This window comes from Phragmites australis, chromosome 12 (assembly GCF_958298935.1).
Source record: "Phragmites australis chromosome 12, lpPhrAust1.1, whole genome shotgun sequence".
NCBI lineage: Eukaryota > Viridiplantae > Streptophyta > Magnoliopsida > Poales > Poaceae > Phragmites > Phragmites australis.
The window spans coordinates 4222152-4273309 of record NC_084932.1 but is presented as its reverse complement, the minus strand read 5'-3'; the positions used below and the strand labels follow the sequence as shown (position 1 = coordinate 4273309).

At 44.0% G+C, this 51158-nt stretch overlaps 2 protein-coding genes and 2 pseudogenes across 4 annotated transcripts; all 4 read right to left on the bottom strand.

The window, feature by feature from the left end:
* Positions 1 to 9680: 9680 nt before the first annotated feature.
* Positions 9681 to 14419, bottom strand: LOC133886836 (uncharacterized). Of its 3 annotated transcripts, none has more exons than XR_009903441.1 (6): positions 14233 to 14419; positions 14038 to 14134; positions 13320 to 13579; positions 12686 to 12779; positions 12156 to 12273; positions 9681 to 12075 (listed from the first exon to the last, which is right to left on the bottom strand). XR_009903441.1 is itself a non-coding variant. In XM_062326708.1 (4 exons), exons 1-4 carry the CDS (start codon positions 13556 to 13558, stop codon positions 11977 to 11979), a joined length of 477 nt encoding a protein of 158 aa, XP_062182692.1. In that variant the 5' UTR covers positions 13559 to 13713; the 3' UTR covers positions 9681 to 11976. The 3 variants fall into 3 exon arrangements, 1 of the variants encoding a protein (XP_062182692.1); XR_009903442.1 differs by having other exon boundaries at positions 13320 to 13543; XM_062326708.1 differs by lacking the exons at positions 14038 to 14134; positions 14233 to 14419 and having other exon boundaries at positions 12156 to 12200; positions 13320 to 13713.
* Positions 14420 to 17311: 2892 nt separating this feature from the next.
* On the bottom strand, positions 17312 to 18122 carry LOC133887314 (protein argonaute 4A-like; annotated as a pseudogene).
* On the bottom strand, positions 17942 to 27537 carry LOC133886834 (probable LRR receptor-like serine/threonine-protein kinase At3g47570; annotated as a pseudogene).
* A 15360-nt stretch (positions 27538 to 42897) lies between these two features.
* Positions 42898 to 47198, bottom strand: LOC133887541 (receptor kinase-like protein Xa21). Its single transcript, XM_062327527.1, has 4 exons — positions 47158 to 47198; positions 44085 to 46772; positions 43637 to 44008; positions 42898 to 43233 (listed from the first exon to the last, which is right to left on the bottom strand). The coding sequence occupies exons 2-3, from the start codon at positions 46756 to 46758 to the stop codon at positions 43638 to 43640; spliced, it is 3045 nt and encodes a 1014-aa protein (XP_062183511.1). The 5' UTR covers positions 46759 to 46772; positions 47158 to 47198; the 3' UTR covers positions 42898 to 43233; position 43637.
* Between the last annotated feature and the right edge of the window lie 3960 nt (positions 47199 to 51158).

Sequence of the window (51158 nt, the reverse complement as noted above, 5' to 3'; positions counted from 1 at the left end):
CGAGTTTGGTCTGGGTCGGGGGGGGGGGTGGGGGCGGGGCTCGGGGTGGTTCGGGGCTGGTCTGGGTCGGGGGGGGGGGAGCGGTGCGACCGGTGCGTTGAATAACTATTTTTAGCGCAGGGAGTAGAATAGAGAATTCCCAATATGCCCCTAAAGACTGATACACAGATATTATCCCCGAAGGGCAAAATAGTCTAATTATTTTTGTTGTTCATCGGACGGACCTGACGCCTTCACCACTCTGCTTTGTCTCCAAGCAAGCTTTGTGATGGTGCCACGCATCCTCCGACTCCACCCCTGGTTTTGAGGAAAAACCGACAAAACCATCTTGCATGCTTCTCCAAGCATGACTCCTCGATGTCGATGCGTGTCCGACCTCCGCCATGACCTTTAACGCCTTCGTGCTCCTGCCACTGGTGTAATACCAATTTATTTTGAGAAAAAAGAAGAAGAGAGACTTGACTAAATATTGACTTTGTGATCCGTGGCTCGTATGGACGATCGGAGACCGTGGTTGCGTTCATCTCGTCGAGACGAACCCATTTTGCTATTCATATGTCCGTTCCGGGCACTGTGAGACCCGTAGCGAGCCCAATCAATTTAGACCGTTCGTGGTTTTAAAAAAATAAAAAAAAGAGGGATAAGTACTGGATGGATCGGTCCTCAACCCGATCCATCCAGACTCTTCACGTCGTGTGCCGACTCTCTCTCTCTCGTGCGAACTCTCTCTCTCTCTCGCGCGAACTCTCTCTCTCTCTCCCGCGCCGCCGAGCTCCTGTGCCCGCCGGCCGCCGTGCTCCAGTCGCCGCCGCTGCGCCTCCGCTCGCCGTCGCCGCCGGCCGACCACCTGCTCCGATCGCCGTGCGCCGTGCCTGCTGCGTCGCCGCGCCCCAGCTGCGTCGCCGTGCGTGCGCGTCCGCCGGCCGCCACTGCTGCTGCCGACCACCGATAGTCTGTTCCGTTTCGATAATTGTTATTGATTCGAAGATACGATATCCGAGTCGAAGTATTCTTTTCGTTCATCGGAGCAAAGTCTAATTAGTGAGAGCTTTTGTTCGACTCTGAATTGGAATTAGTGTATCATTTCATGTGATACAGTTTTCTGTATAGTTTTCCGAAATATAGGCGTACCGATGGCGTTGACGTTATTCTTTTTCGGGATTTGGCTTAGGTGCTTTTGGCGTATTAGCGTGTGTCCTCTTCTTTTTCGTCGTCGTGGCATCTTTGTATTAATGGTGTGTTTGTTCAGGTGGTGCGACCTCACGTCACGACTAGTGCCCGGCTTCATCGTCGGTAAAGGCAAGTGAATGTATTGTATGACTATGTTTTAATCTAATATTGGGTTGCCTACATTCTTTAATTGCAGTGCATTCATCTAATCTGAATGACTGATTCTGAGCTGAGTACTATGTTGTTTACGTTTCCAGAAGTTTACTCGATGATTGATTTATGAAGTGCAGTAGGCACGATATGCCATTCTGCAGTTGTGCATTAGTGTTGTATGCAATGTTTTTTTTTGAAGTCTCAAGCATATTCCGGAAGTTATGTTGGTTATGCTTGAAGCACGTCATACATATACATCTCATGCATTGGAAGTTTGTCGTCGTCTTCTGGCCGCGACCGTATCGGTACAGTACCGTATGTTACCCGAGGAGGGGTACGGTGCACACCCTTACGTTACCCGAGGAGGGGTACGGTGCACACCCTTACGTTACCCGAGGAGGGGTAAGGGTGAGGAGAGCATGTCATGTGCATGGTTATGTCTTCTTATGAAATTCAATGGGTTATTCGCATCAAATCTTATTTCCTTTAATTAGCTTGTATATAGATATTATGCGGCTCTGAAGGCTTATACCAACCGAATGTTAAATGATTAATGTTATTGTTGGACTTGCTTAGTCATAATTGTTTCTCCTAGTGTTGGCGGTCTGTTTCATTACTAGTTTCTATTTAGAATTGTTAGCACATTCATCTGTGGCTAATAGCTTTTGCAAAGTACCTTTCACTTGCTGAGATTTTCGAATCTCACCCGTGTTTTCTTTCCAGGTTCCTTTTGAGGTGTCAATCGTTTGCGGGATGGGTAGCTGCACGTCGCCTGCACGTTTACCTTCTCTCTTGGGCTAAACTTGATGCCCTGTTAGATATTGTCTTTTGCCCTGTAATGTTTATAATGAGTTTGATGGTGGTTCAGTTGTTTGGTCGAGGCTTGTACCTCGTTGCTAGGATCTTTGTTTTGCTAGTGTGATATTCTATATCTGTTCTGTCTGCTGTTGTTGCCTGTTATACCTCCACTTTTAGGGGAGGTGCTACTGAAATTTTTCCTCAGCTTTCGGCAGATTTTGTAGGTTGGCCTAAGTGACCATCCGGGCTTGTTTTGGTCCCCGGGGTGTTACAGTTGGTATCAGAGCCTAGGCTTTAGGTCCTAGGTAATTAAATTCTAAAACTGACACACATGCACCTGTAGGATGGGGTTGGTTATATTTTCATCGCTTGCGCCTGTTTATATATGTTTGTATGCTGATTTGTTCCTTAAGTGTTGTTGTTGAATGCTGAGCTTTTGGGTGTGGTTTGTAGGTGCCGCCAAAGGTTCATGGTCGTCGATCTGGTCGTGGAGGGCAGGGAGGACGTGGTCGCACTACGGCGCCAGGGGGTGGCGATGCGCGGTCGGTGGCTGAGTCGTCCGTGCCAGAGGGAGGAGGTCAGGTTGACCTGGTTGCTGCCATGAGAGAGATGCAAGAGGTGGTGATGAGGACGCTTGGGCAGGGCCAGGGTCAGGCTGCGGGTGCTGGTCGCACCGCTATGGCGCCCAGGACTACTGCCGCTAGACGTGGCAGTGGCATGATGCTGCGAGACTGGGTCGGGTTGAAGCTCGACAGCTTCGATGGGTCTGGCAATCCAATCCAGGCAGCGGATTGGTTGGCTTATATGGTGAAGCAAATTGAGGCTTTTGAGGTGGGGATGCAGGACAGTGTGCGTTTTGTGACTCAGCTGCTGAAGGGAGAGGCTCAGATTTGGTGGGATAGTGTGTTGGCTTCCAGGTCCGTGGTATTGGGCAGTCCTTCTTGGGAGGAGTTTGCTCGCCAGTACGAGAGACGGTTCTACCCTGCCGCTTTCCTCGACAAGATGCATATCAAGTTGGAACAGTTCACTCAGGACAGGAGGTCAGTGACAGAGTATGAGGTTGGCTTCAACCAGATTGTTCGGTTCGTGCCCCATGTGGCACATGATGAGGCGGAGAAGGCTCGACGCTTCCGGCAGGGGCTTCGCCCTGCCATTCGCCACGCACTTGGTGCCTTCCCTATCACTGATTTTCGTTCGATGGTGGAGCAGGCACTTGGTGTAGAGTTGCAGTTTAGCTACACTGATGATCTCCGTAAGACTTCCAGTGGAGACCAGTACAGAGGCCCTACGGAGAGAGGGGGCCATTCTAGTGGCCCTATGCAGAGGAAGGGGAAAGGCCATCGTTATCAGCCCTACCGTGGCAGCTCTGGGCCGTCGCGTGCTCCAGGAGGGAGTGTGCCTCAGACCCGCCCCTTTGCCAAGCCTGGCATGGGCATGGTCTGCTTCCGTTGTGGTGATTCGCATCGTCGCAGCGAGTGCACTTGGCGTGGGAAGTGCTCCTTGTGTGGTCTGGAGAACCACAAGGACGTGGTGTGTAGGAAGAACCCCAACTCCAAGCTGCGTTGGGAGCCCGTATCGTCCTCAGCTGGAGGGCAGCGCTCTGGGGGCTCGGTCCAGATGCTAGCTGCGCCTCCTACCCCGCAGTATCTACCAGCACCTTCTTCAGCTTCGTCGGCTGCCCCTACACCTCCACACGGGGTTTACTGGGTACCCCAGTTTTTCCCACCGCCGGGCCCGGTGCCACCGCAGTGGGGTTCCGCACCGACACATTCGGGTGCGGGAACTTCTTCGTCACAGGCTGCTCTTGGGGTCTACGCTGCGCCCGTAGTTGGGGGTGTGGACCGCGGTGACGTGGTGACATGTATCATTTCAGTTGATTATGTTGATGCTAGTGCTTTGTTCGACTCTGGCGCTAGTTTCTCGTTTGTCTCTGTGGGCTTTGCTGGTCGTGCTGGTCTTCTTGTGCAGGAAATTGATCAGGCCGTGGTGGTTAACTCACCGCGTGGCCTTATTTCTAGTTGCAAGGTCTGTCCAGGCTGTCTTGTATCCTTAGCTGATGAGGAGTTCGTTGTGAATCTGGTGGTGATTCCCTTGGAGCCATTCGATGTCATTCTTGGCATGGACTGGCTATCTCAGTACCGGGCAGTGATCGATTGTTCATGGAAGACCATCACCTTGCAGACGCCATCTGGACGAGAGGTGATCTTTCAGGGGAGTGCTATCCAGCACACTCTCTTGTTCCTGTGCCAAATGTTTCCAGATCGTAAGATGTTAAAATCTGGGATTCTTTGGTCGTTCGTTGATGGTACAGAAGCAGAGGTGCACTTGGAGAATATTCCAGTTGTTTGTCAGTACCCTGATATTTTTCCCAATGAACTTCCAGGATTGCCACCTGAGCGGGAAGCAATGTGTCGCATTGAGCTAGTCCCTAGTGCGAGACCAATCTATAAGACCCCGTACCGGATGGCTCCAGTTGAGCAAGTGGAATTGAAGAAGCAGCTAGATGAGCTCCTGGCTAAGGGCTTTGTTAGGCCGAGCACATCTCCTTGGGCTGCTCCGGTCTTGTTTGTGGAAAAGAAGGATGGCACCAAGAGGCTCTGTGTGGACTATCGGGCACTTAATCAAGTCACCATTAAGAACAAATATCCTATGCCTCGCATTGAGGTTCTCTTTGATCAGTTGAAAGGTGCTAAGGTATTCTCAAAAATTGATCTGCAGTCGGGTTACCATCAATTGCGGATCAGAGAGGAGGATATTGAGAAGACGGCTTTCAGCACGAGGTATGGACATTTCGAGTTTGTAGTTATGTCCTTTGGACTAACGAATGCTCCTGCTGCTTTTATGGAGGCAATGAACAGGATGTTTCACGAGTACCTTGATGTCTTCGTGGTGGTTTTCATCGATGATATCCTTGTCTATTCGAAGACTAAGGAGGAGCACATTGTGCATCTTGGCTTGGTATTGGATACTCTTCGGAAGAACCAATTTTATGCAAAACTCAAGAAGTGTGCCTTTTGGTTATCCGAAGTGGGTTTCCTTGGGCATGTTATCAATGAGAATGGTATCACCGTTGACCCAAAGAATGTTGCATCAGTGGTCAAATGGCGGAGGCCGATCAATGTGACTGAGGTCAGAAGTTTCCTCGGGCTCGCAGGCTATTATCGGTGTTTCGTGCAAGATTTCTCTATCATTGCTAAGCCAATGACCAGGCTCACTCAGAAGGGGGTCCCTTATACTTGGACTGATGAGTGTGAGGCATGCTTCCAGATGTTAAAGAATAAGTTGGTTAATGCGCCTATTCTTTCTTTGCCCGTGAGTGGCAAGCGCTACACCGTGTACACAGATGCTTCCCGAATTGGTTTGGGTTGTGTGCTGATGCAGGAGGGCCGTGTCATCGCTTATGCTTCCAGGAAGTTGAAGTCCCATCAGCAGAATTATCCCACTCATGATCTTGAATTAGCTGCGGTTGTCTTTGCATTGAAAACTTGGAGGCACTACCTTTATGGGGAGTCGTGCGACATCTTTACCGATCATAAGAGTCTCAAGTACATCTTCACTCAGCGAGAGCTGAATTTGAGGCAACGTAGATGGCTAGAGTTGATAAAGGATTATGATTTGGCGATTCAGTACCATCCAGGCAAGGCTAATGTGGTGGCTGATGCTTTAAGCAGGACAGGTGTCCCTAGGACGGTGATGTCCTTGATCTCAGAGTTTGAGCGGATGCATATATCTTTCTGTTTCGCCGGTGTTGCGCAAGAGGAGACACAAATGATCATTCAGATTGCCATACCCGAGCGTGTTCGTGAGGCTCAGCAGCATGATCGGCTCCTTTCTAATGTAAAGAAGAGGATCTCCGAGGGCCGGTCCCGTGAATTCAGTTTAGACGAGGATGGTGTAGTTCGTTTCAGAGGCCGTCTTTGTGTGCCCCAGAAGTCCGAGGTGAAGGCAGATATCCTTCATGAGGCTCACCGTACGCCATACTCTGTGCATCCGGGTGAGACTAAGATGTACCGTGATCTGAAGTAGCTCTTTTGGTGGAAGCGTATGAGGGTTGACATTGCTAAGTATGTTGCTTCTTGTGGTGTGTGCCAACAGGTGAAGGCCGAGCATAAGCGGCCTGCCGGTTTGTTGCAGCCTTTACCAGTTCCCGAGTGGAAATGGGAGGGTGTCGCAATGGACTTTGTGATTGGCTTGCCTCGCTCTCCTCGTGGTCGAGACGCTATATGGGTTGTCGTGGACAGGCTTACTAAGTCCGCGCACTTTATTCCCATGAAGACGACTAACTCTGCGCAGGATTTGGCTCCCTTGTATATTAGGGAAGTGGTTAGATTGCATGGAGTGCCGAAGTCAATTGTTTCGGATCGGGACTCCAAGTTTGTATCTCACTTTTGGCAGAGCTTGCAGAGTGCTTTGGGCACGAAGCTCACTCTTAGCACAGCTTTCCACCCTCAGACGGACGGTCAGTCAGAGTGGACAATCCAGACATTAGAAGATATGTTGCGTGCCTGCATGTTGTCTTGGAAGGGCAGTTGGGAGGACCATCTAGCTTTAGTTGAGTTTGCTTACAACAACAGCTTTCAAGCAAGTATCAAGATGGCTCCTTTCGAGGCTTTATATGGCCGAAAGTGTGTTTCTCCTCTTTGTTGGAATGCGGTGGGTGAGAGATCTTTGCTTGGTCCAGACTTTGTTCAGCAGACCTCAGAAAAGGTGCAGGAGATTCGCCAGAATCTGTTGGCTGCTCAGAGCCGACAGAAGAGCTATGCTGATATTAGACGTCGTGATCTGGAGTTTGCTGTTGGAGATCTCGTGCTTCTCAGGGTATCGCCGACCAGGGGCATTGTTCGCTTTGGTACCACCGGGAAGCTCAGCCCGCGGTACATTGGTCCGTTTCCGATTGTGACTCGTGTTGGTAGTTTGGCCTATCGTCTGGAGTTGCCGGACTCGATGAGGGGAGTGCATAATGTGTTTCATGTTTCTATGCTACGAAAATATCTCCGCGACCCTAAGCATAAGATCGATTTGGAGTCTATCACGGTGGAACAGGATCTCACCGTGGAGTGTCATCCGATGTGCATCTTGGACTCATCTGAGCGAGTCATGAGGAGGAGGACCATCAAGTATGTGAAGGTCCTTTGGTCTAATCAGACTGAACGTGAGGCAACATGGGAACTTGAGGATCAAGTACGAAAGAAGTATCCCGAGCTCTTCGAAGCTGGTGAGTATTGTTACTTATCATCGTTTATGTTTTGTTGCCCTCTCTTATCGTAGAATCGGAGCGGCAGAATTCGGGGACGAATTCCTTTAAGGGGGGAAGAATGTAATACCAATTTATTTTGAGAAAAAAGAAGAAGAGAGAGTTGACTAAATATTGACTTTGTGATCCGTGGCTCGTATGGACGATCGGAGACCGTGGTTGCGTTCATCTCGTCGAGACGAACCCATTTTGCTATTCATATGTCCGTTCCGGGCACTGTGAGACCCGTAGCGAGCCCAATCAATTTAGACCGTTCGTGGTTTTAAAAAAATAAAAAAAAGAGGGATAAGTACTGGATGGATCGGTCCTCAACCCGATCCATCCAGACTCTTCACGTCGTGTGCCGACTCTCTCTCTCTCTCGCGAACTCTCTCTCTCTCTCCCGCGCCGCCGAGCTCCTGTGCCTGCCGGCCGCCGTGCTCCGGTCGCCGCCGCTGCGCCTCCGCTCGCCGTCGCCGCCGGTCGACCGCCTGCTCCGGCCGCCGTGCGCCGTGCCTGCTGCGTCGCCGCGCCCCAGCTGAGTCGCCGTGCGTGCGCGTCCGCCGGCCGCCGCTGCTGCTGCCGGCCACCGCCGGCCCCGCCGCCGGCGCCTCTCTCTCTCTCTCTCTCGGTGTGTCGCCGAAGCACCCAGCCGACCAAGCCACCCAGCGACGCAGAGCAGAGAAGCAAGGAAGAAAGGAAAAAGGAAGAAAGAGGAAAAAAAAAGAGGAGAAGGAAAAAAAAAAAAGAAGAAAAAAAGAGAGGAAAAGTTGGAAATTTCGGATTTTCGTCGGATTCGTCGTCAATCTTTCGAAGGCGATTTTTCGGTAATTTTTGGACGATTGTGGTTTGATTTAAATAAAATCAATCAATTCCTGTCGTATTATTTCATGTGATCGATAGTCTGTTCCGTTTCGATAATTGTTATTGATTCGAAGATACGATATCCGAGTCGAAGTATTCTTTTCGTTCATCGGAGCAAAGTCTAATTAGTGAGAGCTTTTGTTCGACTCTGAATTGGAATTAGTGTATCATTTCATGTGATACAGTTTTCTGTATAGTTTTCCGAAATATAGGCGTACCGATGGCGTTGACGTTATTCTTTTTCGGGATTTGGCTTAGGTGCTTTTGGCGTATTAGCGTGTGTCCTCTTCTTTTTCGTCGTCGTGGCATCTTTGTATTAATGGTGTGTTTGTTCAGGTGGTGCGACCTCACGTCACGACTAGTGCCCGGCTTCATCGTCGGAAAAGGCAAGTGAATGTATTGTATGACTATGTTTTAATCTAATATTGGGTTGCCTACATTCTTTAATTGCAGTGCATTCATCTAATCTGAATGACTGATTCTGAGCTGAGTACTATGTTGTTTACGTTTCCAGAAGTTTACTCGATGATTGATTTATGAAGTGCAGTAGGCACGATATGCCATTCTGCAGTTGTGCATTAGTGTTGTATGCAATGTTTTTTTTTGAAGTCTCAAGCATATTCCGGAAGTTATGTTGGTTATGCTTGAAGCACGTCATACATATACATCTCATGCATTGGAAGTTTGTCGTCGTCTTCTGGCCGCGACCGTATCGGTACAGTACCGTATGTTACCCGAGGAGGGGTACGGTGCACACCCTTACGTTACCCGAGGAGGGGTACGGTGCACACCCTTACGTTACCCGAGGAGGGGTAAGGGTGAGGAGAGCATGTCATGTGCATGGTTATGTCTTCTTATGAAATTCAATGGGTTATTCGCATCAAATCTTATTTCCTTTAATTAGCTTGTATATAGATATTATGCGGCTCTGAAGGCTTATACCAACCGAATGTTAAATGATTAATGTTATTGTTGGACTTGCTTAGTCATAATTGTTTCTCCTAGTGTTGGCGGTCTGTTTCATTACTAGTTTCTATTTAGAATTGTTAGCACATTCATCTGTGGCTAATAGCTTTTGCAAAGTACCTTTCACTTGCTGAGATTTTCGAATCTCACCCGTGTTTTCTTTCCAGGTTCCTTTTGAGGTGTCAATCGTTTGCGGGATGGGTAGCTGCACGTCGCCTGCACGTTTACCTTCTCTCTTGGGCTAAACTTGATGCCCTGTTAGATATTGTCTTTTGCCCTGTAATGTTTATAATGAGTTTGATGGTGGTTCAGTTGTTTGGTCGAGGCTTGTACCTCGTTGCTAGGATCTTTGTTTTGCTAGTGTGATATTTTATATCTGTTCTGTCTGCTGTTGTTGCCTGTTATACCTCCACTTTTAGGGGAGGTGCTGCTGAAATTTTTCCTCAGCTTTCGGCGGATTTTGTAGGTTGGCCTAAGTGACCCTCCGGGCTTGTTTTTGTCCCCGGGGTGTTACAACTGGGCCGTCTCTCGACTTGCCATCGCCTTTTCATCTTGACTTGGTCGACACCATCTTCATCACCTTCTCTTCCCACCATGTTTTCTTGTGCCCTCCATGTGAGCGATGCGGCTCGCCCATGGCTCCACCCGGTCTGGTACGGTCCGTCGGTACCAAGCCTCCACTTGCCCTTCACCACCTTGCCGTCGACCGTCATGTCGCATCCATACACCTACACATCATGAGCCAAGAAACATATCTCTCCGCTATCCTCTGTTTTCACCCCCGGTTAGCCATAAACATAATCAAACATAATTGAAACATACTATGCAAACTAAAGGCTCTAAATCAACAATTACATCAATCACTCATCATCAACAACACAAATCTCTCTTGTGTTCTCACAAACCAACTCTATCAGCGTTGACTTCTCGTGCACTTCAATAGACTGCTTACTGTGTCTCCATCGATCAGCCAACTTACGGCACCTTCAATTTGTTCAGTTCAGATCTCTGACCTAACTTAGATTATTAGCAAGGATAAAGTACGTATAGTATATTCCAGCACAACTGGCATGAGAAACACAAGAATTACGGTGAATATTCACATATCTTTCGAGATCTCTCGTGCATATGTTTGAGCAAAATACCATGTAGCAAGCTCCGAGATCCATATAAGATTTAGAGTTTATAAGATAAAATAAAATAATTTAAATATCTATTTTTTATCCAAAATAACAAGATATCTCAACAAAGACCCTCGAACTAGGGATGAACTAGAAAAGTGGCGCGGCTTTACCGCGCTTGGAGACCCTCGCCTGCTGACCCTTGTTTGTTGTGTCATATTCTTCATGTGGTACATGAGAAGGCTAAGGAAACGAAAATAATCCCTTCTTGTGCATTTTTGCAAAACTGATTATGTTCAGTAGTCAGTCTGTTAATCCATATCTAAGATATACTTGTTATTGTTACATGTATTTTCAATGTATTTACGTGGTAGTACTAAGCTAATTTTCTATTTCCAGTAATACAATCATTATGTCATATACTTTTTGAATTAAGTTATGGATCCACATCGGATCAGAGTAAGAAAGAGTCATGATGCTAAATCCATGTCAGGTATTAATTTAAAAACTGCAAATAGCATGAATGTTAAAATACCTAACTACGCTGGCAACATTGGCGGCGCAGAGCCATCGGAACCGTTGGAGCCGTCGGGGAGGCAACTCTCCGACAAGGCCCTGGTTGAGGAGCCCCTCGTCATCGTCAGCTCGCGAGCGTTCCAGGAGATATTGAAAGTACACATGTAAATGGTCAAGCTTCAGTTCGACCAGTTCACATATTATATGGTGAGAGTGGTCAGTGAATGCAAATTGATTCAAAATTGCACATTGGAAGGTTATGGCAGCAAGGAACTGTATTAACACTGCAGTTCCAAAACGCATGTCAGAGGAATGTTGTAGGAATAACACCTTGAGCATGATGACATGACATTCAAGGGGCGTTGAAGGTATTCCAACATGATAAATGTTACATTTGACAAAATTGAGCTATTGCAAGCTTGGCTGAGAGAGTTGTGCTTGTAAGAAACTACTTACACTTCAAATGTTCTTGTGGTGGTACCCATGCATTATCAAATATAAGTTTTAGCAGAACCAAATACGTAGCTATCTATGGTACTATAATATTTTCATGTGTACAAATAGAAGATATTAGTAAATAGAATTAGTGCACTTATTTTCAAGAAATGGAATGCAAATAAACATGTATAACCAGCCTCTTAAAACTGTAAAGTAAATATATCCTTAGATATTATGTGTATATGTATATATATTTCTATGATAAACTCTGAAAATATTCTGCTTTATCTCCTGTCACTATATCCGAGTTTTTTTTAAAGAAAAAAGAACACATTGACAATACAAGTTTTTTTTTGTACAGAAAAAGAATAGAGAGAAAGTTCATTCCAATGGCAGTAATAGGTGTAGATATTGTTAAATAAATAAAGCACAATTTGAAACTACAAACTACCTGAAATATAGCATGAGCGCATGAAAAAAAGAAACCATGTGTATTCGGCTGATTGATGAGGCAGGTACAAACCTTTTCTTTTACATTGATCTTGCGTGAAGTCGACTCTTTAACCAAGGAACAAATGCATCCCATTGAATTGTCACAGGAAAATACTTATTACAGAAATTTACTCATGGCATATTCATCAACACCGTCATTGTAAAAAAAAAAAGAATGTTAGATACAACTGTTGCAGATTGAACGCGGAAATCAGAAGAAAATGTTCACCTGTGTGCAAAACTATGGATCTTATAGAATGTTTTTGGATCAAAAAGTAGATGACAATGTGACAACCGCCCATCGCTCCCAGCACAACCAGTTTCCTGGAAAGATCTAATTAGCTGTCTTGAGAAGAGAAAGGAGAATGGAAAAAAGGCATCCCTTGCACTATGAAGTTCGGTACCTGTATGTATTCTTCTAAGCTTTCTTGCACGCTATAGTGAATCACCTTTAGGTGGGGGGGGGGGGGGGGGGAATGCTTGAATCAGTCCAAGTGATCAGGAGTATAACTTTGCTTAAAGCTGTGAGATGTGATATTTGAAAGAAAATGTAAATATTTTATGCTATTCATACCCCTTCAACATCACTCTTATCAAGACACATGCCAAATGGCACTGTTGAAACAACCTTGGGCATAGGGAGGTAGAAAACAAGGTTAGAGATCTAAACGTGCAGAATAGAGAGAATGAGATATTCCTTAGTTCATCGAAATGGCAGGAATAGTTCTAGAAATGTTAAATAAATAAAGCAGAATTTGAAGGTAGGCTAGCAAAAGGAGAAGAAAGAAAAATAATCCACTGTGGCAATTCTACAACCTTGTGACTTCCGTTGTAATCTCTATCGTTTGTGCGCACTCTATTCTGAGTAAACAGGATAAGCTTTATTGATCTCAGATCTTTCCTTATTTGAGCTTACTAATACAAGCGGAGTTACCTTGTTGGTATAATAAATCTTGCATGCCTTGAAGACCTTAGCCAGGATGAACTGCGCATTGGTCCTCAGGTTCCTAGCCCTGACGACCACCTGCCTGCGAAGAAGCAAAAGCTTCACGTCAGCTAGTAGATCAATAGCTGAACGCCAACAACAGTAACCTTAGCCCCCGCTACTCTCCCAGATGCAAATTTGTCGAGAAATTAAGCCCCATGAGGTGATCCAGATTGATCAGGTCGAGTGAACCGGGGAACAAATCGGGGCGGATTGGAGATGGACGTAAGAGGAAAGTACACACCCTTCCTTTTTTATCAAAATATAGCATCGAAGATGAGGAAAATCATAACTACAGGAGCGTTTTTTTTAACATTTACCAAGGCATTCGACGACCAATTCAGCAGTAAACATGAGTATATAACAATCTTGGCAAACTAATTCTTTGTTCTCTATATGAGTAGTCAATCGTATTGGCTATTATTTTTTCTCTGTATAGTAAAACTGGATAGAGATTTTGCACAGTTTAAATCAATTTTATACAATGGTAGGGCCAATCTAATTTGGATTAATTTAACAATGGAAATTGATGCATACTTGTAGTGTAAGTTTGGTCATTGCAAGGTTGGCACCCAATGCGTACCTGTAATGCAAGTTTGCTGACCAGCGTGAACTCATTGACACCGATGCCTGCCGCGGCGATACGTTGGAAGACGTCCTGCGCGTCGCGGTGGCGGCCACTGGAAGCGCAGCCGGAGAGCATGGTCGTCCAAGCCAGAACGTTCCAATCGGGCACTTCATCGAACATATCGTGGGCGTGGCAGTCCCAGTCGGGCATTTCATCGAACACATCATGGGCACGGCAAACTGTGCCACGCCCATGGGGATTTCAATAGTAATGACCTCGACAAGGAAATATGTCAGCCGCTTTGGCTTCCCCACATTAATACAGGGAAAATCACCAGAGTATCTCAACTCTATGCCACAGTTCTTGACAAATTAATCATAAACAGTTAACTCTGTTGTTTCAGGGTCACCATTTTTTTCACGGATAATTTCTGGATTTGCCACCCTTAACAGGTGCCATTTTTCCGCTGAGGTTGACATGCGGGTCATCCTGAGTCTATGAAACTGGGCCCGGATGGCAAATTGCCTGCCACTCGGTGTTAAAAGTGGCAAATCCTGAAATACCCCCCATTTTCACCATTTCTGTTCTTTCGTTTGAAACTACGAGCATGGAATCACCAAGTACTTAATAAAAAAGTGAAAAATGTCGACATAAGTAAAGAAAAAGAAACTGCAAAAAAGGATGACAAAAAACATAAATTAAGAATATTTCAACATATCATCATGCAACTTACATCTGTTCAGAGCAACTCCTGTTGCTCAAACCAACAATGTTATATTCTGTATTTGCAGGGCTTGTCTTATCTTTAAATTCTTCAGTGCACGCTTAACCTGCAGAAGTTCAACAAAGATGCAATTATAGGCATCTAAGAGTAAAATGGCTCTCGATCTTCATTCTTATACTATTGTTTTCAGCATGATGATGTTACCTTGGCGCAGTCAATCTTGTTTGGATGATCAACTGTCAAATCCCTAAAATTTATCCCCTTCTCTCTCCTTTCTCTCTCTTCCTCTCTCCTCCATCCCCTCCCCGTGACCCGTCTGCCACCGCCGCCTGCCGCGCCGCGCCACGCTGTCCCGTTGCCGCGCGCCGCGCCGGCAGTCCTTGCGCCCCGTGCCACCTCGTGCCCCGCGCCATCGCCTCGCGCCTCGCGCCGCCTCGCGCCCCGAGCCACCTCGCCCCGCGGGCCGCCCGGTCGCCGGGCTATATAAGAAGATGAACAGTGCCCTCCTCCACCTCACTCCCTCTCTCTCTCTCTCTCTCTCCCCGAGCCCCTCCGCCGCCTCGCCGCCTCACTCCGCGCGTCGCCGCCGGTGAGCTCCCTAGCCCCCTTCTCGCCTTCCCTCTCCCTCCTTTCCCTCCCCCCGTGAGCGTACCTGGGACTCCGGTCGCCGGCCGCCGCCCTCCCGACGCTGGGCCGTCGCCTCCCCACGGTCGGCCGTCGCTTCCCGTCGCTTCCCGCCGCTTTCCCGTCGCCAGGCCGAAGCCGTTTCCCCGCCCGCCAGCGCCGTAAGTGCGCCGCCGCCGCCCTCCGGCCAGCGCTCCACCGCCGCCGCCGTCGCCCCTCTCTCTCCCTCCCCCTCGCGCTCTCCGCAGCCGAGCCACCGGTCTCCTCTCCTCTCTCTGTTTTTATCCCCCGAGCCGAGCCATTCGAAGCTGAGCCGAGCCGTAGAAGCCGAGCCGAGCCGAGCCGCTGAGCCCACCGACAAAATCGAGCCAAGCCGTAAGCCCGAGCCGAGCCGCGAGCCGAGTCCAATCCCGAGCCGACTCAGCCGAATATTCTTGGAATATTCTCCCCTTTTCTTTTTCTGAATTTCTCTCCCGGCAAAACTTCCGAAGCCCGTTTCTCCTCCGTCCTAACTCCGTTTTCATCGATTCTTCCACCGATATTCATCTAAATTCGAGATCTATCCAATCATGTTAATTTCATAATTTTTGTAAATTGTTTGGTTATTGTTTTAATTGTTTGATTGATTATACCTATGTCGTTGTTGCGATTATTAGAGGAATGAGCATTCGAGGAAGACCCCGAGGACCCGGAGTTTGAAGAAGGAGCAGACGAGGACTTCAACGAAGGCAAGTCCTACAATCGTTGATCATGTTGATCCTATGTTTTTAAATACAACCCGTAGAGCCGTTGTTTCAAACAATAGGAGTATGCATGATTAAATTAATAGTTGTGATTTTTTAAGAAATGCTAGAATAGTTATGACCCAGCTTGTTTATCCCATGCCTTATCATTGTCACCTATATTCCATTGAAACCCTAGAAGGTTCCCAACATCAACTATAATAATTGTTTGGATGAATGCTTGTTTACTAGCATGCTTAGAATTGCTTTGCTCAAAAGAAAGAACTAGATTATTTATATATGATAATCATGCTTTACAATGTGAAGTGATGTGTGCTTGGTGCGTGTGCGTGTGCGTGTAAAACTTGTGTTCTTGGGAAAACTCTAGAGTAGTGTTGACGAGGGTGAGTAAGATGCCCCACAAAAGTGGGAACTACCTTGGAGCAAGGTTCGCCTTTGTGGTATTCTTGCTGGGAGACTCTTGCCTCGGTCATATAAGGACCGGTTTGCTATGACATCTCACCTAGTATCCACTCGTACAACCACATGGTCTGTATGGGCAGGACTTGACCTAACCCCTCTGACTTAGTGCGGTACCCACCCGGAGGCCGGTAGTGGCAATAGGGACCAGGAGAAGACTTGGGTAGTGTGTAGCCCAAGGTCTGACTGATGATATTGATTGAGGCTATGTCAAAGCCTTGGGATTGCTAAGTGGTCCTTCCCGTGAATCTTCTAAGGCCCCTGGTATCTTAGTGCCCCATAGGTGGATATTGTGGTTTCGTTGTGAGGTCGTTGCGTCTCGTTACGACAGCTTCACCAGTTGCTAAGGTGGGAGCTTGTGCATATCTTGTGGGTAAAGTGTACAACCTCTGCAGAGTGTTAAACCTATCCGGATAGTCGTGTCCTCGGTCAAGGACATGCTATAGTTTGGTCACAATGATTAGCTTTTCGGCGTGAGTATCTCCTTGGTGTGTGAGTGGGCTGTGTGCCCGTGTTTTCAAAAAGAAGGATTTTGGCTTTGTGCTCTAAGCCTCCTGGACTGTGTGTCCGCTGGCAAAAGTCTTGTGGGAACTGGCGGGACGGATATATCTCCCCCAGGGCCGTCAACCCTCATAAGCTCAACTTATGTGTTCTCTTCAGAAATATTTTTATTAAAGTTAGTCTTTGCAAAATGAACCTTGCATCAATAAAACTAGCTTTCCGTAAAAACTAAAAGACTCTATAGCCTTATCCTTGATCTACCTTTAAGTATCTAATTTTTCCTTGAGGTAGGACTTGCTGAGTACCTTATGTACTCACACTTGCTAATTGTGGATCCAGATGATCCAGAGGCTGACTTCATCGAAAGAGAAGATGAAGATTAGAGAAGCCGGTTTCGTCTGCACTCAAGCTGCCTGTAGGACTTGGGTCGCTTTTATGTGTTTCCGCTGTGCTTCGAGGGTTTGTTAATTTTATGCCTACGGGCTTCTGTTGTAATAAACTCTGTGTTGTACTCTATTATCGTATTTATTCGATGTATATCTGTGATGTCTACTTCTGTTAGAGTTCGTGCGTACCCGCTACTGATCTAAGGACTAGTATGAGCTACACGAGATGACCCCAAAGAAGGAGTCCGACATCAACCTTTTGATTGGCAAGTAGAAAATCAATAACAGGACCAGGTTTCACTATCATTGTTGTGGACACGGCTGCATAAACCAAATAATACATGTAAATATTACCAACTGCATACAAAGAACTGATCACAGTATAGCATGGATCTGGACTTTTAGATGATAAAACATATCAATATTAAGTGAAAGTCCACTCTGCGTGGCACGGAAGCTAGTATGGAATCCTCTACAGCCCATTACACCGCCACACAAATCAACAAAATTGGAAGGATTATTGTGGAAGAATGATTGCCGGACCAAGAGGCAACCCCTGCAAACAAAAGGAAAATGTTTAAGGGATACAGAATAGCTATGCTGTAAACAATATCAATAAAATCAACGATGCATGAAAAATAAGCCTTCAGAAAGGTATGAAAGATTCATTCTGCTTTACAGATTGCTGTCTCAAAATAATATCAATTACTCGGATTGCTTCCTGAGTATGCTCCGATTCCTGACCTCTCAAAGTCTGTGCAATTGCACTCATAGGAATTTTCGCTGCAAAGGATAGCTCCACTTTGAACGTCTTTGTCTGGTAGGGCCTTCTAACCCTTTTCCTGTCACTTCCAGAAGGACTATCATTGCCAGGGCTGCCATTTGCAGTCATCCTAAATGCAAGGAAATCAAGTCAGCATGAAGGAATAGTTGGCACAGTACTAGATCAGAACAAAGCAACTGAAATAGTGGAGTCATTACTTTCCAGTGGAAACATCTTCCAGCACAACAGTAAACTCGTTGTTAACTTGACGAAGAGCACAAATTGTGAACAGGCTATTCTCACCATCATATGCAAAATCTTTTTTTGTAAGCTCAGTTGCGTATGTTTGCTGGAGTTTGTCAATCACTTTTCTCCCTACCCCTTGCCATCAACCGGCCTATCATCTTCAGACTTTAGATTCACCTGCGATCAATAAAACATAGGAGTAATAATAATTAGATACGAGCAAGAAAACAAAATAACAATTGTAAACAAGGATAAGAGGCGCACATAGTAGTGACAGAAAAATTCATCTGTGGTCTTCAGAGAAACTTTGAAGTGGTTTGTTAAAAGCTTTATATGCTGTCCTTTTTTGCGCAAGACCGTGGACTTCGACATTCAGCTCGAGATGGAGGAGTGCGTGCGTAGGCTGCTGCCACCAAGCAAAACTACGCAGCCGGTGGAGCTAGGGGACGCGCACCGCGAGATCGATACGGAGTTGGGGGACTGGCACCGCGAGCTCGAGGCGGTGCTCAGGAAGATGGCGCCGCCCAACGGCTGCACTGTGCTCATCTTCCGCGCGCTGTGCGGGTGTCCCAAGGGGAGCATAGAGGTGTGGGGCGGAGGTGGTTCGGATCGAAGTTGAGAAGCAACGTGTCCTGGTAGACCGTGCGGGTGTCCTCCGCCTCGGAGAAGCCGTACTCAAGGAGGAGGTCGCGGAAGGCATCGGCCCTGTCCGTGTCCCGGATGCGGACGTTGTAGGTGGAGGCGGGTAGCGGCGGCGGCAAGGGAGAGGCCGCAGGAGACCAGGTAGGTGACAGTGGCAGGGCGGGTCTCGGGGCCGGTCACGACGGCGGTGGAGGAGTAGCCGCAGGGGAGGACGCATCCATGGCTGGGGAGCCAGAGATGGGGAGGAGCGAAGAATGACGCCGAAGGCGACAGGTAGTCGGAAGGGATGACGCACGATGTGGGAGGCGCGCGGCCATGCGTGGGCCTCGGGAGGAGCGGCTGGGGGCGCGCGGTGCGTCGGCTACCACGGATCCGCCGCTACCGCCGCCGTCTTCTCCTTTCCCACACGGCAAGGACGATGGGAACAGGGTAGGTTGGAGGACACGCTGCAACGTGGTGGTCCACCGGTGCCGAGAGCTGGTGGCGGGAACGGGTGGAGGAGAGGTGGGGATGCGGAGGGGGCAGCACCGGGCGTGAGCAATGGTGGTGCTGTCGGGCGGAGGAAGAGGGGAGGTAGGGAGCTGCGACACTGGAGGGTGGGGGAGCGGTAGACTGTGGCGGCCGGAGACGGAGGCGGCGGTGACGGCGGGGGTTGGAGGCGGCGGTGCCACTTGAAATCTCACCCAAGGCGAAGGAGGCGGTGGGTGGCGAGATGGGGAGGGGAAGAAAGGTCGAGAGCGTCGCGCTCTGGGAGGACTCGCGAAGTCGCTGGACACCGGCGCTCACAGGCCAAGACCCGGCGGCTTTCCTGTCCCTCGATGGCTTGATCCGACAAGCGTTGTTTTATTATCGACGTGGTTGGCTCGAGAATCCCACGCGAATTCGGTATTAAAGATTTTTTTAAGCTAAGCTCTACTAAATAGATCCTTAAGAAGAATATAATTACAACACTACCCCTGTGAGGAAGACACTAGAGGTGAAAACGGATAGAATACAGACGGATAATGGTCATTCCATATCTTTATCCTTATTTTTAATCGGAAACGAAAACGAATACGGAAATTCCAAATACGGAAACGAATACGGATAGTATCGGAAACAAATACGGTGCGAATATGAATCGAATACAAATACGGATCCGGATATCTGTCAAATGATAAAGACCCCTTAAATTATGCGTATAAAAACAACAAAAATAATAATATAGTATAAAGAAACAATTACATCAGAGTTGCAACAATGGGGATATGTCTTGGAAAGGGTGAAAGAAGTTCGTAGGAATTTTCTTGGAATTTTCTAGAGGCTCTCGGTATTTTTTGGGATTTTTTTGGATTTTCTAGCAATTTTAGGAATTAAAAAAGGATTTTTAGAAAGTAAATAAAACAAAATTGAATTTAATATATTATTCCAAATTATTTTACTAAAGAAAAAACCTTTTCTAAATTATCATAATTATTTATGAATTTTCCAAAATTAAAAACATTTAAGAAACTTATTTAAACATTAAAACTATTATTCTATATTTATTAAAACATTATTATCCGTATTCTTATCCGGATATTATCCGTTTCCGTATCCGTATCCGGGCAAAAAAACGTTTTCGTATCCTTATCCGGCCCAAAAAATGTTTCCGTATCCGTATGTGGATAAGGAATATCCATATTCGTATCTAATCCAAAAATATCCATATCCGTATCCGGATAAGACAATCCGTATCCGTTTTTTCAGATCCGGTTCGGATATTATCCGAACTATTTTCCTGCCTAGAAGACACTATGTAAAATTGAAACACCCTTCGCAAACCGGAACAGCACTTAAAAGCAGAAACCAAGGCCCTAAGCTCCCACAACAACAGACTTGCCAAGGATGATCAAACAATACTAGGCCACCCTCGCGATAGCACCTCCGACTTCACCGCAACAAGCTCTTTACTTCTCAAATCTTGCAAACAACTCGTTATTAATCATAACCAAAAGCAATAATTGGGTATCGTAAAAAACTCCAAAAATAAAGAAAACAGAAAAAAAAACACAGCCTTGGTGTTGCAGCTTCAAGTTGCCAGCCTCAGTTTGCTGGCCCTACTGACGGGAGTAGTCTGCAGAGGAGCAAGCCTTACCGTCATTTCTCAGCGCTTTTATCCCTGGACGCCTCATTACAGATAATGCTTTGATAGCCTTTGAATGCATTCATACCTTGCAGCATATCAATGACAAGGAGAGGGGCTTCTGTGCTTACAAATTGGATTTGTCCAAGGCCTATGACCGAGTTGATTGGGTGTTTCTCCAAAAGGTTCAAGAGAAGCTGGGCTTTCATCGAAAATGGATACAGTGGATGATGAGTTGTGTGACCACTGTAAGCTATGCTGTCTGCTTCAATGGAGTTCGTTTAGACTCCTTTCACCCAACACGAGGTCTACGCCAAGGTGATCCGTTATCTCCATACCTCTTTTTGTTTGTAGCGGATGCGCTCTCAGTGCTGCTCCAACAAGAGTCTCAAAATATGGCAATTACCCCTATAAAGGTTTCCAGAAGGGCTCCGGGTATTTCACATTTGCTGTTTGCTGATGATAGTTTGCTTTTCTTTCGGGCTAATGAGTTGGAAGCACAGCGGACCAGAGACCTTCTGCACTCTTTCTGCTCGGCAACAGGTCAATTAATTAATCACTCGAAGTGTTCGCTTATGTTCCATGAAAATTGTGATGGTGAAGTCCAGGATAGAATTGCTTCCGTACTGGGCACTACTCAAACTTCTTTTGAGCCGAAGTATCTTGGCCTCCCTACTCCAAATGGTCGGCTAAAGGCAGATCGGTTCCAGCCCCTAAGGGAGAGGTTAGGCAAGCGGATGTTAACTTACCTTGAGAAAGAACTATCCATTGGAGCAAAGGAAGTACTCATCAAGTCGGTGGCTCAGGCAATCCCAACGTATACTATGAATGTCTTTAAACTTCAGGATTGTGTATGTGATGAGTTGGAGAAAATCATTCGGAATTTTTGGTGGGGATCGAAGAATGGCAAAAGGAAAACTCATTGGATATCATGGCAATGTATGATACGGTCTAAAGGTATGGGTGGCATGGGCTTCAGGGATTTGAGACTCTTCAATCAAGCGCTACTGGCCCGGCAAGCTTGGCGTCTAGTTGAGTGTCCTGAGAGCCTTTGTGCTAGAGTACTCAAAGCGAAGTATTATCCAAATGGAAATTTAATTGATACTTCTTTTCCGACTGTTATGTCTCCTACTTGGCGAGCTATCATCCATGGGTTGGAGTTGCTAAAGAAGGGTTTGATTTGGCGCATTGGCAACAGAGAGAAGGTGCATATATGGCGTCACAATTGGATTCCCAGATTGTCAAATCTGGCAGTATCTGGACGACGGGGGATTTGTAGATTGAAAAAGGTTTCCCAACTTATGACCAACTCTGGTTCTCAGTGGAACGTAAGGCTAATAGAAAGAGTTTTCCTTCCCCATGATGTTGAAGCAATTCTAAAGATTAAGATCCCTAGGAGTGAGCACAATGACTGTCTTTGCTGGCATTATGAAAAAACAGGAGTTTTCTCTGTTCGAAGTGCCTATAAAGTGGCTCTGAATCTTCGGGATCAGAACATGGGTGAAGGCAGTATGAGCAGCCACCCTTTGGGGGAGAGACCATTATGGAATTCGGTATGGAAATTGAAAGTGCCTACAAAGGTAAAGAACTTCATTTGGAGAGTTATCAATCAAGGTTTACCCACTCGAATTAATAAATGGAGGAGACAAATTGAAAGGATTAACATGTGCGAGCTATGCGGTTTGGAGCCTGAGACGGAGCATCATGCGTTAGTAAATTGCATTAAGGCAAAAGAGCTTCGGTCAGCTATCAGAATGCACTGGAACCTACCGAAAGAGGATCAATTTCGCTTCAACGGTCCGGACTGGCTTCTTCTATTGATTTCCAGTTTGGATCCTGAAATTGGTGTGCAAGTTGCTCTCCTTATGTGGCGCTCTTGGCATGTGAGAAATGAAATTGTACACAATGAAAGCTGATCGCCGATAGCTGTCTCTCTCCGATTTTTATGCAGTTACCTTGAGACACTGTTTATGATCTGGCAAGAACAGGGGATGGGGAATGACAAAGGAAAGCGGGTAATGCTGTCTGCTGCTGAGCAACGGCGGAAGGCTAGACTGGCCAAGGCTGAGCTGAGGGGACATCTGCGCTGGACTCCTCCTCCAGTGGGATGGGTTAAAATAAACGTGGACGGGGCGTTTTCAGCAGAATCGGGAAGGGCCGGAGTGGGCATTGTCATCCGAAACCACCATGGTTCTGCTCTGCTATGTGCCTGGAGGGCGATCTTCGATGGCTCATCTGCGGAGGAGGTGGAGTTAATGGCGTGCAGAGATGGGATAAACCTAGCGGCTGAATGGATTCGGGAAAAGGTGATTGTGGAATCGGACTGTGCCACAATTATCAATGCTCTGAGATGTAGAGTTACTGATAAGTCGGCACTTAGCTTCTTGATTGAGGACACCAAGCAGGCTAGTTGCTCTTTGCCGGAAGTGAAGTTCCAGGCTGTAAAGAGAGAGAGGAATTTAGTCGCTCACGAACTCGCGCAATTGGCGAAACGTACTACACACTCTGCGGTGTGGCGTATGCAGGTTCCCCTTTGCGTTGAGTCTATGATTGCCCAGGAGTGTAATTACGTTTCTGAGTAATCAATAAAGCTCTCTCTTTGCCCGCAAAAAAAAAAAATTATAAATGAAATAGCTAGTATATTACCTATATTTCCCCTCAGATATGCCTCCTTGATTCCGTGCAGCTTTGCAGCCACTTCCTGCATGTCCAGCCACTTAGCGCAGCGAAGTCCAATGTTTAGCACTGAAAGTAAACACTCCAAGCTTTTCTCCTTCATGGCAGTTGATGTTTCTTGCGATAATGCATGCTCCTCTTCTAGTAGTTCAGGATCTACAATCTGTGATATCCTGTCCGGGAAGTTCATCTCAACGAATGTTGCAATGTTCAGCCCGTCCTTGAACATATCGTCAGTTGGCCTCTTCCGCAAAATACTTCAAGTAGACAAATCCCAAAGCTGTAAACATCCCCAGCACTTGAAACTCCACCACCTGCTGCACATTCTGTGGATAACATATACAAGAAAGTTTTAGTCCAAAGTTTAGTAGAGGAACCACAACGCATTACGAAAATTAGAATACCTGGGGCAACATATCCAATTGTTCCCTTTATAGCAATTGAAGAAGTTGAGATCGAATCACTGGAAGATGATGCTGTAGAATCAACTTTGAACCTTGCAAGACCAAAGTCTCCAACATGTGCCGTCATGTTGTCATCCAGAAGAATGTTTCCTGGCTTCAGATCGCAGTGAACAATAGTTCCTTGGTTGTTATGGTGGAGGTATTCCAATGCATCTGCAACATCCACCACAATGCTTAACCTTTGTGCCAGTGTAATGCGGCTCGGAGTTGAAGTGTTCTCATCATCTTGAGCTGAGTACAGTAGTGCATGCAGGTCACCTCGCGGCATGAACTCATAGACTAAGGCTTTGAAATCATTCCCCTTATAATCAATACTTGAGCACGCAGTTAGGATAGGAACTAGATTGCGATGCCGCACATTTCTCAGAGCATTACATTCTACGATGAAGCTCTTATGTGCTCCCTCTGTCTCCAGGCTGAAAACTTTGATAGCAACCACAATTCTGTCTTGGAACATTTTTCCTTGATAAACGAAAGAATATCTTCCTCTACCAATTAAATTGGATGTGGCAAACCCCTCTGTTGCTCTAGCAAGATCATGGTAAGAAACTTTCGGAAAGTTGCTACCAAATGAGGGCCGAAATATAGGTTTTCTCTTTTGTTTGCCCCTCCAGAGCAACATTACAGATATGACTATAGCAAGTGCCACAATACAGGCTAACGGGATCACCACTTTTTGCACGGTGGAATGCTTGTGCCTTCTAGAATTCAAAGGCGTGACAGAACAAGAGAGTAAGTGTAACTCCAGAGCCCCACCACAAAGCCCCTGGTTTCCATCAATCCTCACGGCAGTTGCATTCCCAAAAATTCCTTTTGTTGGAACCTCACCATTTAGGTGGTTGAATGACACATCTGGTTGCTCAAGAAGTTGTGGGCTGCCAAGAGACACTGGTATTGATCCGGTCAAGTTATTGTGAGACAAATTGAGAACTTGTAGGCTAGTTATATTAATGATGTGGGGATGCTTCCACTGAAAACGTTATGGCCCAGCTTGATAACTTGTAAACTTTCACAGTCACCCAAAGTGCTTGGAATATCTAAAGATAAATTATTACATTGAAGATTCAAATATATGAGTTGTTTGGCATTGCTAATATCGGGATGAAGTGGTCCATATAGGTTGTTGAAAGATAAGTCAATCTGTCCTAATGTTGGAATTCTGAAGAGCTCCTTTGGTATGCTCCCATGAAGATTGTTGTTTCTAATGTCCAGTACTTCAAGCATTTGGAGGTTTCCTAGGATTGAGGGTATGTATCCATCAAATTTGTTTGAGTATAGATAGACACGTTCCAATTGAGTCATATTTGAAAAGGTTGGTGGAATGACCCCTGTAAAGAAATTGCTGCCTAGTGATAGTATTTGCAGATTTTTTAGAGTTCCAAGCCATTCTGGAAGCACTCCAGTAAATTGATTCAGTTCCAATGTCACAAGGATCAGGTTGCGATGGTTTGCTATACCAGAAGGAAAATATCCTGACAGCTGATTTCCTCCCAGATATAGATATTGGAGTTGATTGGAAAGGTTACCTAATGAATTTCGAACATGGCCTTCTAGACAATTCCCATCTACCTCCAAACGCTGCAGCTCAGTGCAGTTGGCTAAGCTGTCCATAAAGTTCCAGTCTTGCTTGTTGCTTGCTCGGAGTTTATTGAACTCGAGATTTAACACAGATAGTTTAGAAAGTTTGCCGATGGAGCTAGGCACCACCCCAGTGAAATTATTCCTGGATATATCGAGCTCGTATAGCCTGGAAGCATTTGTTAATCCAGATGGGATATGCCCATGAAAGAAGTTGCCACCTAATTGGAGCAGTTCGAGATTGGGTAGAGACTAGAGAGTTGCCGATATTGGATGGTACTTCTCCACTTAGACCATTTAATGGAGCGCTAAATCTAACTAGATTAGAAAGATTTAGGACAAGCTGTGGAAAACGACCTGACAACTTATTGCTACCCACATACAAGTATTGCATCCCGGACAACGTTGCAAACTGACTTGGGATGTGGCCCTCGATATTATTTGACGCACAAGAAAACATATTTAGCGTTGTGATATTGGCAAGAGAAGTAGGGATGGTGCTGCTAAGATTATTACGAGAAAGTACCAACGTTTGCAGCCGGTGAGGCAAATATGCAGGAATCGGTCAGCTAGTTGATTATTCCTTAGCCGTAGCTCCTTGAGCTTTGAACAGTTTGCAAGACTGGGTATCCTTCCTTGAAGCGAGTTACTACTCAAGTTGAGGATTTGGAGGCGATGCAGGTGACCAAGGGATTGAGGGATCTCTCCAGTGAATGAATTACCTGGCAAGATTAGAACTTTTAGGAATGTCAGGTTTCCGAGTGAATCAGAGATTCGCCCTACCAAACCTCGACTTGTGAGATTAAGAGAAGTAATACGATTTGGGTGCTTGAGACTACACAGAACACCTTCCCAGCTGCAGAAGTGGCTGCTTTCATTCCACGACATCAAGGCTTGATGTGGATCAAGACTGATTGCATTCTTGAAATCATGTAGTGACAGCCTATCTGTGTAGTTTCCGTTGCAGGAACAGATGACAGCATGTGCACAGAACGCCATGAACACCAAGAGAAACTGTCTGATTGCAGTAAGCTTCATGGCTAAGCTTGCTAGCTTGGCCGAACTTAGATCTTGATGACATGCATTGATAAAAAAAAAGAGAAAGTTCAGAAAATAGTCAACAAATGTCTTAGGGAAAATCCACAGCACCCTCCTCCCAAGTGTCACCCATTTTTTTACTATAGGTCATATTAATGCCCCAAGTTCTAAGGAACTGGCGATGCATTGTGATGTCCAGTGCCATCAGGCCCGCTTCAATTGGTTGTTCCCAAGAAGCAGCAAGAAATAGTCGAGAGCATCTCCAAAAGACGCTCTAAAACTAACTCTCTATATCCCATATAAAAAGCCTTCCCAATAAAACTCACTCTCTAAATCTACTCCATCTCAAACAGACTCCTTACTCTAATCCCTATATTCCAACAGACTCCTCTCTCTTCCCTCTCCTGTGTAACCGACATGCGAACCCTACCCTTCGTCTCCCTCCTTCCTCCCTTTCCATTTTTCTCTCTCCCTTTATCCCGAGCCCCCCATGCCCTGCCGAACGAGCACGAGTGTGCCTATTTCATTTAATAAAGAAGGAGAAAAGCGTGGTAGTATGACTTACACAGAATAAATAACAGCATATTCACTTTAAGTACGTACTGGTCTCAATGAGAAGTGAGAGATTAGCCCGGACGGATATGAGACGAAGGAACCGAAGGAAACAGGGGGAGAATACTTCCTTGTTGGAGGAGACCACAATCACCTGCTCTAACAAGCAACAACCCTTGTACAAGCACCACCACCAAGCATCTCTCGATTCCCCGACCTTACCTACGAACCGATGCCGGAAAACAACCCCACCTCCTCCCGAAATGCAACAGCGAGCCCCCTGGATCCGCAGCTCAAAACCACCCCAGGTCCCGACCAATCCCCCCAAACCCACGACCCACGAAACACCGATACAGCAGGAGAGCGTGCGAACCGGGAGGAAATCTACGAGAGCAGCGGCGTGGTTGGTCACCGTACCTGCGAAGCTCGCCGGCCCCCGACGGGGTCAACCTTCCTGCGCGCGGGCGAGTGCGGTCGGTAGGAGATAGGGAGAGCACCACTCGCTCCAACCGAGCCGAGACTAGGAAGAGGTCTTGGCTTGGGCGTATCAGCGTTTGCCTTGGTTGGATCCCGGAGGCTTAAACCCGGAATCAGTTTATAGTTTAATCGCCGCCTCGGCCGGGTTAGAGCGAGGGGGCGGCGTTACCGGGGAAGATCACCGTCGCGCTGACGTGGCGGCTCACTTCGTCGCACCTGAAGTGGAGGACAGCGTCACGCGGGGCGGACTTTTTTATCTCGCTTCTTCTTTCTTCTACGAGGGACAGCGACTAGGGATGTAAATGGCCCCGATCTCCGTTTTCCGACCGGAAATTCTTCTATTAGAGAATACAAATGGGGCTAATTTTCTCTTTACGGGGTTTAACGGGGAAAAGTCCTTCCCGTCGGGTATGGCGGAGGTATTCCCGTCCCTGTTTCTCGCGGGACCGATTTTTCGAAATATCTAAACTCCCTAGGACCCATATATGCAAGAAATGGTCTAACTAAAGTTCAACTCATCAAAACCCGTAGAGCAACAGGCCCGCCAGGTGCCCTTCACCGTACTGGCGCAGCGGGGACAGGGAACCCGTTGGGTACACATTCCCCGCACGGGAACGGAGATGAGAGAATTTTCTCCCCGTGGGTGGAGACAGAAACGAGAGAAAATTCCCCCAATCGAAGATGAGATAGTTACCCATTCCCTACAAAAATTTTCCCTACTGCCATGCCTAACAATGACACCGTCGTTTTCCCCTTTCTCCATCTCTCTCCAACTACAATAGATGAAGCGTCCTTCCACTCCGCCGGAGGTAGGCGGGGCTGCTTGTCACCACGATGACATGTTTCCCGAGGAAGAATTGTCTAATTCAAACCAACTCAAGTTCTGGTTACTACAAGCATCGGCTTCAATTAGTGAGTCAAATCAATATTTAGTCTCCACTCGGTTGCTATGTTAACTTCAGTTCTGTCAGTCTTTCCTTAGACTAGTCCTAATGGGAGGTTTCATATTCGTGTTTCCAAGAGTGCCACATAAACAAGAATGTATTTAATTGATGGTTGAAATAGTCCTCTACAATGCATTGTTTCATTTTGTTGCAGGGGCGGGCACACGTGAGGTCATGGGTGTACAGATGTACACCCAAATATTTGTCCCATTCTTTTCTGGTTCATTTCTGGTTCAGCCATTTTGTTCAGCTGTTACAAGATTACTCAAAAATTCATATTTTCAATCTCTTTTCCCTATAAGTTTAGACTTTCTAAAAGGCTCCAAAAAATCTACCAATTTTTGTGTAGGTTGTATAATCTATAAGCAACCTATTTTAACCAGTTGCACTTAAAAAGCTAGAACAGAATTCAAATTAAAATTCATTAAAGTTGATTGTTTTTGCACATTTCATAAATTTTTAGAGCTTTAAAAGAATTCCAAAAATAAGGAAAAAAATCGCCAATATTCATCTTAATTAATGGGCTAATTTCTAAAATTATCCTCAGATCTAAGTTATATAGTGAAATTTCAAACTTCTTCATATGACCTCACTTTTCATGAATTTGATCAATTCCAATTAAATGCAAATGCATGCAACAATTGTTCAAAAATGATCAAAGATGATGCTCATGTTGTATATGTATGTCAATTGTTGTTACTGAAAAAAAAAATTTCCAGAGAGAATCTAAAATCAAAATATTTCTGAGAAAATTCAAACGCTAGGCGGGGCACGGTGACGGCGTGGGTACGAGCGAGGCGCGGCCCACACGACTGCGCGCGGGCACGATCATGATGGGTATGTACACCCAAGTTGAAAATGCTAGGCCCGCCACTGTTTTGTTGTTTCATATGCAACACATACAAGAGAGTAATTATATTGGAAAGAGTGTTCAGTGATTTCATGTAGATGAAACCCCCTTCTTCTCTCTTCATTATTTCTTTGCCACATCAAAAAATACTGACATGTCGCTCTATTTAATGATAATGAAACTCCCTTTGGGGTGATCTTAGTGGCCCAAATTTCCAACTATGCAATTAATGGTCTTGTCACATTATCATTAAAGATGACCCCCTGCCCCCAAAGCCATGACCCATGAGGAGACTTGACCCGTCTAATTTTCACATGAAATTTTGCCTATTGATGAATACTTTCAGGTTGCTTAAAATTTTGCCTATTGCTATTAATGCTAAATTTTCTCTCCTTTATGTCCTATATTTTAGTTAATACTCCTTATGTACCAACTATTTGTAGCAATCATGTGATTTTTCACGCGAAATACGTGCTCGTGCGGTTCATCAAAGTCAAACCCGCGACTTGTCACCTCGTGTGAAGCCTTCTTACCTTCTCATCTATCACCTGATTGCTTGAGACTTTTGACGATTATTTGGTCATCAGAACGACTTCGAATGAAAAGTTGTTAACTACAAAGTCGTTAACTGAAAACCATCACTAATGAGTGGCCCGGGCTAAGACCCGACCAAGACCCACCACTAATGAGGGGGTCATTAGTGACAGCGAGTAAATGACCCATCACTAAAGATAATAGTAACGGGTTACCTCAAAGCCTGTCACTAATGATGTAGTCATTAGTGATGGCTAGCGAGGGCACACGTCACTAAATGTAGGCTCGGACGGTTCACTGCCAGGCCACTCCCTAGTGACGGGTGTCCTTATTACCCATCACTAATGAGTGATGTTACATGTCACTAATGGGCCACTAATTAGTGACAGGTGATAAGGACTCCCGTTACTAATGACTACATCATTAGTGACGGGTGTTCTTATCACTGGTCACTAATGAGTGATGTTTACTGTTATTTTCTGCACCGAGCAACACAACCAAATAGTGTCTGTCTGCCAGTTGCTCGGTAAAGGGCAATTTTTTTTTTGCGATTCTGTTGAGGACCAATCAAATCTTGGTGATTTGAAGTTTGGATTGCCCCTTGACCTTTGAAGGTTTGTCTCCCCCATCTCCTCCTCCTCTTGCTCATATATGCATGGTGGATTCTAAGGATTGAGTTGGAATCAACAATTTTGCTCCTTCTCCCAAATCTTGATACATGTGGATTATCCCCCTTGGCTTTTAAAGGTTTGCATCCTCCTTTCCTCCTCCTCTTGCTCCTATTTGCTAAATTATAGGGTTTGAGTTGGTGTTCACAGTTTCTCTTTCTCCCAAATCTTGATATGTATATGGCGTAATTATGTTAATTGTATTCGTAAAAGTGAATTAGCGCACATGCGTAACCTACGTCTCCCGTTCGGGAGTGCTTGATTATAAATATGACTTGGCAACTTGTCATATTTATAAGAAGATGCTTTTGAATTATCTACGAACTTTGGACAGTTCAAGGATATATGGTCCGAGTAGTAGGTTTCTATGCTCTTGTATGGTTCTAGAGAGAATTTCGGAGGTATCTCCCTGTTGTTCTCCGGATACACACTCTCTTAGCTCGTTGTCGAGACGTATATTTGCATAACAGCGGGGAGGTGCTGCCGAAATTTTCTCTAGAACTGTACAAGAGCATAGTAACATGCTTAGGCCTCATAACCTCGAATGAGATTAGGAACTATTTTTGTCTATGCAGAAATTAGTTAGTATCATTCGCCATAGATAACATGTATCATATTGGATGTTAATTGTTGGCTTGAATCTCACTAGAACACACGCACACACTTAATTTAGTTAAATTGAGTTAGAATTTATATACTTATTCTAGCTACTCTGTCGTTTCTATTAACAATGAATATTTTTTCAATTTGTAGATGGTGGAGAGAAGTTGGATGTACCTTGATTGTCGTACTTGTAATGAGTACATGAGCGGGGTGAAGTCTTTCATGAGTGCCGCGGTGGCAAATATGGAAGGTTGGGGTAAAACGGCAATGTGGCATCCATGCTGTGATTGCAAGAACGAGAAGAAATTCCCAAAACCTAACAATGTGTACGATCACATGTTAAGGTGGGGATTGAGAGAGAGATATCACATTTGGAACAAACACGGCGAGGAAGACCTTAACGAAGGGGAAATGTATCAGGTCCTCCCGGACGGCAGTATGGACCAAGGACCCCCGCCAGCTGGTGATATAGATGATTATCTCAGGGATGCAGACATATTAGGATTCAATGATGGCTACGTGGATTTGGTGGAGAATATGGACCAAATGGTGCGCCATGCTGAGGGGCACAACAAGTACAGTGATGGTGAGTTTGCCAAATTCCAGAAACTGGTGCGAGGCTCGAAGACACCATTTTATCCTGGTGTAAGGAGAAATACACGCTGCTGTTTGCGGTGCTTACACTTCTGCAATTAAAGGTAACCCATCATTGGTCTGATAGGAGTTTCAAAGTATTGTTGCATCTGCTAAGGGACATGCTACCAGAGGGGAACAAGGTGCCCAAGACCATCTACTATGCAAAGAAACTAATTTGTCTTTTGGGATTGAAAATAGAAAAAATACATGCATGTAAGGAGGATTGTGTCCTATTTCGTGGAGAGTATGCAGACCTGGATCAATGGCATGTTTGTGAAACCCATCAATACAAGCATAGAAATGACGGTGGCGACGTGGAGGAAGGCAACAAGAGAAAAGGGCCTCCTAGAAAGGTGATGTGGTATTTCCCTGTAATTTCCCATTTGAAGCATTTGTTTGCGAACAAAAAGGAGTCCCAATTGTTGTGGTGGCACAAGGAGGGTCGTAAGAATGACGCAATGATATGACACCCCGCAGATTCAGCTTAGTGGCGAATCATTGATTTCATATTTGGTTGGTTTGCTGAAGAATTAAGAAATATTAGGTTTGCTATGAGCACAGATGGCATGAATCCATTCGGTAACATGAGTACCTCATATAGAACCTGGCATATTGTACTGTCTATCTACAACCTTCCACATTGGCTTTGTAAAAAGTGAAAATACATTATGTTGTCGACCTTAATTCCTGGTCCGAGGTAACCTATCAATGGCATCGATGTGTATCTTAGGCCTTTGGTGGATGATCTTAAAGCACTTTGGTCTGAAGGCGTTGAGGTTTGGGATCAGTACAAGCGAGAATACTTCACCATACATGCCATGTTATTCATCACAATCAATGATCTACCAGCACTTCGTAACTTTTCAAGGCGAGTAAAAGAAAAGGTGAAGCTTGCCCCCAATGCTTAGATGACACTAAAAGTATGTGGTTGTATAAGTCAAAGAAAATAGTGTACATGCGGCATCGACGTTTCCTTCCCAGGAACCACCCGAACCGGGAAATGAAGTCTCAGTTTGACAGCACAAAGGAGAAAGCGTCACCTCCAAGGTATTTCAGTGGGCAAGATGTCTATGATAAGGTTAAGAATATCAATGTTGTCCTTGGCAAGCGAAAATGATCCTCCACGAGTGATGAAAATTGAATGTGGAACAAGAAATCAATTCTCTAGGAGCTTGATTATTGGAAATACTTAGATGTTCACCACTCTATTGACTTCATGCACATAGAGAAGAATATCTGTGACAGTCTCCTCGGTACAATGCTCAACATGAAGGGGAAAACAAAGGATTATGAAAACGCATGAGCTGACCTTGAAGAAATTGGCTTAAGACCGGAGCTTCATGCCAATGATACGGATAAAGGAAAATCGTACCCCCATCTTGCATCACCCTATCCAAGAAGGAGAAAAAAGAATTTTATGAGTTCTTACACAATGTGAAAGTTTTCTCTGGTTACTCATCCAACATTATAAGACATGTTTTGGTGAAAGAGCTGAAAATGGTTGGCAGCATGAAGACTCATGATTGCCATGTGATGTTGACGCAGATGATTGTGGTTGGAATTAGAAACATGTTGTTAATTGGTGTTTAAGAGGCTATCATGAGCCTATGCTTTTTCTTCAATGCAATTGGTCAAAAGGTACTTGATCCGGAAGTGCTAGCCGAGCTAGAAAAAAGACACTTTGAGACTCTATGTCTTTTCGAGATTTATTTCCTACAATCTTTTTTTGATATCATGGTCCATCTCACAGCTCGTCTTGTGAAGGAGATTTATTTCATTAGCCTCGTATTCGTGCATCAGATGTATCTATATGAGATATTCATGGGAATTCTCAAGTCATACGTAAGGAATTAAGCTTTTCCTGAGGGTTGTATCGCGCAGGGTTACTCTACAGAGGAGGTAGTTGAGTGGTGTGTTAATTACACTGACCCAAATAACCCAATTAGTATGCCTCATTCTCGCCACGAGGGTAGGCTCTAGGTCAAGGCATTATGAGGAAACATTAAATTACTCTTGAGCCAAAGGCATACGACCAAGCTCATTTTCTCATGTTGCAACAAATAAGCGAAGTGTCCCCATATATCAATGAGCACAAGCAGTTGCTTTTTCAAGAGAATCCAGGGCGGACCGAAGCTTTGCTTGCAAAGCAACATATGCAAAGGTTCAACACTTGGTTTCGAGTACTCCTACAAGTGATTTGATCAGGAAACTAGCAGCGGGCCCTATATACACAATTACAATATATCAAGGGTAGGATATAAATGGTTACACAATTTACACGGTTGCCCAAGATCAGAAAAGCACATACCAGAACAGCAGTGTCCGTATAGATGCTTATGATAACAACATGCATAGGAGCACATACTACGGTCAGATAGAGGAGATATGAGAACTGGATTACTTGGGATTCAAGGTACTCCTGCTTCGGTGCCATTCGGTACAAGGGACAAATGGCGTTACGAATGACAAGTACGAATTCACTAGCGTTAATCTCAAACTTGTCGGATATAAGGACGAACCTTTCATACTCACTAAACAAGTTGCCCAATTGTTTTATGTGACTAACAAGGCAAATAAGAAACTTCATGTGATTCTCGCTTGGAAAAGACGGATCGTCGGAGTTGAAAACGTGGTTGATGAGGATGAGTACAATCAATTTGATGAAATCCCCCCTTTTGCTACTACAATCATGCCACAGGTTGCACAGAACGAGAAGACTCCACACCTGCGTTCCGACCATAATGAAGGGATCCATGTCAAGAAAGCACGGAAATGGCGAGTACAGACCAAATGATGCATGAATCAATATAACATCAAATTTGTAATATTTGTAATATTCAGTTAAGTCTGAATTTCATGTGGATTGACGCCCTAAATTTGAATCTATGACACCCGTTAGTACCTTGTTATCATATTGTGATGAATATAATTTAGATTACTTGTGACAAATTTTTATGAATTTTTGAGAATTTTTAAGAATTGTTATGAATTTAGATTTTTTTTTTGAATTTTTAAGAATTTAGATGAATTTTTATGAATTTATGCAATTGTAAATAAATTTATAAAGGAAATAATTATATCAAAAGGAAAAAAAAAAGAAATTCTGTTCTTAAAAGAAAATATCCCAAAATCCCTTTAAAAATAATTAATGACGGGTCGTAAACACATTAGTGACGGGTGGCAAATACTTTCAAATGAGTGTTTGAGAGGGTAAGTTCTTCACTCGAATCTAGTCCAAACATGTGTTTTTGTTGTGTGTTTTATTTGAAGTTTAGACTCAGTGAGAGATTGAAGTTCAACAAAATCTTTTCCTTCTCATAGGATAGTCCGTCGTTACCAATCTATTCTTCAGTGGAACATGCGGCGTTCAAAGGTCCTTCAGCCTTTCTCTTGTCTCTTTGCAATCATCCGGTGAGTTTATTTTTCTCATCATCGAATTATCCGGCATGCATATCTCAGTGTTCTTCCCAAAATGGTCCAGCGAGTTCATTTTTCTCATCATTGGATTATCCGGCGTGCATATCTCAGTGTTCTTCCCAAAATGGTCTGGCGTTCATATATTCAAATCGGCTCTTTTTCACATCCTCCTAGACTTTAGTCCGACGTTCTATCCGGTGCTCTTTCTTGTCATTAGCGGATCATCCGGCGTTCGAAAATTTTGTCGAGCCCACCTGTCTTATATGGATCAGTAATGTGCATCACTAATGACTCTGTCATTAGTGAAAGGTGAAAGCTATGACCCGTTGTAGCGAACATGGCCCTCTTAGGGCATCTAATGTGCTTTAGGGCCATGTAATGTGATTTTGGTGATTAATAACAACATAGTCAATGGGACTAACATGTTTGTCAAGTATATGCTTTAGTAGGTCTCATGGATGCAATAAATGATGAAGCCACCGTAGTCAGGACAAAGGTTGATTGAATTAGAGAAGTCCCAAGGAAAATGTACTCACCGGAAGGTCCAGTGATACCCTAGTTGTACACGCTGGAGTATTTATGTCAAAAGAGCTCAGAGAAGAATCATCACACTGGATGGTCCAGCGCTATGGGTATATACACCAGAGCATTTCTGACAGAGGGTGAGGAATGCCTCACCGGATGGTTTGGTGCTCAGCACTAAACAACACCAATAAAGAGAGACAATCCGATGCAATGGCGAAGAGTATCATTTTATCATCTCTATGACCTGACGCATTCAATAGAGTTTATTCTCTCACTAATGCACATGATATTTAGAATAGTATCATTAAAATTCATGAAGCCATAAAGGATGTGCACAATGAAAAATATCATATGCTAGTTACTAAGCTTGGTGGCATCAGACAACTACCCCATGAAAGTTCTAATGATATGTATTCTCTTTTGAAAATTCTTGTTAATGAGATCAATGGGCTAGGTTTGACGCAAATTGAAGATGATCAAGTGGTGAGAACAAAACTTCAAGCTCTTCTTCTAAAGTACAAGTTGATAGTCTCCATCATCTACGACAAGGGTGACATCAAGAAGATGATTCCAAGCCAAGTAATCGGCAAGATCACTGCCTATGAGATGACTATGAACACGGGGGTGGAAGCTTCTTCCTCATCCGACACCAAAAATCTTGCTCTCATAAGCAAGCAAGCTCAATGCCAACACATGAAGGCAAGGATGAGGAGATAAGAGAAAGAGTCAATCTCAAGCGAAGATGATAGTGATCAAGATGAAGAGAAAAATGAAGAGGATGATCAAAGCATATCAAGTGATGAAGAAATTGATCCTAAGATCGCCAAGATTTTCTCAAAATTAGAGAAGAATATGAAGAGTATCAATGCCAAGATTGATCATCCAATCTCCATTGAAGACTTAGTCAACACAATTGATCATATCAAGAAGGAGATGAAGACCAAGAACAAGAGGGAGACAAGGGGAAGAGCCAAAGCATTCGTAAGTATAGGAAGATGGGTGAGCGAAGATGAAGAGTCAAGCTCAAGTGATGAAAGCCTCACCATCCACTCCTCCAAGAAAAGCTCTTTGTCAAAGTCATCATCACACAAGTCATCACGGAAGCTATCTCACAAGTGCCTTATGGCCAAATATATGAAAAGCAATGTAAATGATGATGAATCCGATGCGGATTCCCTCTCTCATGAAGAATTTCTTGAATTGATCTATGAGCAACAAAGGGTCTTAAAAAACAATCTAAAAAACTTAAGAAATTTAATGCCCTTAATGACATTCATACTACCTTTGTTTCTAATTATGAATAATTATTGAGAAAATTTGAATTGCTAAACAAGGAGCATGAAGAGATTAAGGCAAAATTTGAATTTATTGAATCTCAACCTAAGGTCCCTTTGAAGCAATCTACCTCTCTCTTTAATTTCAATCCTAAGGTACATGCTTTCACTTCTTGTGATGATTTAATTGATTTATCTATCTCACACTTTTGCAATGAGGCTTATGTTGAGAATATTATTGTAGAACCATCAAATAACCTCATTGCACAAGAGAATGATGAGCTCAAGCAAGAAGTGGATAATTTTAAGAAGTACTTGGCAAGATTAAAGAGCAAAGAATATGTCCAACCTTTTCAAGATAACCGTGATACCATGGTGAACAAGCATGCAAAGGGGTCAACCGTGACATGCTTCAAAAGCCATCAAGAAGGCCACAAGTCCTTCCAGTGCAAGCAAACCAAGAAGGAGACAAGGAGAAGACAAAAAAGATGAACCTCTCCAACAAGATCTCCAACCTCTACACCAAGCCCAACTACAAGATTAAGACCAAAAGCAACCACTACAAGCTGAAGAAGAAGGACAATGTCAAGGTGGTTGCACACATGGTTGAGAGAAAAGACCGGAGGTGGAACCAACCCATTTAGGTACCAAGAAAGTCATCACCAACATGAAGGTGTCCCAATCGATTTGGGTTCCAAAGAAGGCTTGAAGCCCGATACGGCTATAGAGATTTGGAGACTTAGCTCATAAGATGAAGTGAAAGTTCAAGCAAAGAAGCCAAATGTCCATGATTGGGCGCGTTGATGAAGATCATAATTATCATATACCCAAATCTCCATTCAAAGATAAAAGAGGTAATGGTAGCTAGATTTATATTCATGCATTTGTTTTGCATCTAGTGCCTTTGCCTTGGCCAGGATTGCATGTGCATATTTCAATTTATTGCAATGCCTATTGTAGGTTTTCATATAGTAGGTTGCTTATGTTTCTCTCAAACCCATGAGCAACCTACATAGTTTACTAGTTGTAGGTCCCTTATATGGCTTAATTCTTAAATTGATATATTTTATGTGCCAGGAGTCCAATCTATAGGATAAATCCTCATTGTTATAAAAAACAAGTGCATATATCTCACAAGTATTCAAAACTTGTATGCACACATTTATGGGGAGTATATCCTATGGGTTTTGATTTTGAGACTTACATGTGTTGCTAGTGATATCTTTTGTAGTCTCATGGAGCAATCTACAAGTCCCTGGAGGTATACAATGCTTAAAGATTTTAATTGGTATCATTGTCGAATAATTTGTTCATTTAAGCTACCTCCGTGCATAATATGGTTGAAACTTCCTATCTCTACATTTTTTTTTCTAGTTGTGCATATATGTCTCTTTCATCATATGTATGCACACATAGAGGGGAGTTTAGATCATATTATGTGAGTTTCATGAATTGTGATCCATGTGCCTTCACTTCAAATTGGTATCAACATATCTTTTTAATGTGAATTCTCACAATTTGTATCATTTTATTGGATCATGGTTCATGAAGCTCTCTCCCGTGTGCTCTAATATTTTTCCCTTAAGTTCAGCATGTGTGTATAGTCTTTTTGGGAGATTGTTGACCAAGGGGGAGAAGTTTGACGATCAAAGAAACTGCAAGTGCGAGATGTATGAAGGTTGACAAAGGGGGAGAAGCTCTTGCATAGGTCGATCAAGAGAGATAGTGACAATGGAGAAAGGGGGAGCCACAACAAAAGGGGGATAAAGTGTAGACAAAGTGAAGGTAAGAACAAGATTCTTTACAATTAATATCATTGGTTGTTCTTGTCATACATCCAAGCAATATGGTAAGGCTTTTAAGTGGAGATTGTAGCATACTTTTATTTATTTGCCACTTGCTATGGTTATGTTATCATCAATCTCCAAAAAGGGGGAGATTGTAGCGAACATGGTCCTCTTAGGGCATCTAATGTGCTTTAGGGCCATGTAATATGATTTTGGTGATTAATGACAACTTAGTCAATGTAACTAACATGTTTGTCAAGTATATACTTTAGTAGATCTCACGGATGCAATACATGATGAAGCCACCGCAGTCAGGATAAAGGTTGATCGAATTAGAGAAGTAACAAGGAAAATATACTCACCAGAAGGTCTGGTGATACCTGAGTTGTACACGCCGGAGTATTTATGTCAAAAGAGCTTAGAGAAGAATCATCACACTGGATGGTCCGGTGCTATGGGTATATACACCGGAGAATTTTTGACAGAGGGTGAGGAATGCCTCACCGGATGGTCCGGTGCTCAGCACTAAAAACACCGAAGCATTTTGCTTCTGGACAGAACGAATTGAACTCACCGGATGGTCCGACGCTCAGCGGAATATACACGCCGGAGCATTTCTTGCAGATAAGGTTGCAGCTGTTGAAGAATGAAGATCAACATACCGGATGGTTCGGTGATGTATGTTGTGTACACTGTAGGATCACACCGGAGCATTATCTCCAGAGAGGGTTGCAATGACTCGGTTGGCTCAAGACAACTCACCGGATAGTCTGGTGATGGAGTTGCAGAATACACTGGAGTATACGGTGTTCACAGATGGCTTTGAGTGGGGTTCCAACGGCTAGCTTCTGAGGTTGTACACACCGGATGTTCCGGTGCTTGTACTACTGTCAGTGCTGGATCATCCGGTGTTAACAGTTTTTTTGAGCCGTTGGGAAACGGCTAGTGCGCGGGTCATTTGAAGGTGTGGTAGTGTGCTGAAGTCCAGAGGAAACTCATACACACTAGTGAAGACATTCAAGCCACCAAAGTGCTTAAAGTGATCAGCTAAGGCAATTAAGCACAAGATTAGGGAGTGATTAGTACTAATAGGCCTAGAGAGAAGAGTTGCTAGGTGTTGCTTCCTAGAGAGTGGATTAAGGAGTGATCCTACCTTGTACCTAGTGGTACGTCGGAACCTTGGAGTCTTGGTGACTCACTGACACCTTAAGTCGGAGTTGCTCAAGCTTGTTGACCCTCTGACTTGGTGTGAAGCGGCGGCAAGAAGCTTGTACGGGGACGCGGAGACCCTTACCATTGGTGGCTCAAGCTCCAAAGTGAAGACGGCGACAAGTGACCGGGAGAGAGGCTAGTGGTGAGACCTTGCCTTGGTGGCTCATCCAGGTTGAGGCCTTGTCTTTGTGACTTGGTGGCTCAAGAGCTATGACCGGAAGAGTTTTGGCGACCAGGAGCATATCCTTGGTGGAGCTCCAATGTGGACTAATGGTGGCATTCATGCCACCGATACCGCGGGATAAAAATTCTTATGCCGAGTTTGTCCTCTTTTGATCGGTAGACTAGATACACTAGATAAACTTAGATCATATTTAGATAGAAATTGATATAGGTTTATCTTGTAAAGTGTTTGGAGCCGATTAGATTCTAAGTGTCCTAATTCACCCCCTCTTAGGACGTCACCGATCCCCACACCCGTCACTAATAACTTAGTCATTAGTTACGGGTCACAGATATAACCCGTCACTAATGACCTGCCTATATAAATGGTTACCGGAACCCTAGCACAAATTTTCCTAAGTCCTCGCCCTCGCCCTCCCCCTCCTCCTCGCCGACGCCTCAACCTCGCCCTCCTTCCCACCTCCTCGCTGACGCCACCTCCTCGCGCTCCCCCTCCTCCTCACCGACGCCGCCTACTCGCCCTCCCCATCCTCCTCGTCGATGCCTCCACCTTGCCCTCGCCCTCCTTCTCGCCCACGCCGCCTCCTCGCCCTCCCCCTCCTCCTCACCGACAACGCCTCCACCTCCTCCTCATCGATGCTCGACCCCTCCTCACTAACGACGCCCCTTCCTCACCGATGACGCCCCTCCTCGCCGATGACCCCTCCTCCACGCTAACCTCGACAAGGTATAGAAGTGTGTGCTTCTCCTTCTTCTTCCTAGCACTACTATGTGGCCTGCTCTGGGGAGCCATCCCCCTCATCGGATCCGTCTAGATCTCACTGTCAGTTCCTCAGACATCTGGCCGATGTTTTGACTATGGCTGTTGGCTGCTTGATGTCTCTGTCAGTATTGATAAAAAGTGCATGCTAGTTGAGGTGGGTGTGATGCTCTGTGATTATAGCGGGCTAAGTGTAATTAGTGTGACGGTTTTGCACAAATTCTGGGCTGCAGTCACTAGTATATCTATTTATTGTCTTTATTTGTGAGCTTTTGTTTCCGTTCAGCTCTCTATTCAGCTGTTTTGATCTGTTCAGGTGAGTTTGGTGCTAGGTTGTTTGCATGACACACTAAACAGTGACTTGGGTAGCTCAGTCTAGCAATTTGTAGTGGAAGCTGTCACACTAATTAGTTAGTGAACTTAGTAAGCGTTGGATGGCCATTAAGCCGGTAACCCGCATTGAGAGCAAATCTATCCTTTTAACACTTGTTGTGTTTGATCATGTGTTAATCCACCTCTTTATGTCGATTGTCTTATATGATATCCTTGTGAACATGAGTAGAACATGTATTGTCATATCTATCTATTGAAATGCTCATGTTAGTCTATGTGATATTGGTTGCTGTCAAGATCATGTTATTAGAATGCTTTTGCTTCAATACACATGTTGTTTTCCATTTTTGCTTTGATGATGACATTTAGGAAATTAAAACTAAATTTGTAAATCCCAAAAAATTTAGGTTGCGTAACCTATTACGTCGTCTCCCGTTCGGGAGTGTTTGATTCTAAATATGACTTGGTAACTCGTCATATTTATAAGAAGATGCTCCTAAATTGTCCACGTACTTTGGACAGTTCGAGGATATGTGGCTCGAGTAGTAGGTTTTTGTGCTCTTGTATGGTTCTAGAGAGAATTTTGGTGATGTCTCACTGTTGTTCTCCGAATACACATCTTCTTGGCTCGTTGTTGAGACGTGTATTTGAAGAATAGTGAGGATGTGCTGCCAAAATTTTCTATATAATCTTGGCTTGAATTCTCAGAAGCCAAAACCAGTACATTATACTACTATGTGTTTTAGCTCTCACAAGCGAAAACTAGTACATTATACACTTATGGTCACATTTGGCCTGATAAGGACCTCCAACTAGCGCAGTAACAGAAGGGAATTATATTCCTGAAAACAACTAGAAATTTCCCCCTGAGTTTAAACACAATTCTCAAACACGATAAACTCAAGACTGTGAACTGACAAGGGGGTGAAGAAATTGGTGTGCAGAAGATGAAGATGCAGAAGATATGAGGAGCTGACAAGGGAGAGGAGACCGTTTGGATTGGAGGAATTCGAAGGGGCCATTTGGATCAAAGAAAATTCAAGGGAATTCCAAAGGAATTGAACAGAGGAAAGGCTGTTTGGGTCAAAGGATTCATGACCAGTAAAACAGAGGAAAGGCTCCCAAAACCATCGATTTCACAGGAATTGAAACATCCAGTCTGAGCTCAATTTTTTGCAAAGGGACAGAGAGAAAACGCTGCTTACGTGGGCGTGCACTGCCACCGCGCCATTGACAGATATAGTGGAAGCAATGGAGTCGAAGAGATTAACATCCAGCGCTCCAATGAAACGTAGGGCTACTAATTTAATGGGCCCATCTACCGGTGCTTAGGAGTGAGAATTCGCTCAATCGGTCTAAGCTATGACGTTAATGTTCTAAGAAAAATACATGTGAGCTTGCTTGTTCCTCAGCATCAAACATCATTTGCTACAAAATTTCTGTGTCTTCCAATCCTCTGTTACGGGGCTATGTTCCTGTTCTATTTCTATGTTTCTCTCTATGCCTATGTTTTGGATTACTGCATTCCAAATAGGAAGTTGGGAGAAGAAATATTCGGAAGAAATATTTTTTTTGCAGGAGTCTTTGCTCTGAAGTACGAGGATCAGACCAAAGGGTTGTTCCCTCGGTAAGTGACCAAATGCTATTTTTCTAAAGGATCAAACCTCTCGATGGTATTTAAATGAACTGAGAACTTTTGGTTATAAATTTTTAATAAAAAAATCTTTCGATATTTGAGTATAAAACCAATTCTGTAATCTAAATAAAATAATTGTTCACACTAAAAGAAACCAAGAACTTTTCTTATTATTCTGTTGTAAATGTATGACCTCTATCAAACATATTGCATATTAGACCAAGTCAATATCTAAAATGTTATACATTTACGAATGGAGAAAGTGCATTGAAGCACTACATAATGTCTAGCCCGCACAATTGCGCGGGCCACCTGATAGTAAAAGCATATAAGATGAACAACGACACTTCTTCCCCTTTCCATGGATAGAGAATATTGAACAGAGTTGAGTGAGTTAGAGGACAGAAGTACAAACATATTAAATCTCCATGCAAACAACTTTTAATTTAAACCAAAAGCAAGAATTGAGAATTTCAAAACTCTCTGTGTTGCGGGGTTCAAGTAGTCAAGCTAGCTTCAGTTTGCCAGCTCTACTTCTTTGTTAACAAAGGCCTAGTGTATACCAGGCTCTCCCGCGGAACACCGGGAATCTGCAGTGGAGAAAGACACACCATCACTTCTCAGATTATTTATAGGGTGTTTGGTCTGAGGAACAAGGTGATGCATCACTATCTCATTCCTAGCCCACATGTTTGGTTTGAAGAATAGAATGGGTTGATCTATCACCACCTCATTCCTCACAAGCATATGAATAGTGCAAACATGAGGGATGGTGTCATCCCACCAAAATTCATGAGATAAACTCATGATGGACCATCCCATCTAAGATTAATTTATGCAGTAAACCTTACGTCAGCTACAGGTAGAAGAAATAGCAGCAGACTTTACAGTAGGAACAAAAGTTCAGTCTACAAAACAATGAAAAAAAAGGTATAACTGGGACAAAATATACAGTAGATCATACCAAATCATCAATGTACTAGCTAGTGTTACCTTAGTTTCCTCTAAGATAAGCGTCCTTGATTCCGTGCAGCCTTGCAGCCACTTCCCGCATGTCCATGCGCTCATTCGGGGATGGATTAGCACAGCGAAGTCCAATATTTAGCACTGAAAGTAAACATTCCAAGCTCTTCTCCTTCATGGCTGCTGATGTTTGTTGCGATAAATCATTCTCCTCTTCTAGTAGTTCAGGATCTACAATCTGTGATATCCTGTCTGGGAAGTTCATCTCAACGAATCTTGCAATGTTCAGCCCGTCCTTGAACATATCGTCAGTTGGCCTTTTTCGCAAAAATATTTCAAGTAGAACAATTCCAAAACTGTAAACATCCCCAGCCCTTGAAATTTCATTGCCTGTTGCACACTCTATGGATTGCATAGAAGAATGGTTTAGTCTGAAGTTAATACTACAGGAGAAAAGACACAGTAAAACTAGCATTACCTGGAGCAACATATCCAATTGTTCCCTTTATAGCAATTGAAGAAGTTGAGATGGAGTTGCTGACAGATGATGTTGCGGAGTCAAGTCTGAACCTTGCAAGGCCAAAATCACCAACATGAGCTGTCATAGTTTCATCTAAAAGAATATTGCTGGGCTTCAGATCACAATGAACAATAGTTCCTTGGTTGTTATGGTGGAGGTATTCCAATGCATCTGCGACATCAACAACAATGCTTAACCTTTGAGCCAGTGTAATGCTCTTATGAATTGAAGTGTCTCCATCATCTCGAGTTGAGTACAATAACACATGCAAGTCACCTTGTGGCATGAACTCATATACTAAGGCTTTGAAATCATTTCCCTTAGAATCAATACTTGAGCATGAAGTTAGGATCGGAACTAGGTTTCGATGTCGCATATTTCTCAGAGCATTACATTCTGCGATGAAGCTCTTTTGTGCTCCCGTTGTTTCTAAGCTGAAAACTTTGATTGCAACCACAATTCTGTCTTGGAACATTTTTCCTTGATATACGGAAGAATATCTTCCTCTACCAATTAAATTGGATGTGGCAAACCCCTCTGTTGCTCTAGCAAGATCATGGTAAGAAACTTTCGGAAAGTTGCTACCAAATGAGGGCTGAAATATAGGTTTTCTCTTCTGTTTGCCCCTCCAGAGCAACATTACAGATATGACTATAGCAAGTGCCACAATACTGGCTAACGGGATCACCACTTTTTGCACGGTGGAATGCTTGTGCCTTCTGGAATTCAAAGGCGTGACAGAACAAGAGAGTAAGTGTAACTCCAGAGCCCCACCACAAAGCCCCTGGTTTCCATCAATCCTCACGGCAGTCGCATTCCCAAAAATTCCTTTTGTTGGAACCTCACCATTTAGGTGGTTGAATGACAAATCTAGTTGCTCAAGAAGTTGTAGTCTGCCAAGAGACACTGGTATTGATCCGGTCAAGTTATTGTGAGACAAATTGAGAACTTGTAGGCTAGTTATATTGCCTAATGATGTGGGGATGCTTCCGCTGAAAACGTTATGGCCCAGCTCGATAACTTGTAAACTTTCACAGTCACCCAAAGTGCTTGGAATATCTCCAGATAAATTATTATATTGAAGATATAAATTTGTGAGTTGTTCGGCATTGCTAACATCGGGATGAAGTGGTCCATCTATGTTGTTGAAAGATAAGTCAATCTGTATCACTGTTGGAATTTTGAAGAGCTCCTTTGGTATGCTGCCATGAAGATTGTTGTTGGAAATGCTCAGTTCTTCAAGCATTTGGAGGTTTCCTAGGATTGGGGGTATGTATCCATCAAATTTGTTTGACTGTAGACGGAGACGTTCCAATTGAGTCATATTTGAAAAGGTTGATGGAATGACCCCTGTAAAGAAATTGCTGTGTAGTGATACTATTTGCAGATTTTTTAGAGTTCCAAGCCATTCTGGAACCACGCCAGTAAATTGATTCTTACCCAATGACACAATGATCAGGTTGCGAAGGTTTGCTATACCAGAAGGAAAATCTCCTGACAACTGATTTTCTCCCAGGTATAGATATTTGAGTTGATTGGAAATGTTACCTAATGAATTTGGAACATGGCCTTCTAGACAATTCCCATCTGCCGCCAAACGCTGCAGCTCAGTGCAGTTGGCTAAGCTGTCCATAAAGTTCCAGTCTTGCATATTGCTTGCTCGGAGTTTATTTAACTCGAGATTTAGCCAAGATAGTTTAGAAAGTTTGCCGATGGAGCTAGGCACCACCCCAGTGAATTTATTCCTGGATATATCGATATAGGACAGCCTGGAAGCATTTGTTAATCCAGATGGGATATGCCCATGAAAGAAGTTGGCAGGTAATTGGAGCGCTTGGAGATTGGGTAGAGAGGTTCCGATATTGGATGGTACTTCTCCACTTAGACCATTTGCAGCAACGCTAAATCTAACTAGATTAGAAAGATTTAGGACAGGCTGTGGAAAACGACCAGACAACTTATTGCCACCCACATACAGGTATTGCATCCTGGATAACGTTGCAAACTGACTTGGGATGTGGCCCTCGATATTATTTGACGCACAAGAAAACATATTTAGCGTTGTGATATTGGCAAGAGAAGTAGGGATGGTGCCGCTAAGATTATTATAAGAAAGTTCCAACGTTTGAAGCCCGCGAGGCAAATATGCAGGAATCGGTCCAGCTAGTTGATTATTCCTTAGCCGTAGCTCCTTGAGCTTTGAACAGTTTGCAAGACTGGGTATCCTTCCTTGAAGCGTGTTATTACTCAAGGTGAGGGTTTGGAGGCGATGCAAGTGACCAAGGGATTGAGGGATCGGTCCAGTGAATGAATTACCTGGCAAGATTAGAACTTTCAGGAATGTCAGGTTTCCGAGTGAATCAGAGATTTGCCCTACCAAACCTCGACTTGTGAGATTAAGAGAAGTAATACGATTTGGGTGCTTGAGACTACACAGAACACCTTCCCAGCTGCAGAAGTGGCTGCTTTCATTCCACGACATCAAGGCTTGATATGGATCAAGACTGATTGCCTTCTTGAAATGAAGTAGTGACAGCCTATCTATGTAGTTTCCGTTGCAAGAACAGATGACAGCATGTGCACAGAACGCCATGAGCACCAAGAGGAACTGTCTGATTGCAGTAAGCTTCATGGCCGAATATATATCTTGATTACATGCATTGATAAAAAAGAAGGAGAAAGTTCAGAAAATAGTCAACAAATGTCTTAGGGAAAATAGGTCATTTTTTAGATAAAGGAATACAGTTCTGGCCTTTTACATCCTTCAATGCATATAGCCAAATGTTCATTATTACATAGTCTCATCAAGGAAAAATAGGTCATAATGCCCCAAGTTAGCGCGAGAGCAAGTTCTATGCAACTGGCGATGCATGCTGATGTCCAGTGACATCAGTTCTACTTAATTCGAGCTAGCACGTACGTACATGCAAACAGTTTCCGATAAGCTGCATGCTTGCAGTTCGTGATCAAAAAGCTGATCGACAAGACGAATGAGACGAACACGAGAGCTAAAATAAGAGATGATGCTTACCGGCGATCCTTGGCGGCACTCGGTCGAAGACCTGCAAACACCGATCGAGCAATGTGGTGGATCAGAGCACCATTCCTGAATTTATACTGCTTGCCGAGTTGAGGCTGCTCACTGAAAATTTATTACTATCATTCGAAGAAGATGGTGCAGTGACACCCGTCGCATCCGGTTGCATTGGTCCTAGGCTGTCGCCTTTTTCTCTTGACTTAGACACCAGTACCTTTTTTAGTTGGGATAGGGTCATTTTTTTTACTATTTAGCTTTGCCGTAATAATATAATGTTTCATAAAAAAAATATCAATATTTAGTCTTCACTCGGTTGCCATAGTAACTTCAGTTCTGTCAGACTCTCTCCCTAGTGGCCCAAATTTCTAACTAAGCAAATAATGGAGAAAGCGACGGTCCTGTTACATTATCATTAAAGAATAAAGATGAACCCTCCCCCCCAGCCATGAGCGCATGACCTATGATGAGACTTGACCTGTCTAATTTCCACAATAAATTTTGCCTATTGATGAATACCTTCAGGTTGCTTGAAATTTTGCCTATTGCTATTGATGCTCAATTTTCCTCCTTTATGTCCTATATTTTAGTTAATACGTCTTCTGTAGCAACTATTTGTTTCATCTAGAAAGAACCAGATCCTGCAGCTCATCTCTGTTAAGTGTGACTGGACAAAAGAAGAAGAAAAAAGAAGATGGTAATCATTGTCAGGGTGCCCCATTTATCTCATCTCATGCACACTCTCTACATTGTGTTCTTAATTTTTGAGGACTTTTACATACACCTAAATGAGTGCATACTATCCATTTTCTTCATCCGGTGATTTAGATTGACCCAATGATACTCTATCACCTATCAGTATCATGGGTATCATTAAAGAGTATTATGGGTATCATAAGGGTAAGATTGGAAAAAACTATGATAAATTTGTAAATTATATGTTTAATTAGGGAAGATCAAAATGTTAGTTTATTCTTCGGATAAGCTTTCATTTATTCTGTTCATTTCATTTATTAGGGTTTCCACCCTCCGTCGGTCAGTCGATGATGGATGGCGAAAGTCCGAAGTCCGGTCAGTCAATGACGTAATTACCCCTAAGGGTATCAAGATAATTACAATAATACATACTAAAATGGACGGTTGGATCACAACAATAATACTCTCCATCATCTTAGTATCATAGTGTACTGTAAAGGTTCTCTAATTTTTTGGTATATGTGAATTTGTTCCTCTGATGTGCTATATATTAATGGTAAGATTTTATAATGCCATAAACCAACCATGCATTAAGTTGCACAAGATAGAGCATTGATTAAAGAACATGTTATCGCCGCTAATAGTTACTTTTGGAAGTTGAAGCTATCTTTAAAGATTAAGGTTTTCATGTGTTTTTTTTAATAGAAAGATTTTAACCAAAGATAATTTAGTACTAAGTGTTGCTATTATAGCAAAGAAGAAACAATACAATATGTATTTTTTTGACTGGTCAACTTTAATTCGATGAGCTATTCTGATTTGTTGGAATTCGCTTCTTTCTTCTACATGGGTCAGCGACGCCGTCGTTTTCCCCTTTCTCCAACTTCAGTCCTGTCAGACTCTTTCCCTAGTGGTCCAAATTTCCAACTAGGCAATTAGCGGAGAAAGCGACAGTCTTCTCACATTATCATTAAAGAATAAAGATGACCCCCCAGCCATGGTCCATGAGGAGACTTGACCTGTCTAATTTCCACAAGAAATTTTGCCAATTGATTAATACCTTCAGGTTGCTTAATATTTGGCCTATTGCTATTGATGCTAAATTTGCCCTCCTTTATTTCCTATATTTTAGTTAATACGTCTTCTGTAGCAACTATTTGTTTCATCAAGAAAGAACCAGATCCTGCAATCCTGCAGTTCATCTCGATTAAGTGTGACTGAACAGAAGAAGAAGACAGTTATCCAGGCAGGCTATTGCCTTTTTCTCGACTTGACACATTCTATCCAGGCAGGGATGGCAATGCTGAATTCCCTAATGGGTACAGGGTAGATGAGGGAACCCCCTCATTGCCAGGGTTGTAGTATGTCATCTTGTCCTTTGATTTCTATATAAATCACTCGCTTTTTTTTTCTTCAATTCGTTGTTCAAAGTAGCTCGTTTCTATTCTAGACTGCGTGCCCTACGGGGGGTTACCAGAGTCCCCATCGGCATAAACGCACGACAGACTTGAAAGGAATCCATGCGACTGAATAGCTGTACACCGTATCCACCAAGTCGAACCAATTTCCCCCAGAGTCTAAACACAATTCTCAAACACGTTAAGCTCAGGACTCTGAACTGAGATCCAACAGAATTCTCAACTTGAAGGACATTCGATTAATTAAAGAGTCAAATAGACTTCCAATTCAGACTTGGGATTTTGAACTGCAGCTGAGTAAATTTCAGAGAACTACATTTTATCAACCCATTTCATAAAACATAATAATTTGCCTATATTATAAAAATACATTTTTTTTAGCAAACGTTGTTATTTTTTACGTCAATTTACATCACGAGCCCACACATAAGACGTTAGTTTGGACGTGAATTGAGCTCCAGCTTTGTCTTACATGTGGGCCTGGCATGTCAGTTGACATCCAAACTTACTATGTTAACTAACAAATATACTTGTGTGCATGTACGTGATAATATGAGTGAAGTTTGTGTACTTCTTTAAATATGTTCCAGAAAAGTTTATTTTTACGATAATTTAGACTATGTTAGTGTAGTTCTCTAGAATTTAATCACTGCTATTTGAAAACAGCTTTAAATCGAGATTGGAAACAACTTTCAGTTCAGAAGCTCGAGTTTGGACATTCTGAAGAAGCGTTCAATTTTGGGGGACTTTTTAATTGAGATAGCTGAAGACATTGGATTCAGATTCGGGCCTTTCAATTGAGACCTACCAGTTTCAAGACCTATCAACTAAGATTGAAAGATCGCAAAATTTTAACTCATTAAGTACCCAGACTATCATTAAGTACCCAAACTAGCTTTAACTCAAAATTCAGTTCAATCAACTAGAACAATCTGAAACTTTCCTTCTGATGTCATGCACGCTGAGGCTGTGCCGCTGCATCTATCCCTTCCATCTCTTCTTCTCGGACGCATTGTCGCTTAGGTCGGGTTAGGCGAACACCTTCTTGGAGATGGGGACGAGAAGAATCTAGAAGTAGAAAAGATGGAGATGAATATGAGAAGTTAATAGCGACGGGGCAGTCAACACATCACAGGTTGCTTTATTGACACCAACTTAGCAAGCATCAGCCACGTGAACAGGGAACAGGTGAGCATGACGCGCGATGGCTTCCTGGGTGCCCGCTGTTGAACAATAGGGAGACTGAACGAGGAATTGCGCGGCACTACAAGACACAGCAAGTCTTCTCTGTATTTTTTCCCAATTACAACAAGACGCACAAGGGGACACCACATGAAGTGTGCCTCCTATCACATATCTAGAGGTAAACATACCACAACGGACACAGCGAATGCGCTCACACGTGTGAATAGGTGGGTGTCGGTGTTGTAGATAAGGGGTGCCTCTTAGGACGGCCCCACTTCGTCAGGTGGCAACCGGATGCAAACATTTTCAAGACCTTATTGTACGACCAGGGCGGGGCTCAGACGACCAGCCCCCTGGTCGTGATAGGAGACCCTACGACCAGTAAAAACCAATAAAGTCTCATTTAATGTGGCCTACTCAAGTGTTTTCCTTCCTCAGTCACTCCGTTTCGGCGAGCATGGTCGTGGGACGACGTGGCATAGTAGTGACCGGTCCCATATCATTTAATGCTATGAGATGGCCTAACTAGTGAGCGTGACGGCGTTCGGTGATGATACAGGGCAACTAGAGTAGGGTGATGTGCATACCCACCGTCATGATGAGCTAGGGATAGCTAGGTTGCGTCGGTTATAGGTTCGTCCCCTGGTTTGGCATAGTCCATTTGTATCAACATCTTCTCCTCTAGTATATAAAGGGGAG

What these genes read in the sequence shown, in the direction of transcription:
- LOC133887541 (XM_062327527.1), bottom strand. Translation starts at nt 46,758, where the DNA reads ATGAAGCTTACTGCAATCAGACAGTTCCTCTTGGTGCTCATGGCGTTC. An exon ending in AATTGGATATGTTGCTCCAG is followed by an intron (nt 44,009 to 44,084) that starts GTAATGCTAGTT and finishes TGCAATCCATAG; the next exon opens with AGTGTGCAACAGGCAATGAA.
- LOC133886836 (XM_062326708.1), bottom strand. Translation starts at nt 13,558, where the DNA reads ATGGGCGTGGCACAGTTTGCCGTGCCCATGATGTGTTCGATGAAATGC. An exon ending in AGATTTATTATACCAACAAG is followed by an intron (nt 12,201 to 12,685) that starts GTAACTCCGCTT and finishes CCCCACCTAAAG; the next exon opens with GTGATTCACTATAGCGTGCA. An exon ending in GCTTAGAAGAATACATACAG is followed by an intron (nt 12,076 to 12,155) that starts GTACCGAACTTC and finishes AGATCTTTCCAG; the next exon opens with GAAACTGGTTGTGCTGGGAG.